At 32.1% G+C, this 61963-nt stretch overlaps 6 protein-coding genes and 1 pseudogene across 9 annotated transcripts; 3 read left to right on the plus strand and 4 right to left on the minus strand.

Moving 5' to 3' along the window:
• Positions 1-14076: 14076 nt before the first annotated feature.
• On the plus strand, positions 14077-19683 carry LOC101216570 (mitochondrial thiamine diphosphate carrier 2). Of its 3 annotated transcripts, none has more exons than XM_004143038.3 (8): positions 14077-14235; positions 14519-14674; positions 15260-15376; positions 16362-16473; positions 17474-17601; positions 18118-18270; positions 18375-18524; positions 19143-19683. In XM_004143038.3, the coding sequence occupies exons 2-8, from the start codon at positions 14543-14545 to the stop codon at positions 19371-19373; spliced, it is 1023 nt and encodes a 340-aa protein (XP_004143086.1). In that variant the 5' UTR covers positions 14077-14235; positions 14519-14542; the 3' UTR covers positions 19374-19683. The 3 variants fall into 3 exon arrangements, with proteins under 3 accessions (XP_004143086.1, XP_031743504.1, XP_011657168.1); XM_031887644.1 differs by having other exon boundaries at positions 19147-19366; XM_011658866.2 differs by lacking the exon at positions 14077-14235 and having other exon boundaries at positions 14533-14667.
• Positions 19684-20107: 424 nt separating this feature from the next.
• LOC101223121 lies at positions 20108-23151 on the minus strand. Of its 2 annotated transcripts, XM_011658867.2 has the most exons (4): positions 22739-23151; positions 21670-21794; positions 20401-20696; positions 20108-20285 (listed from the first exon to the last, which is right to left on the minus strand). In XM_011658867.2, the coding sequence occupies exons 1-3, from the start codon at positions 22893-22895 to the stop codon at positions 20409-20411; spliced, it is 570 nt and encodes a 189-aa protein (XP_011657169.1). In that variant the 5' UTR covers positions 22896-23151; the 3' UTR covers positions 20108-20285; positions 20401-20408. The 2 variants fall into 2 exon arrangements, with proteins under 2 accessions (XP_011657169.1, XP_031743505.1); XM_031887645.1 differs by having other exon boundaries at positions 20108-20696.
• Positions 23152-25252: 2101 nt separating this feature from the next.
• Positions 25253-29989, minus strand: LOC101222889. Its single transcript, XM_031887852.1, has 3 exons — positions 29869-29989; positions 27780-28616; positions 25253-27488 (listed from the first exon to the last, which is right to left on the minus strand). Exons 2-3 carry the CDS (start codon positions 28614-28616, stop codon positions 25479-25481), a joined length of 2847 nt encoding a protein of 948 aa, XP_031743712.1. The 5' UTR covers positions 29869-29989; the 3' UTR covers positions 25253-25478.
• An 8214-nt stretch (positions 29990-38203) lies between these two features.
• LOC101216323 (cullin-1) lies at positions 38204-44407 on the plus strand. The gene is made up of 20 exons (XM_004143037.3): positions 38204-38423; positions 38850-39035; positions 39141-39240; positions 39825-40010; positions 40136-40183; positions 40268-40471; positions 40576-40653; positions 40750-40839; positions 40993-41073; positions 41203-41265; positions 41597-41632; positions 41715-41801; positions 41886-42035; positions 42113-42168; positions 42329-42449; positions 42623-42784; positions 42948-43091; positions 43182-43400; positions 43513-43680; positions 43768-44407. Exons 2-20 carry the CDS (start codon positions 38896-38898, stop codon positions 43867-43869), a joined length of 2235 nt encoding a protein of 744 aa, XP_004143085.1. The 5' UTR covers positions 38204-38423; positions 38850-38895; the 3' UTR covers positions 43870-44407.
• Positions 44408-46101: 1694 nt separating this feature from the next.
• Positions 46102-48138, plus strand: LOC101222645 (pentatricopeptide repeat-containing protein At4g15720). The gene has a single exon (XM_004143151.3). It carries the CDS (start codon positions 46179-46181, stop codon positions 47988-47990), a length of 1812 nt encoding a protein of 603 aa, XP_004143199.1. The 5' UTR covers positions 46102-46178; the 3' UTR covers positions 47991-48138.
• A 505-nt stretch (positions 48139-48643) lies between these two features.
• LOC101222407 (hypothetical protein) lies at positions 48644-56379 on the minus strand. The gene is made up of 12 exons (XM_004143150.3): positions 56047-56379; positions 55739-55902; positions 54573-54645; positions 54343-54470; positions 53734-54120; positions 52715-53652; positions 52160-52539; positions 50757-52060; positions 50509-50666; positions 49710-49867; positions 49435-49589; positions 48644-49290 (listed from the first exon to the last, which is right to left on the minus strand). The coding sequence occupies exons 2-12, from the start codon at positions 55895-55897 to the stop codon at positions 49072-49074; spliced, it is 4059 nt and encodes a 1352-aa protein (XP_004143198.1). The 5' UTR covers positions 55898-55902; positions 56047-56379; the 3' UTR covers positions 48644-49071.
• Positions 54219-54318, minus strand: LOC116404857 (annotated as a pseudogene).
• Positions 56380-61963: the final 5584 nt, after the last annotated feature.

The following is a 61963-nucleotide window of genomic DNA, read 5'->3' on the forward strand; positions in this document are numbered from 1 at the left end:
CGACCACAGAATCAAGTAGGGTAGTGGAATCACCATCGTAAGAAGTCGTACGGTAGACATCGTCGATGGGTGCATCAGAGGAATCATTAGACGCCGAGGTAGCATTGTGTGGAAAACCGGTCAATGGTAAGCCATCTTTGTAAAACGACGACGTCGCCAAGTTAGAGGCGACCAAGGTATCGGTGTCAGAAAATGTGGTCAATCGTGAACCACCGTCATAGTAAAACGACGACGTGGATGCTGGAGCAGCGTCTTGATAAGTGGAAATTGGTGGGGTTTGATTATCATAAAAAGAATTTGGAGAGACAGAGGTACCATTAGAAGAAGAAGAAGGGAAAGAATCAGTAGAGGATGAACCTTTTTGACCATGTTCGAAGATTATTCTTGATATGTATCCACCCCCCACGCTTACACCCAAACCCGTCATTACTTTTGTCACTATGGCTTTCCGTCTCCCACGTTTCTTTACGGATTCTTCCTCTTCTTTTGCCTGTGTAACTCCAGAACTTATTCAATATATAAAATCATTCCCAACCCTATAGCTCATCCCAAAATTTGTTGTCTTTTATAATTTAATTAGTAAAAATAAATATAAGAAATGGAGTTTAAATTTGAATCTAGAGAGGGTTAGATGACAAAAATTTACCACTACCCTAGATACGGCTACTAGTATTGAAATTAATGAGTTTGATAAATATTTTTATACTATTATATTTAAATTTTAATATGTAACTAAAAGTTTAAATTAGCATATACAACATTAAGTAAAGTCTCTTTTGAATAAAATTTTAACAAGAAAAGTTCCTACCTGAGATGTGAGGGCAGACGATGATCGCGATAACGACGTTAGTGTCGATTGCAATTTAGCTTCTGGTTCTACAAATTTGAATGCAAATCTGAACGTTCCATTAGTGATATGTCCGGATGAAAATTTCTTGATAGGATAGGAAATGTTTTGCAAGAGTTTTGATGTTTAAAAACTTGCAAGAGCTCTTCCATTGGCACATTGATTTCGCCAACATTTGTGTGTTCCTAATTGTTTTTGGATATGATAGTGAACATAAGTTGAGATTTTAGAGCTTGAATTTGCTTACTTGTATCAATGACAAACTTGACCGTATAATTCCATGAAGGATTTTGGCCTCCTTCAACCATGTTGGTGTTTGCATTTTGGTCCTTCAAAGAAGCCCCTTTTAGTAGAACCATCACATAAACACTCAAATTTGGAGAAGAAATTTGGTTGAGTTCCTCAAGCCCTTCCACACAAATGACATTCATTTCTAGAATAAAGTAACTCATTTTTATGATATATATTGTTTTGAACAATATAAATGAAAAGATCAGAAAGTTGAGCTTGATATGACCAAAATGGTTGGGTAGCCATTTTAATTTTTAGTGTAGCTAGTGTGGGAAGGAATCCCATCTTTCCATGACTTCTTCAAAGCCTTATAGAAAATAATTGAATACCCTAAACTTTAGGAATTGCATTTATTTAAACTATGAATCAATAATTATATTAAGTAAAACATAAATTTTGTAAATGTATCAACAATATTTATGTTCGAAAAAGTGTGAAAATTATGATTGTATTAATTTACATTTGTAAGCTTTCAATAAATCAATAAAATTATACTCTTTACGCATATAATTAATTTAATTGGAAGATAGTCTATAAATTGCAGCAGGAATGATTTTGAGTGAAAATTGTAATTGAAAGATAATCAAGGAAGATAGTCAAGAAAAAGCAATCAACCACGTCGAAGATGTTGATTTATGAAAATTAGAAGTTTATTTAACTCAAATTAAATTATAACTTTGATTTAAAGGAGAGGTATAAATTGATATACTTCAAAATTTAAATTGATATACTTTCTAGAGTTAATTTGATATTTGGTCCTAAAATTTAAAATTAAAAGTAGCTACGCTGGTTTTAATTAAAATCTCTAGTTTTTAAAAGTTTTATTTTGATTGTTGATGTTTGAAATTTGTTTTAAAAAATTTATAAAAAAATTCTGATTAAATTCAAAGACGATAAAAAAGTTTAGTTCTAGACGTACAAAATAACAAAACATGAAAATTTTAAAATGGTTGGGATTGTGACTAGTAAATTTAAAAATGATTGAAAATTGTTTCACACTTACTAAATCAATATAAAAAAGACACCTATAAATTTCATAATATAAATATTTATTTGTTTGTTTATTTATTTATTTATAAATATGTTGAAAATGAATTGAAAAACAACATTGAGAGAGAGATTTGAGGTTCAATCATCCACCATAGGCGAAAACCATTAAACAAGAAAAGACTAGGCTCAACATACGCATACAAAGCTATCACGAAGCAAAACAAGAACCTAGAAATTTAAAAAACAATATGAAAATAGAACTCATATAGATATTCTATCCCATCTAAACATGAGATAGATTCAAACAAAAATCCAATAACTACTAGTTAGTACTTCTGTATGTCAATTGAACTCTACTCGATTGATATCTAAGTTTCGAGAGTTCCTATTGAACATTTTTTATAAAAATTTAATATCCAAAATCAGTAACTGGACAACGTGACAACTTTATGCCTTTGATCTAAGACAAATAGAATACTGAGTCAAAGTTAATTCCCCATCAAATCCATTCCCTAGTCCTTCATCACTTTCAAACTAATAATCTATTTTTTCAAAATAAATAATACATTGAATTTAAGCTAAATTAAAATCTAACTACTCAAAAGAGAGTGTGAATTTTTTTTTGTTATATTTTATAAATAGGTTGATTTATTATGTTATATTTATAAATAAAAGTCAACCTTTCTTAAAATTAACATTTTATATAAATCTGGCGGTGAATGTATCTATAAGTTTTTTACGAATATGATAATTTTATGAATCTTAAAAAAATTCAAGTGCTATTTATAATAATATGTACCAACAAGGATATATGAAGAAAACTTAGTTATAGCTGACCAAAGAAGGTGTTAATTTAATATTTTCTTAAGAAAATAGATCGTTTTTATATTTGAATGATAGATTATATATTTGAAATACATAGTGAAATGAAGTCATCCGGGATGAGCTAGGCAGCAAACGTCACCCCTTAAGCAAAGACTAAGGCAACTTTTGACCATGGACTTTTTGATATATTTTAGTTCGAAAAGAAATTATAAGTTTAGTCCATATTGATTTTAAAAATTAAAGAGATTGTTTATGAGTTTTTTTTTTCTACAATGTAATAAGATTAAATTGATTTAATTATAAGTTAGGGTAGAGACTAAATTCTTTTGCATACTAATTTTTGTATGTAAATATACAGTAACTAAAGCTATAATTTAAAACATTTTGAAACTATTTAATTATAGGCTAAATTGAAATCAAACCTAAAGTATAAGGACTAAAATTATATTTTTTTTCAATAAAATTTTAATAGAAGTCGACATGTAATCAAAATGGACAATTCACCAATTTCTGTTAGTCACCGTTTTAGTTCAAATTTAAAATGCTTTACCAAACCTCAAGAACTAAAAGACATTAATACTAAATATCATAACAAAAAATATGTTATATTGACATATTTAATTGGCATTTGGATTTTAGATGTAAAGATTCAAATTATTAATATATATAATAATATTTATAAAAATTATAAATACAACAAAATTTGTTATATGAGTGATAACTTACCTAGCGTATTATAAATATTAGTATTGTAGATATCGTATTTTGTCCTGCCTTTTTTATTTTTTTCATTAATTTATTTATTATTTTTTTAAAAGAATTTGAATTTAAATTTAAATTTAAATCTTAATATTTAAATTTACGTTTTAAAACAAAAACAAAAATAAAAACATATTTAAAATTAAATTTAAAAGTAAAGATTTATTTTTCTCAACCATCACCTGTTTTCCTGAGTCACAACCCTCCCACTTTCTCCCACTTTCTCCCAATCTCTCACGTTCTCCCACTCTTCCACCTTCTTCCCCAATCTCTCACGTTCTCCCACTCTTCCACATTTCTCTGTACTCCATTTCACTATCTAAACCTACTTCACTTCTATCTAAAAAAAGGAGCCATTTCCCTGTAAAAAGAGAAGGAGAAGATTCAAAATGGGGGAGAATTTTTTTTGCTGCAGAATTATTTGGTAGAGAAGAGGGACACGTAAAAGATTTTTTTTTGGAAGAGGTGAGGAGGATCAACCCATAACATTTTGCATTTAAGGCAGACCTTGTAAGTTTTTTTTTTTTTTATTAATGTTTGATGATACTCGCTTAATTATTTGGCACCGATCTGGATGCTGTCTTAATTATTCATTTAAATCACTCATTAATTAGCTGGTGTGTTAATCATTTGGCACTCATTAATTAGCTGGTGTGTTAATCATTTGGCACTCATTTCACATCTTTTAATTATTTGCATCATTTGAATTATTTGGCACCCATTTGACTCTTTGATTGCTGCCCTAATAATTAGTGTTTTGCATCTGATTACACTTATTTCTGCACATCTATTTGGCCATTTGACTATTTTGATGGATGAGTTCTGCATCCGTTTAATTATTTGGCTGTTGTGAGTTAATTATCTGATTTGGCATTAATTATTTGGTTAATTAATTAGCATACTGTCAATGCTATGTTAATTATTTGGTATGTGTTAATTTTCTGCATCCTCGTTAATTATTTGACATCCATTTGGCCATTGGAGTATTTTGATTGCTGAGTTCTGCATGCTAATTAATTTGACACCCATTTTGACTATTTGATTGCTGAGCTGATTAATTAGTTGTTTTGCATCCTTAATTAATAAGTGTGTTCTTGATTAATTATTTGGCATCCATTTGGGTGCTACGTTAATTATTTCATTTGGTTAATTAATTAAATGATGTGTTAATTATTTGATTGATGTCTTAATTATTTAACACTTATTTGACACTCATTTGGCATACTGATCTAATTATTTGCTATCTTTTTAATTATCTAAACACCCATTTTACATTCTGTGTTAATTGTGTATCTATTTGTTATCTTGCTTTAATAATTATCCATTTGGCATATATGTTAATTATGCATTTGAAAATAACTATTCATTTGACATACTCTTTTAATCATGCATGGTTAATTAATTAGTTAATTAATTAGCGCAATGTATTTGACAGTTTTAATTTTTGACATCCTCCCTTGTGAGCTAATTATTTGCATATCGTTAATTATTTTGGCACTCATTTGGTCTCTTATGTCACTTACTCATTCAAATTATTTGTATTCTGTATTAATTAATTAATCACTAAAACTATTTGACATCTATTGGCTACTGTGATTATTTATTGGCATCTTGCATTAAACCTACTTTGACACTCTACAGTTAATTATTATTTCACCCATTTGACATCCTCAAGTAATTATTTATTACTCTGGTCTAGCATAATTAATTATTTTGCATATTTCTGAATTAATTAATTATTTTGCATATTTCTGAATTAATTAATTAATTTGCCTATTTCTGCATCAATTAATTATTTTTCACCTTTCTGTATTAATTAATCATTTTGCATCATTTTGAATTAATTAATTATTTTGCATTCTTTTGAATTAATTAATTATTTTGCATCATTCTGCATTAATTAATTATCTTGCATGTGCTGTATTAATTAATTATCTTGTACATTTTGCGTATTGCTTACATTATCCTGTATTTGTTTTATGCATTTATTTTATCTCAACATATTACCATTTAAGTATTTTTCAAATTTCATAATGTTTTGTCATTGTTATTATTCATTTTTCAATTTAAATATAAAAATATAAATTGGAGAAAAAATATTGTTTTTTATGGATTTTATAATTTAAAATCCATGAATACATGAAATTTTTTCGTTTGAAATTTAATTAATAGATTGTTTTTAAATAAACACATTTCATATTTTAAATGAGACTGAGTAGATGTTTTCATTCTAGATACATGAAATTTTTCATTAAACACCTATGATAGAGATTAAAATATCAAGTTTTGGTATCTTAATATTCTTAAGGTGAATAAAAATCTTTTAAAACAAAAATAAACTTAATTTTTCTAATGGCTCCTATGTCACTCATAATCATCAATTCATGCTTAGGTTTTACTTTCTTCGATATGAATTGATAAACATGAGATATTTAAACAAAACCTAAATAAAAACTTTATTTTGTGAATCTGTATAATTTAATTTAAAAGATAAAATTGGGTAACCATTTTTTTGGGTGTTGTAGGGTGCTAACACCTTCCCTACACACAACTGACTCCCGAACTTAAATCTCTGAATGTACGCAGACCATTTTTTTTTTCTTTTTTTGGGTGACCAATCACACCCTAATATGGTTGGTGGCGACTCCAAAACTATTTATTAAAATTAAATAAACGGGGAGGTCGGCCGCTCCGCGTAGCGATCACGTCGCGACAGCTTGGCGACTCCACTGGGGACATTGCAATGTGTAAGAGAGTCAAGCCAGTACATTTCTTATCTTTTATTCTTATTATATTATAATATGTTGGTTCACTTAATTATTTGTTTTTTTATTGATTCATATGTAATATTTTGTACTATGTTATTGGTACATTTTTTTTATGCCAACATGCATTTACACACACTCACAAGCCCTCTACCCGGGCTACAACCTTATAGGACTAGAATTGAGGATGGAGTAGTGTTGACCTTCGAGGGGTTTCGACTCCCGTGTAGGCACATGAAAAATCCTCGCTCAGATTAATTCTTTTGTTATTTCTTAAATAACATTAGAATAAGTTTGAGGGCCTTTTAATTTATAAGAGTTTAGATGATACCAACACCATGTCATTTTCTTTTTGACATATTTTATCCAAAAGTCAAATATTCAAATTATTTTTATTTATTTATTTTAACAAAGTTTCACATTTTCCTAAAATTTTAAATAATACATATTTCATTTTAAAAAAAAAGAATTTCAATAATAGTATTTTCTATATTATTATTATTTTGAGTTTGATATTTAAATTTTATTTATCTTAGTTCCCTAGAAATTGGGTCATTTGGCTTCATGCAATACTTTAAAGATAAGTAATGTTTACATTGTAGAGGTACATGAAAACCTTTATATTTTCTAAAATTAACTAAATATTAAAAAACAATTAAGCTAAAGTACATAAAATTCTTATTTCTTTTCTTTTCATGTTTTTTCTTTCTTTTTGATTTTTGATTTTTGATTTTGATTTTTGATTTTTGATTTTTTTGAATTTTTAAATTTTTTTAAATTTTTTCTTTCTCTTTCTTCCCTTGCTCTTTAGTCTTCAAAGTTTTCAAAATAATCAAAGTAAAACATAGCTCACCCTACTCCAATTCATCATCCTTACAATACGATGCATAAAAGTCGAATCATGGAAGAACAAGATAAAGACATGGATAAAATGAGACAAGATATTAATAGTCTTGGGGAACAAGTTTCAAAAATACTGGAATTGCTTTCAATAGGAAAAGGAAAAGTCGTCATAGAAACAACACAATCAAGCAATCCAGTTCAAGACACCAATGATCCCATTTATCCCCCAAGATTTATGTCACGCCACATGAACGTTACACAGTCTCAAACTGCTCGACACTATGTTGCTATGAATCCACTTTTTGATGTTCCACCTCCTGTCCCAGATATAGAACAATTGGAAGCTCAGGCTAAAATTCAAGACATAAGGCAAAATGAGAACACTTCGGCTAAGCAAAAACTAGATGTTTTGGAAGAAAGATTGCGAGCAATTGAAGGGACTGATGTTTATGGAAATATAGAAGCAACACAGTTGTGCTTAGTGCCAGACTTGATCATTCCAGCAAAGTTTAAAGTTCTCGAATTTGACAAATATGATGGATCATCGTGTCCAAGGAGTCATCTTATAAGGTATTGTAGAAAGATGACAATGCATATTGGTAATGATAAATTGTTGATCCATTGCTTTCAGGACAGTTTGACTGGTCCAGCTACTCGATGGTATATTCAATTAGATAATACACACATTCATGTTTGGAAGGATTTAGCTGATGCATTTCTAAAGCAATATAAACATAATATTGATATGGCTCCAGATCGTTTAGACTTGCAACGTATGAAGAAGAAGAATTCAGAAAACTTTAAAGAATATGCTCAACGATGGAGAGATATGGTCGCGGAGGTTCAACCACCATTAACAGACAAAGAAATGACGTCTATGTATATGAATACTTTGCGGGCTCCATTCTATGATCGAATGATTGGTAATGCTACAACCAATTTTTGTGACATTATTGTTATTGGTGAAAGAATTGAATATGCGATAAAGCACGGGAGATTAGCAGAGGCTTCAGCTGAGTATGAGGGATTAAAGAAAGGAACAACATCTAAGAAGAAAGAAGATGAGGTTCATGCATTTGGTTTTCCTAATTTAGGGAACCACAAATCGTTTTTTTAGCCAAATGAAACATGACCAAAATTTTTCTTCATATATAAGCAATGTATCTCATGTCCCTCATAACAACTATGTACCAACTCACTCTTTCTCTAGAGCCCAAAAGCCTATTAATTCAAACTCTTCTCAACCATTTGTACAAGGTCAAAGTAGCGAGACCAACTCAGATACATGGCAATTTGATCCAATTTCCATGACATATACAGAACTTTTACCTCATCTAATTCAAAATCGACAGTTAGCTCCTATCCCAATGAATCCTATACAATCTCCTTATCCAAAATGATATGATTCAAATGCTCGATGTGATTATTATGCCGAAGGAGCAGGACACTCAATTGAAAATTGTTTGGCTTTAAAAAGGAATGTGCAATCTTTGATTAATGATGGATGGTTAAGCTTCAAAAAAGTTGGTGAGAAGCCGGATGTCAACAACAATCCACTGCCTAATCATGAAAATCCAAAAGTGAACATTGTAGATTGCTTTGTTTGAAAAGTGCAAAAATGAAGGAGAAACAGTTTATGCATGTCCACCTGATTTCGAGCTTAATACTTGGGATGTTGTAGATATACCTACATTTTCAAAAGAATTTCAAGAGTAATGATTAAGCTTTTATTTGTCAAATTCCTTTTATTTTATAGTGGCTCTACACAAGGCCACAATGTTTTATTTGCTTTACAATATGAATGTACTGTTTTATTTGTTATTTAATGAAATCTTCGCATTTTCCTTTCGTTCTTTCCAACTTCTTCTCTCTGCTTTCTTTCTTGCATTTGGCAAATTAAATATAACAGTCCAAACCTTTTCATAGACAACATTCATAAGAATGAAGATGTTAGTAATTCCAATTATACCCTTGATACCTTAATATACACTACGAAATCTGACAAAGAAAGTGACGATGAAGATGCCAGAGGAATATCCTCAAAACTGTTAAGAATGGTAGAGGAAGAAGATAAGGTCTTAGATCCTCGCCAAGAGCTAGTTGAAGTAATCAATTTGGGTTCTCAAGAGGAATCAAATGATGCAAAAATTGGCACATCAATGACTAGTGAAGCGAAAAAATGATCAATTTGTTACGTGAGTACTCAAATATTTTTGCTTGGAGTAATCAGAATATGCTGAGATTAAATACGGATATTGTAGTACATTATGAAGACGGAATGCAACCTAGTAAGACAAAACCTACGTAAAATGAAGCTTGATATATTATTTAAAATAAAAGAGGAAGTACATAAACAATTTGAAACAGTGTTCCTCACAGTCTCCAAATATCCTGAACGAGTGGCAAACATTGTTCCAGTATCCAAAAAAACAAACAAAAAGACAGAAAAGTGAGAATGTGTATGGACCATAGAGATTTAAATCGAGCTAGTCCAAAGACAACTTCCATTTACCTCATATCGACATGTTGGTGGATAACACTGCAGGATACTCAACTTTCTCCTTCATGGATGGTTTTTCAGAATATAATCAAATTAAAATGACTGAAGAAGATAAAAAAAAAAAAACAACATTCATTACCTGTTGGAGAACATTCTGCTACAAAGTAATGCCTTTTGGTTCAAAAAATGCTGGGGCAAATATCAGTGAGCAATGGTTACACTTTTTCATGATATGATGCATAAGGAAATAGAGGTGTATGTTGATGATATGATTGCAAAATCCAAAGCAAATGAAGATCATACAACTATACTCCAAAAATTATTTAATTGGTTGAGAAAGTATCAATTGAAATTAAATCCATCCAAATGTACATTTGGGGCAACCTCGGGAAAACTGTTGGGATTCATTGTCGGTGAAGAAGGGATCAAAGTAGACCCAGATAAAGTGAAGGCTATCATGGACATGCCATCCCCTGAAACAGAAAAAGAAGTTCGAGATTTTCTTGGAAGACTGAATTACATATCCAGATTTATCTCGCATTTAACTTCAACCTGCGAACCAATCTTCAAGCTTTTACGTAAAAACAATCCAAGAAAATAGAATGAGGATTGTGAAGAAGCTTTCAACAAAATTAAGCAGTATTTGCAGAGCCCACCTGTATTATAATAAGCCATGGTATTTTGATATCAAGCAATACATAAAGTGTAGAGAAATATGGAGCTTCAGAGAATGACAAGCGCACAATAAGAAGGTTGGCCATGAACTTTTTCTTAAGTGGTAAAGTTCTTTATAAAAGAAACCATGATATGGTACTCCTTCGATGTGTTGATGTGGAAGAAGCAAAACAAATTATGACAGAAATTCATGAAGGAATATGTGGAACACATGCGAACGGACATATTATGTCTAGACAAATACTTAGATCTGGTTATTATTGGACAACGATGGAATCAGACTGTATAAAATATGCAAGAGAATGTAAAAAGTGTCAAATTTATATGGATAAGATTCATGCAGCAGCATCTCCATTGCATGTCTTGTCAGCACCATGGTCGTTTTCTTTATGGGGAATGGATGTTATTGGACCCATTGATCCTAAAGCCTCAAATGATCAACATTTTATTCTTGTGGCGATTGATTACTTCACTAAATGATTAGAGGCAACATCTTACTGCAATGTTACAAAAGGAGTGGTGCTCAAGTTTATCAAAAAAGAGTTGATCTGTCGTTATGGTCTACCAGAGGGTATTATTACAGATAATACCAAGAACCTTAATAACAAAATGATGGACGAACTTTGTGAGAAATTCAAGATCAATCACAGAAATTTGTCTCCATATCACCTCAAGACGAATGTGGCAGTTGAGGCAGCCAACAAAAATATTAAAAGAGTCATTGAGAAGAAGACAACAACATACAAAGATTGACATGAAATTTTACCATTTACACTGCATGGATATCATACATCAGTTCATACTTCAACAGGGGCAACACCATTTTATTTGGTTTATGGTATAAAAGTTGTCCTACCTTTAGAACTTAAGATACCTTCATTGAGAGTTATCATGGAAGCTAAGTTAGATGAAGTTGAATGTCGTTATGAGCAGTTGAATTTCATTGAAAAAAAAATGTTTGGCAGCATTAAGTCACAGACAACTTTACCAAAGAAGACTAATGCGAGCATACAATAAAAAATTGCACCCTCGAAGTTTTTGAGAAGGAGATTTGGCGTTAAAAAGGATATTTTCATTTCAAAAGGATCATCGAGAAAAATGGACTCCTAATTATGAAGGTTCGTTTGTGGTGAAAAAGACTTTTCCAGGAGGAGCTTTGCTTTTAACCAATATGGATGGTGTTAAGCTAAAAAATCATGTGAATTCAGATTATGTTCGAAGATATTATGCGTGAGGCCTTTTCATAGAAAATTTCGTAGTGTTGAAAGAAGTCAAGGGTATTTCTAGGAAACTTACATTTAGTTCTTAGAATGTTATTTCATATGTATAAATTGTCCCTTACCTCCTCTCTTTGTACTCTTATTCCAAGAATCGTTGTTATCTTTTCATTTCTTATCATATTTATCAAACACTTCTTTACTTGTCAATCCATTCTTTCATTTTTTTTTAAATATCATCAACTTATAGTAAACATCAATTTATTCATTAGTCTATTGTTCTATCTATTTGTTAATTAACAATGATTCAGTACAACTTATTGTATTTGCAAACCAAGTAAAAGCTATGATTTTCTCTTGTTAAGACTTAAGGAATTGTAGGTGTTTACAAGTCCAGACAAATTTCTCTATGATTGTGAGTTGCTGCAATTGGAAGTCTGAATCCTAAAGGATTCATGTTTTGTGAAGTCCAAGACGAAAACAACATTATGTCATTACAACATAGTACAATCTTTCGCAGTTTGGATTCATTTGTTTGATACGAAGAGAGGCGAGTTCGACAGCTTAAAAAGTTCTCGTGATACATGTCTTATTCTATCCTACGACGATTATGCAGATAGATTGTTAATGGTATTGGTAAAATGGAGTAGTGAGCTATTTATTCCTTTGAAAAGCATAATATTTTTAAATTAAATTTCAAATATGTTTTAAAAGAAGGATGAGTCCACTTTATCAAATCTAGCCCTAGAGCTAAGATTGGTGTTTTTTTACAAATTTGATCAAATCGAGCTCAGATATGAAGCTGAGGTCGAAGCCTGTTTATCAGGTCCTTTCTCATTTACCAAACTTAGTCCTAGAGCTAAGGTTGATGTTTTTCTTAAAAAAAAATTTGATTAAATCGAGCCCAGATATGAAGCTGAGGCCGAAGCCTGTCTATCAGGTTCTTTCTCATTTATCAAACCTAGTCCTAGAGCTAAGGTTGATGTTTGTTTTTTTTTTAAAAAAAAAAATTGGTTAAATCGAGCCCATTAATTTGGTTGGCCATTTTTTTTTCTTTTTTGGGTGACCAATCACACCCTAATATGGTTGGTGGCGACTCCAAAACTATTTATTAAAATTAAATAAACGGGGAGGTCGGCCGCTCCGCGTAGTGATCACGTCGCGACAAGTATATATTTAATTATTATCTAAAAATGGTTTAGTGTTATAATTATAGAAAGGTATATTATCTTTTTTACCCATTTTATCTATTGAGCATGATTTCTTTGTAATTAAATTAGAATAAGATAAATTTGAGGCCAGTTTAGTTAAGTAATTTGTGTGTTACACGGTGAATGAGAGGCCAACTACAGGAAACAAAACCAATTATATTTTAGTTATATTCATCCAAATAATTATAAATAATTAAAATTATATTTTAGTTATATTCATCCAAATAATTTATTATAAATATTTATAAATTCATAATTAATCACAACTAATGATGATTGTAAATATTGATTATTATAAATGGTTACCGTTAATGTTTATGTATTTGAATTTGTTATAAGATACTATCAACAATCCTTTTCATATTTTGCATATGTGTTTATTTATGGTTGTTTACGATTTTGATCCAATAATATCGTTTGTATTTAAAAAACATTATCTATAATACTATTTTCATCTATCCATGAACTTAGTTAGTACACTATTATTAAACTACTTCCATTTGTATGTCGATTTCTATACGATTTTCTTATTTCTTAATTGTTGAATTTGCAGTAGTCAAGTGAGCTATGTCATATAATATTCATTTTATTTGTAAAAAAGTATAATATACAAAATAAAAAAATAAAAAAATTTATTCATCACTTTATTCATTTTCTAAAAAGTGGTAAATTTTCTATAAAAAAATAAATAACAAATTGCACATTCAAACTTTTAACTGTAAAAATTTAAGTTTCAAAACGGTGAGCGTACAAATTGAACCTTAGTCTAAATTGGATGTGAGTCTATAACAATTATACAAATTGGACCTTAGTCTAAATTGGATGTGAGTCTATAACAATGATACAAATTGAATACTTAAATAATAGAAATCTGAACATCCAATTTTATTTTTTTATTAAGGTAAATTAATACAAAAAAATCAACGTTAAAAATATCTACAAAGACATTATAGTTTAGATAAAGGGTTAAAATGATTATTATTAGAGATTTTAATCACACAATTGAAATTACTAGAGATAGAAAATTTAACTCAAGTAGTCAAAAGAAACTATTCTATTTTTTTTGTTTAAAGAAAGAAAGAAAACAAAGGGCGGAATTAATCACTGAAAAGACTACGCTAATGGAATTAAAAGTAAAAAAATAATACATTAACACACCCAATTTGGCTCCATGAAAATCTCTCCCCCTCACTCCTTCAATCTAGCCTCTTTTTCTCCTTTCCCATTTCTCATCTACAGACCTCTCTCTCCCTCCTTCAACGTATTCAATGGCGGCTCTTCAATTCTTAGCTATTTCAACCGCCTGTTTCAGGTCTCTTTCTTCTTCACTTTTCTTCTCTATAATCATTTATTTATTCAACATCGTTTGTCAGTTTTAATGATTTCTGAATTTGACCTTTCCCCTATCTCAGCAGCCTTCTTTGATTTTTCGTGATTTCATCTCGCTTTTCTTTTTTCTATCTCTGTGGCGATTCGATTTTGCTTTTGGTTACCGCTTCCTTTTTGTATCGCATTGATCTTTGAAGTTGTTCGTTGGATTATCAAGTTTGAGCTCTTCGTTGTTTTCACCTTATTTGAGGTCGTCGATGTTTTAGGTTGTAGTTCGAACCTGAGGAGGCATGGCTTCTCCGCCGATGGAGGAGCCAGGACAATTGAAGCGCGCGATGATTGACTCGACGGCTGGCGCAATTGCTGGTTGTGTATCTCGGACGGTCACGTCTCCTCTCGACGTGATTAAGATCAGGTTTCAGGTTGATTTTGGTTCCATTGGCTGCATTTGTTTGATTTCTAGGAAAAGTAGAACAGAGAAGAACGATATGTTTTAAGCAGCGAATATAGTTTGTATGCTGTTGGCTGTAAGAACGAAATTGAACTTCGTGTTTTCTTCTCCTCTTGCTGGATGAGTCCGTGGTTGTTTATGATTTCAATTGGAAGTTTGAATCTGTTTCTGTTCTAAAAAATGTATAGCGTACTTTTTCTTTCTTTGATGTTGTTCGTCTCACTTCTTCTGTTCAGCGTCTTTCTGTGCCTTTTTCTTACACAGCGTGCATATGAAGATTTTGATTGTTCCAACTAAACTCTTTACGCATGGAATTTCCGTTGTAAAATAGTTTCTTTATTTAGGATAGTTGGTTTTTCATCTAATATAACTGTGGTCTATCACTAATAGTACTTAAATGTAGATCCCATTGATTGACAGCTTCTTCTTCTTTTTCTTTTCTGCATTCTTCTGTGCTTGCTACAGAGTAAAATTTCCTGTGTGACTGTCTGCTATATTACGCCAATTGTGCTCTCTTGCGCTGTAATGTATGCTTATATTCATGTTATTTTTGTAGGTTCAACTGGAGCCAACAACTTCATGGGCTTTGGTTCAAAGAAGTTTATCTGGACCATCAAAATACACTGGCATGGTCCAAGCAACAAAGGATATTTTCAAAGAGGAAGGTTTACCGGTTGGTTGTTTATGCTTGATCTTATATGTATTCTGCAATCGACATGTTATGTTGGAAATATAAAGTTTAGGAAAGATTGCCGTTACACGAGTTTGCCTATTTACATTATGTTACTCTTATTAATGCAAGAAAGATTGTATGCAATTGGAAAGATAAGCGAGGATTTTTTTGTGGGTAGAGATACTTGAGGAAATTAAGTTGTTTACTTGATAACTGATAGTGGAGGAATAGGGATTGGGAATAAGGAAGAGGAGAGGTGATGTATTTGCTGATCAAATCGTCTTGAAAGCTCTTTGATGAAACCAATGTGGAACTAGGTAATTGCAAATATGGTGATTGGATGAAAATTGGTTTACAAAATAAAGATTGACTGGTAGCTAATGCAGAAAAAATCCACACAAAACAAGGATTTTTCAGAAGATTATCCAGTGTACCTTTCAAAGACATGTAATGCTCTAAGTTTGATTATAAATCTGGAGGGAAAAAAAGCTTGCCAAACCTGTACATCTGCAAGTTTCTGAGCTTAAAAGGCTTGATTCTAACCACTGCTTACTTCATTCTTGGTTTTCTTGAGACCTAATTTCTTTGTTAAATCACACTAACACTGTGTCATACTTGATTGAGTAAGGCTTTTATTTTGCATTCATTGCCTTTAATGTTTCAAATCCCTATGGCTTGTTCCTGTTCAGTTGTATCTGTGTGCTTCCTACAGCTCTATTCTTTTGACATTAGAAGTTAACACTGTGCATGTATTTTGTGACTAAAGTAACCGATATAATTTAGTATAATTTCTGAATGGTTTGACCATTCCCCCTTTCCTCGAATTTGATGAATCCTGGAAAACGTAGCATGGAATACTTTTGTTTACTTGGACTGTTTCCACTTCTATTCAACATTCTTCTGGATATACTGCGGTGTCATATATATCCCAGATTTTTTTTTTTTGTATTTTTTCCTTCTTTAATTTAAGAGTTATCTATTGCAGGGTTTTTGGCGTGGGAATGTTCCTGCTCTGCTCATGGTTATGCCATATACAGCTATACAATTTACCGTTTTACATAGACTGAAAACATATGCCGCTGGTTCCTCGAAGACAGGTACTATTTAGAATATACATCAAATAGGCAGCCTAAGCACACTTAAACTAGTTAAGGCATATATATCTTCACAAACTGTGTTATTTAACCCCCCCATTCCACCCCACACACACACACACACACACAAAGGAGAGATGGTTGAAACCCTAATAATAAAAATAATAAAGAAATTATGGAGGTGGATAGGGTTTAGTGGGGGGATAGAATTAATGGAGGAATCTAGATATGGATTGTGCTCTAATAACCATCCTAAGTCAAACCAGTCAAAGGGATAAACTATGAACTAAAGCTTTGAGGTTCAGATCATAGTGGCCATCTAGTATAATACCAGGTCCATTCAAGTTCTATGAGATAAAAATGTTGGAGGATCAAACCTTTTCCTGGCCTCTGCCTAAACTAGCCAGACATCCATAGTTATTAAATAAAATGATGAACAAATCAAATGTTTTCTCCCTTTCTCCATCCCCTCATCTTCCTTCCCAAAAATTGGAATAGAGCAACATTCATGTTTTTTAGTTTTATCATCTAATATCTAAAGAAAAGAACCCATATAACCAAACAAAAACATCGACTACCTGGTTTCATGTAAGAAAATTGATTATCATTTATGTCATTAACAAAAGAGATCATTTTAGAGTATCAAGTGAAGTTGGAAAAATACAAGTAAAAACGAAGAATCAATAAATGTATTCTCCCTTCCTCCATCCCTTGGATTCATGTTTTTTAGAATTTCAACTTCTTTTTTTCTTCTCACTGGATGCATTATTCTCAAAGTGGTTTAAAGAAAAATTTGAGCTCTCTTTTTCCAATTTCATTTGATACTCTAGAACAATCTCTCTTTTCTCAATGAGATAAATGTACTCAACTTTCTTGCCAACCAGGCAGTTGATGTTTTGTTTGGTTACATAGGTTCCTTTCTTTAGATATTAGTGCTAAACCTACTTGTGAATACTTGTTTCTGTTTTCATTTATCAATCTTGTCTATTTTTACCTGATGCAGAGGCCCACAAACAGTTGAGCCCATCTCTCTCTTATATTAGTGGGGCACTGGCGGGGTGTGCAGCAACCATTGGATCATATCCATTTGATCTTCTTCGAACTATACTGGCTTCACAAGGTGAACCGAAGGTATCAAATTTGATGAACGACTCATTTTTTCTTATGGCACAACTAGAAATTGTTTTTACCACTGGAAGAAATGCTTTTGAGAACTATGATTGTGTTTATAAAGAATCATGCTAATGTACATGGTTTTGATGGGAAAAATAATTTCACTTGTGCATACATAAAAAGAACATGATCTAACTAACTTTTTTTTTTAGAACAGTTTTTCTTTCTGAAAGATCTCAAAAATATTCTTTAGCATTTCAAGCATTGAGCTAAATTGGGGATCTCTATGCTTTTTGTAATTTAAAAATCAATATATCAGTCTCCCATATGTATAATTAGACATAGACTACATTGTTTTGAAGAGAAAGGGATAAAGACGATGGGCGTCGTCAAATGTACTCTAACAATTTTATTTGGACACCAGCTTCTTAAAATTCTTTTATTTCTATGATTCTGCCAAGGAGCATTTGAGTCTGCATTTTCAATAGTGTTTCTGTGTCAAATTAATAGTAACATGTTTGCATAAATTTGTAGATATATCCAACCATGAGGTCTGCATTTATTGATATAATCCGCACTCGAGGATTTCGAGGAATGTATGCTGGATTGTCACCTACACTTGTTGAGATTGTTCCATATGCGGGTCTACAATTTGGCACCTACGACACATTCAAGCGATGGACTTCAGCAAGTCTACTACACCATTCTTTTATTTTTTCATTTGCACGTTTTCTTTTTGGTTGCTTATCTCTCCCCTTATCTCACAGTTTCCCTCGAAATGATATTTGCAGTCATGGAACCTCCGCCACTACCCAAATTACGGACTAGGTAATACAGAAGATGACCTCTCAAGCTTCCAACTTTTTCTTTGTGGATTGGCTGCTGGGACATGTGCAAAACTTGTTTGCCATCCACTTGATGTGGTTAAGAAAAGATTCCAGGTACGCACAGTTTGCTCTCTGCTGTTGGATGAATGACTTCAAAATAGATTAAGATGATAATAATAATAGTGTAATGGGGTTTTCAAATGATTCATTACCCGGTAAAATTGGCTATGGAGTATATTAGAATGAGTTTGAGATGAATCTTTTTTAGTGTAATTTTTTTCTTTTTAATATCTATTTGTGAATGTCCTTAGTTATCCACACTTCGATTAATCTCACGGAACACTACAACACTTAGCCATCTAAGTTCATTTAGCCATCAAGAAAACTTAGAGAAAATTAACTTTTAGATACATGGTCACCCTTTTTTAGAAAAATATCATAATGTGCTTTCTTTTTGCACATAAATTAAATGCTTTCTGAGAGTATATATTATTGTATGGGAAATGCTTTGAAAATATAGATTTAATATTTAATATTTTGAAAGTATATTGGAATTTGAATGCAATTTAATATTTTGCTTTGCTGAATCATTAAAAGTTTAGAAATGTACTTTTAGTTCGTTGGTTAAATTAGAGTTTTGATTTCTGTCGAGTAGGCTTTGAACAACTTTCAATCCAAATTCAATTTTGCTATATTTACCAATTTGATTATTGTATATGGTTGGTTGGGTAGATAGAAGGGCTACAAAGGCATCCAAGATACGGTGCAAGAGTTGAACAACATGCATACAGAAACATGTTTGATGCTTTGAGACGAATTTTGAAAAAGGAAGGAACCGCTGGGCTTTATAAAGGCATCATTCCCTCTACCGTCAAAGCTGCTCCCGCTGGCGCTGTCACTTTTGTGGCTTACGAGATTACTTCTGATTGGCTTGAATCTATTTTAACTTCTTCTTCTTCATGATTCATTCTCTTCTAACCTTTCTCACTTATTACCTAAATTCCTAAATTCTTTTCTTCAGGTTTCAACAATAGAATGCCCCAAAATAGAAAAAAGTTAGGGCTATGCCATTTTTTTTTCATTTTCTTTTTTGTTTTGTTTACATCACCCATTAGATTTTGAGTATAATGTAGAGATGTCGGTGATGGTGCTTTCGAGATAGAAATTTTATCGAAAGCACAACATAAACCTCGAAGGTTTATTCTCATAAATTATGAATTTATTCACATTTTTATTATTAATGAACATCAATCAAACTAACACCTTTTTTCTTTGTTTTTGTTTGGTTAGTTTTCTTTGATTATAGATCTGTTACTTTAGAAATAAAAAAAAAACTCAAATAAGAACCTTCAATTTTGTATCCACTATAGGCCTATGACAAAATATATATATATAAAGACTATTAGTTGTGTGACCAACCAAGCAAACAAGAAATCTGAAAAGGTTTATAATTTCTTAAATTAAGAGTTTTAAAGAGCTAATAAACGCAAAAGGTTAACAACAAATTTTAGATTTGTGTTCCTACTTGGTTTTAAACTTTAGGAAGTGCCTAACAGCCTCATAATTGTCTAATTGGCCTTTAAAACTTGACATAATCTATTTGATATAGAATTGACTTTTAAGTCTAATCCCTTAAACCTATAGATTAGAATTTTTTGTTAGGTGGATTAGTGAATTTTTTTTTTAAAAAAATGAAATTAAACAAGCCGAAAACTCTAGTGGACATAAAATTGAAAAATTCAAGGACTTACTGTAATGTACATAAAATCAAGAGTTTAAAGACTCGGTATAAAATAATTGAGAAAACTTTTGGAACCTTTTATTATTTCTTCTTAGGAGCAAATCGCCCCTACCGTTGTTTTCATGGCTCCATTCCTGGACGGAATTTCCAAGTGTTAAAAATAACATTCAAAATTTAGTACATAAAAAACTAAACTTAATGGTTGGTTAGTCCCAAAACACAAAAAGAGAGTAAAAAATAAATAAAAACCTGTTCAATTAAGAATCCTTGATTTTGTCTCTAAGACTGTCCTCTGGAGGCAGAGACAGAAACTGCAAAATGGTTTGTATTTGAGCAACACTAACATTATACCTTTCAGCAATTTGGTGAAGTCCCATTGGCCCATCATGATCATCGGCCTTACCTTCGTGTAAGAGAATTATTTGTCGCATCTGTGCTACGTTTAGTGTTCCTGGTGGGGCTGGCCGATCCTCGTATTTACTTGAACTTATATTTGTATCTCTTAGCTTTGGCATTGGTCTTCCGTATCTCTCCACCACAGAGGCCTGTTACATTTATCAAATCACAAATCACTATCACATTAGGACTTTTTTAAATGGTAGGGGCATATTTAGAAATGATTTTAAAATGTCAAAAACCAAACTCGTCTAACAGAACTTTTTCATTGATTAAGAGTTTGAAACAAAACATTGAAGTGCTTTTAATCACATTTTTTCTTCTTTTTTTTTGGAAATAGTCTAATTTTATACTTTACAAAGCAAATTTTATTACATGAAATATGATTTTGATTTTTTTAAAAAAAATTAACCATTTCTAAACCACTCTCAAACCTGTCCTAAGTAATTAACTCATTTGAGCATAACTTAGTGAACAAAATGCCAATTGTCACCTCACACATCAATGGATATATATATTACACTTGTCTTTGCAAATGATCATATGATTATCAATTTGTGTAGATAGATAGATGTACAAATACAAGAGACTATCCAGAAAGCCAAAGAGAAGAGGAATCTCCTTGCCTAGATTACTTACTTAGACCAAGGAGGCTCAGAAAATTTTTCTTCTAAATAAAATAATAAAACTTGCCTCCTCACCAATATATATAGAGAGAGAGAAAAAAATAATTCTCCATATTTCTGATGTGAGGTACCATCACGATTTTGAAGGAGTTATTATAAAAAAAAATTATCCATTGTGTGTAGCTTGGACTTTTTTCTCCTAACAATTAAAGACAAAGACTATTAACTTATAGTCTTCCGAAATCACAAATTTAAATAGTGTTTCGATATAGATGATAAAGATTGACTAGTTACCAAGTGATCAGTTATTTGCTAACAGTTTAGATTAATCTTTATGAAGTTATCAGTAGGATCACACCAGATTCCTACAATAAGGATTACTAATGAAGTAAGGAATCGAGCATCGGATCATACTCAACCGTTAAAAGCAGTCTTGAAATTATATTCAATGCCTAAAATTTTGAGAGTAATTTAGCAGTTTCTTATGGAAACTTACCTCCCCCATCTCAAGTTTTCCTCCGGGCTTTGATTTTATCCGACCCACCATTTGGCTAAGCATGGCATCAAATTGGGGATCTCGTTCTTCAAGCATGTTTCCCGAATCACTTGCCGGGACATCACCTGAGGGAACAATAGAAAGTGGTTATCATTCGATTATATTGCATTCTATGAATCAATTCCTGTCAGCAGAAAACACATCACACTGATTCTGAAGTGACTTTCGACAACGTTTTGCAATTCACATGCAAAAAAAAGCAAGCTCGTTATCAAAATCCGATTATATAGATCTCAAAGGAATTCTGTCGAGCTGCATTTGGTTCAACCGAAGAAAGAGAATCAAACAAAAAGAGCATACGCAAGCCTAAATCATTTGGAAGTTTTTTCATGGCCTCTGTTTTTTTCTTTTTACATGTTTAGACACCGGAAGTCTAAATCAACGGAAGCTGACGAAAAACATACGCAATAGAAGCAGAGGACAAAAAACTTCTAAACTTTGTCTCCATAAATGCAACTAACAGAAATAATATAAGAAGACAATCACAATCTAATAAGCAAGTGAACTCAATGCTTAGGATAAAAAAGATCACATAAAACCGTAACCAGAAGGAAATGCTCACATTCAACAGTAACTTCGTCCATAATTCTACTTCTACAAAATCATGCACTAAGAAAAAAGATAGACGATAATGAACAGTAACCAGGAGATATTTCAGTTCAGAAAGACAGAAGTCGTGAAACAAGAAAAAAACGGAAGGAGAACAGTTAATTAAGTGATAATGATCAGATCAATAGTAAATGAACTTTTAAATTCAGATCCTAATGGAGAAATGCTGCTACATTACCTAGGGAAGATAATCAATAACAGCAAAAGCTAGTGGGAGAAAGCAGAAGGAAAAGAAGTTATCCAAAAAACTGAAGCTCGTTATCGAAATCGGATGATAAACAACACATACGAATTCTACAAAACTGCATTTAACTAAACAGAGAAAAATAAATAATCCTCGTGCATGAATCTCCGGTCTCAATTCTCAAGACACCACAAACGATTAACAAATGACAATTACCGGAATCAAGAGCGCCACTCTCCCGAGCCTTCTCGGCCACACGCGGCGGAGGCTTCCGATCGACGATGCTTTCCATTTTCAACGAAGAGGCGGTAGTGGAATCAATACTCGAAGCCGGTTTGATTCTTCCAGCTGCTCGACGAAATGCCTGTCCCATCCTTTCCTTCTTCAAAAAGAGCAACGATCTCACAAAACGAACTGGAATCAGAGGTTCAGATTCGTACAAAAATTGATCAGAACCCTACGAGACGGAGGGTTTTACGAGAAATTTTCAGGGGGAAAGGAGATGGAGATGAAATGAGGAATCGGGTGAGTCGTGACTCGTATTTTAGTGAGTTCGAAACTCGTGGGGCTAAGAAGAAAATAAAAAGTGTTAGGAGGGCGAACGTTGCCGATCCGATAATTCTCCACGTAGTGGAACTTGGCGTGGTCATTGTGTATTTATATGTCTCTTCCTTATGGGTCCCATCCCATTAAACCAAGCTTTTTGATTGGAGAAAATAAGACAAATTTTATTATATAATTTTTTTAAAAACGTTAAATATTTAAATATTTTGTAAACTTTTCTATGATTTTTTTAAAAAATAATGTAAAATTTGAAACATATTTCAAAAATTGATTGTTGCAAAACTATTTTTAAAAATAGGTGATTTGAGGTAAAATCGTGTATCCTATACACGACTTCGGACTCCACCTCTTTTATTTATTTTTTATTTTTATATATATACTACACTTGGTTCTATATTTTTTTATTTTCTAATTATTTATATACGTAGATTTCGTACATTTCACTTTTTTCTCATTATTTATATATATATATATACTCACATATAAAAATATATATTAAATATTTAAATTCTAAAAATATATTTCTTTACTAAAATTTTTTTATTTTTTTATTTTTTCTTTATTTATATTTAAATATCTCAAACTTCAATTTTCCTTATTAAATTCATCTTTTATAATTTAATTTAATTTAATTTTACATTATTTAAAAAAAAATCCACTTTTCTATTTTAAATCATTTGTCAATTTTATTTTAATTCTCATAACAAAATATACAAGCATCTTGGATGTTAAGGGATATTTTATAAGTTTTAATTTTGGCTATAAAATGATGCATAATATATAAGCATCTTGGATGTTAAGGGATATTTTATAAGTTTTAATTTTGGCTATAAAATGATGCATACTAGCAAGTTGGAGTCTCTAGGTGACTTTCAAAATTCCATCGTTAAATTTCCCCATTGGAATTCTTTGAATGAACAAAAAAAAAGAATTTTAAACAAAATAGTTATAACTAGAATTCTACTTCTCGATAAGGGATCCCCAACTCTAGTTGGAGATGTACTGCAAAAAAGGACTCAATTATGTATATGTAATGATGAAACTAAAAAAGAATATTTACCAAAAATATATGATCCGTTCTTGAGTGGTCCTTACCGGAGACGAATCAATTTACTTTTAGGATTCTCAATGCTAAATGAACATCAGTAGCAAATAAGTCATTTATTTAACATTTTGTAAGTATATGTTACGTTTCAATAAATTGGTTTTTATGAATGTGACACGTGACCCATAAACATGTAAATAAGTGCAAATAATCATTGAAATTTTGAAGTCTTGAAAAGCTTTTACCAACTCTAGTTCTGTTTCCGTGTGGAAAATTACAATGAATATAGTTTTAGGTTTCTCTTCAATTTATTTTAAGCTACTTTTAAAATATCAACTTTAATTTTTATTATTTTTAAAAAGTGACGAAATATAGACAAACCACCTCTAAGTTTGTTGAAATTAAGGCCCCACTAATTTTTAATTTAATCAAATAGTCCTTATAGGTTGCTAATTATCGTAATCAATTTATGGTAGTTTGTTAAAATTGTATCATTGAACTTGATGAACCAAAACCAAATAATAAAAATAATAATATCATTGAACTTCAAAACCAAATCAATTAACTCAAAATGTCATTACAGCAACTTCATCAAGAACAAATATCCCAAAGAAAAAAAAATCCAACATCCCTAAAACAAGGATTCAAACATGAAACAATCAAATTACAGTGAGTAAAACCACAAAGTAAACAAATAGGAAAATAAGAAATAAAAAAAGAACTTATACTGAGAAGGGAAAAAAGTTATAATAATAATATTCAACCTCCATTGATAGAAAAGAGCAGCAAGAAATCCAAAAGCCAACGTGATTGAAAACACTTTTAGAAAAAAATTCTGAAAAAGGAGTAAACTAAGTCCTCAACTTCAACTGATGATGAAGAGTGAAAAGAATAAAGAAAAAACAAAAACACAAATACGAACACGAACATATATACAGTATATTTTGGAAATATTAATTAAAAATGAAGATGAAAAAACACGTACCTGGGTTTCAAAAACAAAGCTGAGGCTTCGGTTTCATGCAGCTAATGAAGAGGCTGAGAATCGAGGACTTTGGAGGAGGGAGGAAAAATAATAATAATAATAAAATAATTCAAATAAAATTTAGAAGGCAAAGTCAGAATCATAAACAATAATGTAGATTTACCAACGAGTGCCACGAGAACTCGACAACAACACGAGAGCGAAAGATTAGCTACGGGTTTCGATTAGACTAGCCAAGTTTTGTTGGTGCATAGAAAAGAGAAGACTTCCAAATGTTATAATATCGATATATACCGGAATAAACTATGGCAAATCAAGAAGTAATATCTTTTTTGAAGGATGCTAACACCCTTTTCCAGGAATCAAGTTTCAAGCTTAGGTAACACCTCGCTATTGCTATTACTATTGCTATTGCTATTACATGGACTAACAACTACTGCTCTATCTTCAATCTTGAATTTTTCAATGCTAATTTCCAAGTTCTCAGTAGGTCTCACCTTTGGACAACCACGTCGTGATGGCTTAATTATCGAGTTCCCATCCAGAAACGGATCTTTATGCTTTCGCTTCTGTTTGACGTCCAACAATCCTAAAGCTCTTGCTTCTAGCGCTCTAGTTGTTGGGGGTCGGTTTCGACTACTGACTCTCCTTGAATTCATATTAAGTTGCTGATCAGAAACGTTCGAGACGACTTCAGAATTTTTAGCTATACTAGGATCGTTTGGTTCCTTGCTTCTTTGGTCAGGTCGTTCTTGTCTGATATGCATTATAACAGGTTCGTCAGTTTCAGCATCGAGAGGAACGGGCAAGTTTAAGTCTATTAAAGCACGAGATTGATTGAGGCCGATTTCCTTTGGGTTTCCATCAAGGCTAGATATGGGACTGCATCCAGATGAACTAGAAGATTTCTCCTGCAATGGATCTGCAATAGGCAGGATGTTTTTGCTACTATCGGAACCGTCTTTAGAGCAGCAGGCATCCTCCTCTTTCGGTTTGCAGCAGGCATCCTCCTCTTTTGGTTTGCAGCAGGAATCCTCCTCTTTCGGTGTGCAGCAGGAATCCTCCTCTTTCGGTTTGCAGCAGGAATCCTCTTCTTTCGGTTCGCAGCAGGAATCCTCCTCTTTCGGTTTGCAGCAGGAATCCTCCTCTTTCGGTTTACAGCAGGAATCCTCGCAGGCATCCTCTTTTGGTTTGCAGCAGGCATCCTCCTCTTTTGGTTTGGAAGGTACAGAAATATTACTTGTACACTTTAAACCAAAAGTATTTAATTTCCTGCGTTTTTTGGTTGCATTTGTAGGTTTCCTCTTATTGTCCAATCTTGATTTTTGGCTAAACGGGTGCATAATACCGTTCTGAGATCGTGTGCTATCCAACTTGACGCAGCTGTGATCCTTCAAAACTTCTGCAGGTGAATCCATAGAATCTGGTTCACAACTAACCGGAAGCACTTGGTTTGACTTTGAAACATCTGAAGGAGAATAATGTCCATTCGAGATTACTTTTTGTTTCTTGTTTTTCCTCAAGGCATGAGAAGTATCGGCAGTCTCAGCCTTGTCGACACATCGGTCCTCTTCAGAATCAGACTTCTCCATTGACTCGCTGGAAGAACATAGGGCATGATTTTCGAAATAAGATCTCGATGAAGAAACAGTTAGTAAGTCCACTGGTAAACTTCTAAGTTCTCGAATTTTTGAAGCACTTCCGTTAGCAAGACTGGTGTCAACGATAGTAAACTTCACAATATCAGTGTTGGCTGGAGTTCTTGGTTTGAGATAACAATGGCGTTGCTGAGAAGGAAACTCCTCTTGGTCCACTTTGGAGTCATCAGTCCACCCGTTTTCTTCATTGCTCTTACCATCTTTATCAACATTACTGTCAAGCTCAAGTAGTCCAGGATCCAAAGCAACTTTACCAAGGACGTCACTGACTGAATCAAAATAGTGGTTACCACGAACCAGCTTTCTCCTCGAAAACTTTTTGATACCTGGGACAAGAAAGACCAATGAATGCTTCATACCAGCAGTAAAACCATTACTCGGCTGCTCAGAATGCCATCCACGAGCAAGCAAACGGGGCCAAACAGCTTCCCAGAAGAGATCACTCGATCGAGCTTTGCTCAACCTGAAATCTCCTGTTAGATAGTTGACAATTTCCAGTGGAGTAAGGGCAGAACATGCTTTCCCAGAAGGTATTTCAGGGCGGAGAGAAGCACCATGGTTCGACTTTACTGGATCCATGGAAACGCTTGTAAGATCTTGCTTCTCTTTACCAATCCCCACTGCCTCCACAAAAGCTTCCAATCCAACTGTGGCCTTTAAAGCAAACACGTATTCTTCAAAAGAAAATTTGCCATCTCCAAATGATTTTGTGACCTGACAGTGCAACCATTTTTTAAAAAAACCATACTTGCATGGAGAAAAATTAAAGAATATGCAAATGAAACAAAACATTCAATGCCTTACAAAATTGATTAAAGAAAAAAACAAAAAGCAAAGCGCATTGTATTGGATTATGGTTGAAGAAACTCAAAACTATATGCAGTAATAGAGTGGTTATGTTCTAACAGATGTCTTTATGTTTAATCTTCCCAAAAATTTTATTTCGAGCTACTGCAAACTGACCTAGGCAAGTTAAAGGCAGTACACTGCAAAGCATAAAAGTACCTCCACTAATGCATTCTTGTTATCCTCTGCTACATGAAGAAGCAACCGAGAAACCAATTCCTGTTGCCTCCAACCTTTAAACAATCTCTGTCCATAGATACATTTTCTACCTCGAGTTTTTCGACATTCACACCATCGGCAGTATTTTTCTGATCGATAAAACCTTCCATAGTAAAAGGACAGAATATCCCCCATCTGTTTGCTTCCAACAAACTTCTTCACTAAAACAAGGTTTTTCCCAAATATGTATAAACCAAGAAGAAAACTGGCCTCTTCTATATTAGTCCAAGGCTGACCCGAGACACCAGGAACCAGATGGCAACCGTTGATGTTATCCTTCTTATCCGTGTCAATTGCAAGTACTGTTTCTTTTGGCAAAGCTAAATCTGCTGCTTTACTGACCTTTATTGTACTACTTGTCGTCATTTTCGTTGCCTCAATGATCAATTTGGCACTATCATCTTTCTGTTCATCTTGAAATGATTCACCCTTCAAGTCCTCCTTTCTACTGCATTTCTCCACTGTATCCTCACGTAGCTTACGCTCCATCCAATGAGCTTCCTCGGAAATCCACATTACCTGGACAGGCAATCCCACAAAAAAATCATGGAGGCTGCTACCCTGAATTTCTGCCTCCTTGAAACTCTGGAGCCAGTTTATATCTGATTTCAACAATAGCGGAGGAACTTCAACTTGATATTCTTCACCGACTCGAGGAGAAATCTCTGGATCTGAAAATTCATCACATATTTCAGAATTTTCCTGAGAAACCGACTGTTCGGGAGATCCATCTTCATTCCCATCAATATCTTGGTAATTTTCTTTGACCAAATCCATCTGCCAAAAAAAAAATCAGTTCAGCTCAAGATGTGCCATTTATGATCTTTTCACTCACAACTCTGTTTCAGCTCAATATATTTTAACCAAAACATGCAAGATCCGCACATGCTCGTAATGATCTTAGCTTTACACTGTATTCCATTACTAAATTCTAGAAATCATCTAACGAATTTTCAAGATGACAAGAAAACTAAAGCCCCTCCAGTATTAGTATCACAATGAAGTAAGTTCTAAACATAAAAAACTACACAACTTTTTAAAGCTTTAGCATCTCCCAACCAAAAATGTCAACCTTCAATGGCAAGTTAGAGACTCTAAAATGATGCTTTTAAATTTCCATACTTAAATTTCTCCAATGCTACTAAGAGATAATGTACGTATAAAATCAACAAAAAAAAAAAAAATCACAAGATAATTCAACTGTCCAAATTTTACATTGTAATAAAAACTACAACTCCTATATTTCATATACAGTGTTTACAATGTCCTAGCAAGTAATCAAGAACTCAATAGAACCAAACAAAAAAGAAAAAAAAAACAATATTCATAAAAAAACCCAAATTCTCTTTCCAAAATCAATACAAATTCAGAATAATAGAATAACCAAATATCCCAAAAATTCAAGAGAATCCTTACAGACAGATTCACAAACCAACTCAAAAAGAATAATAACAACAACAACAATAACATTAAACTCCAAAATCAAGTCAATTAACTCAGCCCAGATCCACTTTCCATTAACAAACCAAAGAAACCCAAAGAACCAAACAAAATCTTACTCAAACAAATGCCATTACACAACTCCATTAAAAAAATATATACCCAAAAGAAAAAACCCAACATCCCAAAAACAAGAATTCAAACATGATCCCACCAAATTACAGTCATTAAAACAACAAACATCAGTAAACGAACGAATCCCAGAGTAAACAAATAAGAAAACAAAAAAAAAAAGAACCTAAAATAAAAGGGAAGAAAAAGAAAAGAAGAAAACCCCATTTATAATAATAATATCCAACCTCCATTGATGCAAAACAGCACGAAAAAAGCTCAAAAACAAACGTGAAAAAAAGAAAGAAAAAAAACAGCCTGAAAAAGAAAAACTTAGTCCTCAACTTCATCCGATTACGAAGATTGAAAAAGAATAAAGATAAAAAATAAATAAAAACATGAACATGAATATACAAATATATACAATATATGAATTAAAAACGAAGATGAAAAGAGAGAGAGAGAGAAAAAAAGGCACCTGGGTTTCAAGAACAAAGCTGAGGTTTCGGTTTCATGCTGCTAATGAAAGAGGTTCAAAATCGAGGACTTGGGGGGAGGGGGGAAGAATAAAAAGGGAAAAGATAAAAAATAATAATTAAAAAAATAATTAAAATTTGGAAAGCAAAGTCGTTTATTTATTTATGTGAATTTAATAATATTATTATTTAAGGAAATAAATCGAAGGCGCAAAGTGGAGTTGCTTCACTGCAGTAAGTGAGTCGTGGCACGTAGGATTCTTGATTCCCGCTTCGGTTTTTTTGGATGCTTTTATTTCTTTCTTTCTTTCTTTTCTTTTTATTTTGTCTTTTTATTCATTCTTTAAATCCACTATTTTTATTTTCTACGTTTTTTCCTTTTTTTTCCCTTTTTCCTTTTTTGTTTATGTTTTTGTTTCTAAATTTTTTCCTCTTTTATTTTTTCCATATATATAGTGTTTTTTTTTTGTTGGAAAATAAATTGAGTTGTGAGTGAAATTTGGATATTTGACTTTTACATAAATTGAATAATATATCTTCTCCATAAATTAAGTTTGAGTTGGAATTTTGTTTAACAATTTCAATGCATGGGGAAAAATTGTGTTTAGTTTGGTTATGAAATTATGTTTTTGTTAAAGTGTCCTGTGATATGATTATTTGAGTGTTTGTTTGTTAATTATATTAATGTTTTCTTTTCTTTTTAAATTATAAATTTGTTGTTATGAATAATAAGTGCGTTTCAATTAGTTGTTATTTTTATATTCCTCAGTTTTATTACATGATTATTTTGTGTTATTAAGAGTTTAGTTTGATAATTATTTGAAATTTTGCTTTGCTATCATCTAGTTTTGTAGTCGTTTTTAAATATAGCAAAAAAAAATTAAAACTATTTACAAAATATAGCAAAATTTATCAAATTCTCCTTAATATATTTTAGTTTTTTTTTTTTTGCTATAATTTGTAAATAGTTTCAAGTTTTTTTTTATCTATAATCATTTTTTTAATTCTCTCACTTTCTAATTTTTAACAATATTGACTAAATATCATCCAAAGTTTTTGAAAAATAAGATAATCCAAAAATAAAATGGTCACTAAATGAAACTTTGATTTTTTTTCTTATTTTCGAACTTTACTTTTTTCTTTTTCATAGAGAATTTTTAATGTATCAATTGCATTTCTATATTTTGATGTCCATTTCTTAATAATGTTTTTTTTTTTTTTGTAAATTTTGTTTTACATCAAAACTTTGTTAAAACTCAAGCAATTTTTTTTTAAGTCATAACTAAAATTTTAGAAAGAAACATATAAATCATAATTGCTACACAATTCGACCTTCACTTAATTAAATACATAAACATGATTTTCCCCATAAATTATTGTTATTGTTATAATTGAATAATATTGAATGTACGAGCACGACGTTGCATTAAAAAACTGATTTGGTTAAAAGTTGGGTTGGTTTCATCACGTGTTAAAACAAAAACAACATTAATGAAATGGCAGTTTCTTATGATAAGAGGTTTGTGGTGGAAAATATTATAGTTTGATTTGTAATTAATAATCTGTGGTACTACTATTCTTAATATTCTTTTTTCAATACAATTAAAACTATATATATTCCATCAATATATATAAAATTAAGTGTATTTTAATTTATGTTTAAAATAAATTATCTATTTGTATTATGTTGGGAGCAAAAAAAATTGTAGTAGATGAGTTTTGAACCTAAGACCTTGAAATTTCAAAAAGAACACAATCACTATACTACATATATAATATAATAAAAAACTCAGTTTTTAAAATATATTGTAATTTAACACTTCAAAACTAATATTAAAATACAAAAATAGAAAATATGAGGAGTATGTCCCCTTAATAGATCTACCCGTGAATCGGAGCTACATTAGTTAACATAAAATTGTTAAAAATGAACGGTAGGGATGTAATTCATGTATTTTATTCCTAAAGCTCCTTCCATAAATCTTATATCATACTAGCATTATATCATAAAACATATCAAAAATGTTTTTAAAAAATTGATTTTTATTTAAACTATTTTGATAAATATTCTTTACAAAAAAAATTGAATGTGTTTGACAACTCTTTTTAAAAGTGTTTTTTTATTAAAAATTTGCAAGTTTGACTGGTGGCAATTGAAGGTTGGTTGACAGTTGTCGTCGAAAGTTTGTTGATGGAGTCACTGGAAGTGGCGTGTGAAAGTTGGTCGATGAAATTTTCAGTCTTGAAACAAACACCCATTTGGGACTGAAGAAAACTATAAAAGTAACGAGGGTTATTTGAAATCATAATTCTAATCTCATCTTCCAGTTGATTTAGTTATTACATTTCAATTCACTCCACCTTACTCCATGCCCTAATGAATGATTTTAGATTATCTTTTAAGCGTGGTTTGGATATATAGTAGATGTTACTTCATGGATATTGAAAAATATATGAAATTTGATTGAAAGAATCGTCATAAATAGCAAAAAGTTAAAATTATTTACAAAGAAAAAACTCAAATAAATTGTAGATAACTTAATGATTACCTCATAGTTTGTAAATAGTTTAAATTTCTTTACAATATTTGAAAATATCTCATTTCATTCTCTATGTTTTAAATGTCTGCATTTAGTTGATTTATGGTAACTAGTTGTTAGATGTCTGCATTTAGTTGATTTATGGTAACTAGTTGCTTAATTAACAAAATAAATACCTTTTAATTATACACAATTAAATTTATTACGAAAGTAATTCCAATATTGATAATTAGCAATAACAATGGACATAATATAGCAAATATATATATATATATATATATATATATTTACAAAGGTAAATCGTTTTATTGTTATTTAAAAACTTGTTTATTTGTTTGGTTAAATTACAATATATATATACACCATTAATTTTTGTAGTTTGTATAGAAAATGTCAACTTAAAAAAAAAAAAGTTAAAAAAATATTATTATCTCGTTCAAATTTTGTTTCAAAAATACTTATGCCCGGTTGAAAAGTTTTATAAAAGTTTAAAAATTTTATGTATTAACTATGGATATTTAAGAAACTTTTTTTTTTATAGTTTAAGTGTATTTTTAAACAAAACTTTAACGATTTTCCTCTAAAATTAATGATAAGAGTATTTTTAAACTATTTTCAAAAGTTTGAGAGTATTTTTTAAAATTTTGAAAGCTTAGAGGCATTTTTATAATTTATCCTATTTGTTTATTATACTGATATTTCATGTGTGATTTACTAACTTACTAGGTTCTCTGTGCAAAGTTTAAACATTTAGAAAACTTTTGAGGCAGTGGACTAATTATTATAATCATACACTATTAAATGACGATAATAATTTGTGTTTGAGGTGTAGATTATTCAAATTGAATTATAATATAATGTATTTAAAATGCAAACTATTTTAGTTTGAGAATAAAATAATAAACACTATGCCAAACACTAAAAGATTAATATAAAATAATAAAAATAATAACAAATTAATTAGAGATTACAAAATAATATTACCTTGATAAGAATGTAATAATTATAATCTTGAATACTTCTTCAAAACAATGTTATGATACTAATAGATAAAATTTCCTTTTTAAAAATAATAATTAAATAGGAGTTATTCATGCTTCATAACAAAAGTTACTAAAAAGATAAAACATCAATAACTTTCATTTTGTCATACAAGGTAAATATTTTGTTGATTTTTGTCATTTTTTTTACCATTTTTCAAATAAAATTATATTCAATAGACTAACATCAAGCACATTAAAAGTAAACTATTTTTTTAAACAAAAAATATGGCTTAAAAAGGTATGGCAATATTTTTAGCTCTATATGTTGAGTTAATGCTTGGAATGTTTTTAATTTTATTTTTTCTAAAGGTTGTCCATTATGCATCATTGGCATGGTGTGAAACTATTTCAAGTAAAGATGGATATTATGGTTAAAATATATAGCAAAAAACTCCATTTAATTAAAATAAATGCCTTTATATAAATTTGTATAGTAAATTTTTTTATTTTTTTTTTATTTTGAGTAGCCAAAACCTCTTATTAAAAAAGAAAATTAACGGACTCGTTATCTATAGAATTCAAGAGAATAAGCCAATTGGAGAAGACGTCATTTCAACTACATGATAAACCCATTATCGATAAAGCATGTATCGTGTTATTGTGAGCTAACTTGCATTCTCTTCTAGCAAAAGAAAAACCAACAATTAAATTAGCAACTTCTTCATAAATAATTGCGATAAAGATTAAATGAACTACTTAAACGTCAGTCTCAACCCAAATCAAATTCAATCTCCTATCTTCAACCACCAACAATAACCTTTTCAATATGCATAGAAATCTTCGATAGCTTCAGGTTCCATGCCATCAGGAAGATATAAAAAGTATAGACCACAACAACAACAACATCATGAATTGCGATTCCAACTTCGAAACCAATCATTATCTGACACACGAGCAACATCAACATATTCATTTTATGACTTGACACAGAAGGGCATCAACGACACACTTCACAAGAGCTTGAAGCATGATCCACGATTTGAGGCACTCCTTACTGACTGACAAGAGGTGAAGAAAAGAATTTCTCACTTAAGATATTCCACGTAGAATGGATATAAGAACATTAATCACATAAGCGTTAATTCAACCGACATAGCACTTGATTTCAATCATATTCCAAATAGTCCAACAAGTAACACCAAATTTCAAGAGCTCCATCTCGCTTAGCCGTTTGACATAGCACGACCTCACTGTCGAACTTGATTAGCCCTTTACATTTTAATAAGGCATGATTTTCATATTCTGTCACCTTACGAACAACACACATTTGTCATCAACACAAACATGTATATGAAATGAAATTTGTAGAAACGTGTCAATTTAATAGTAAAAACTACAATATTCATTTACGCATTTATGATTAGTAAAGTTAAAAGTTTCAATAAGCATCTTCATTGATTGTATCATAATCTATCAAATCAGAAAATACAATCATTTTTAAGAAGAAAAAAAATTAATTTATCCATTCAATTATTTATTTATACCAATGTTTAAACTTTTATCATAACATATGTTGAGTTAATGCTTGGAATGTTTTTAATTTATTTGACATATTTTTTCTACGAAAAAACACCTCACACGCCTCGTTTAGAAAGAAAAGACTCTAAATAAAATAATATCCCATAAAAAAATTTCGTGGACCAAAGATATGCAGACTTAACTCGACACAAAGTAATCATAAAATGTAACTAGATCCAAACTCCATGTGATGGCCTAGCTTGCAATAACAAATTTGGGTGATGGCTAGATCCACACCATAAAAAGTTTGAATTTTATCGACTCGCTTTCTCTAAATGATTTCTTGAAATACTGTTTTCCATAGTTAAACTCAATGACTAGGAGAAGTTGTCACGCTATGAAGTTAGATTTTCAAGAAATTAGAAAACAAAATAAAGAACTTTTGTCCGTTTGAATTCTCAAAAATTTTCTTATACTTTTTAAAGTTTCAAGGTTCTTATTGGTATCTTATCTAAAGATTGTTTTCAAAAACAAATAATTCAATAGAAAACAAAAACAAATTCTTGTTTTTATTGTATTCAAAAGCATTCTTGCTCTAATTTTGAAATTTGAATTCAAAATTCATTACTTGTTTCTATGGTGAATTTTAAAATAAAATAGTGTATTTCATACACTCATGCTCACAATTATATAAAAGAAAATTATTGTTTTCTAAACTGAACTATTTGATCGATTGTTTTTAAAAGCCATTATTGAAAACAAATATATCAAACATACGTTTTAATTGATTTTGTTCAATTTTTATAAACATAAAACTAAAATGAATGACAAACCAAACGAGACCTTAAATTTAACCTAATAATTTTATTTAGAAAAAGCACGTTATTAAGTCAAACTCATCTTTTAAAACAGTCGAACCAACTCTTCACTAAGTCAACAAATGAAAAATGGTTCCAAAGATCATTTAAAAGTATTATTCAACTACTATTTTAAAACTTCAAATAACCAAAGAGAAACGCACCACACGTTTTGCCCTAATTTTTTTTAAAACTCACAAACTTATTGTTATTATTATTTGAAATAATAATAATAAGTTTGCAAGTTAGAAAAGAAAGTACATCTCATCTTTTAAAGACAATGAATAACAAAAGAGTACAAAACATTAATTTTGTGTATTTGGAGTGTGGAGGGTGTGGCCTATATGGGGCCATCTTCCAACCATCACACTCCAATTATTCTAAACATTGTCACACTTTTTCATTCTATACCATTTAATTTTACTATAAGATGTATATTGTAACAACTAAGGAGGTAAATGTTCCAATGTTATTAATTAATTTATTGATGCTTCATTGGTACAATATTCTTTCCTTAAATATCACATTCCTTCTTAAATTTCAACAATTTTTGAGAAGTAAGATAATTTGATTTCCAAAAATATCACATTTGTTCTAAAAAGAAATATCAAATTTATTCTTAAATTTCAACGAGACAAATTTCTAAAAAGAGGAAAAAAAACTATTATATAACCCTAACTAACTTATTTCCTAAACCTCATTTGTTATCTAACAACAACAAATTACAAAAATGCAACAAAGTCAGTTATCAAAACTTCTACTTCCTCAACAATATTTCATGAAAAATGTATTATTGTTTCTTTTTTTTCTTTGATTTCTTGTATGCAAATTTTAAATTCATATAATTACATTATAAAAAAAAATCATTTGAAAATTATCGATCTTTCTTTATTGCTACATTGGAGCATCACTGAAACGTCGAGATAGTGTCCAATGCTCCCTATGTAAAATTTATGGATCCACTATTGGATCTACGATCAATTTATTAAAATATTTAATTTATTTGGTTATATTTTAAACCATCCATGTGTATAAAATGAACGAAACCGAAACCTTTTCATCTAAAGGTAATGAAAGTGAAAACTTAATGATGGAAAAAAGCATTAAACTTAATTATTTCCTAAAAAAAACATTAACTTAATGATTAAGTATAAAAATGGCAAACAAATCGACCTTTACTTAGAAATCAGCACCATTATCTCTCTCTTTAATGCAAAAACCTACACTTACATTAATTTTATATTAGTGTTTACATTTTGTAAATATCAATATAGAAATCTAATCATGAAGTTTAGTTTGTTACAACAATTTAAATTAATCAGTATAGTAATAATTTCTCAATTTGAACGAAAAATAAATCAAACAAAATAAAACAATGGTTGATTGAACCTATCTTATTTAATAAACATCCTGTCCTCCATTGATTAAATCAGAGTAGTTTGGATTCTTTAGACGTTTGAGGTCATATTTATCAACTATTTTTAAGGTAATAATTTAGAGTAAAACCAATAACGAAGAAAGTTTGTTTTTTCCCAAAATAAAATAGCTACTATTTGTACTCTCACGCTTTGTTTCAAAAACTTTAACATAATTATATTTTAGCACAATTGAAAGTAGAGGTGTGCATTGGTCTCTCGAAATCAATTTTATGATAAAACTTTTAAATGAGATTGTCGAGGAGAGAAGTCCAACACTTGGTTGGTAACATTTTGAAAAATATCAACTTAGATTTTTTTCAAACTAATATGGATCAATACCCTCCTTGTATCTAACTAATCGACTTTGATTTGAATTTTTGATTTATCATGCTTAACCCTAATTGAAAGACAAGAAATAGAAAATGTTCATATTTTTATAGTCAAAACTCCATGAATCCTTCATTGAACAAAGAATCTTAACTTAGACTAAGAATGGAGGTGGAAAAGAAGCACAGACTGAAAAATGAATTTTAATTAAATATTTTAAATAAGAGTAATTATAACGAAGGATAATTATAAGAATAATAAATAAAAATATAACAGAGTTTTAAAAAAATTACAAATATAGAAAAGTTTGTCAAAATACTGTTATAGTATATATATAACAAATCAATATTTATAATATGATTTATCGATATAGATTGATTTTGCGATATTTGAATTTTTGTAATTATTTTGAAATATTTGAAATCCAAATAATTATAGGGAGAGAATATGAAATCCCCAAAATTATCCATGGAGATTCCTTGCTCCGATGCCCATAAAATTAAACGGAAAATGAATGTAATCTAATTTTTACGTATAAAACGGCAATGACAACAAATTAGGAAGACTATAGGGGTCAAAGACTAAAAACAGGGAGTTGAAGCCCTTTCTTGCAAGAAAAGCAATTTAAAAATCCACGCGAAAATGCGAAGAATTAAAATTGGTAAGAAAAGAAAAAAGAAAAAAGAAAAAAAAAATCCTTAAACGCGGAAGAGGGTCATTCATTCACTACCCATCCAACGGGGGGGCCTCGAGTCTTTTTCACCTTTCCCCGACCGCTATCGCATTTCTCATCTTTTTTCGTCGTTGAGATTTTTCCGGCGGAGCTTCGTCGCCTTCTCTCTTTCCTCTCCCATCATTTATAGGGACTTCGATTCTCGATTAGGATATTAGGGTTTCGTCGACGACCTTTTCAGGTCGTCTTCTTTTTCTTGCTCCGATGATTTTTTTTTATTTTTATGGTGTTTTTATGTGTGATTCTGGATCTATGTTTAGATCATTAGGATTGTATTAATTTATCGTTTTTTTATATTTTGTCTTAAATTTTGGTTCTCGTTGTTGATTTTACGTGCTTTGATTTTTCGTTGACGACGATGTATGATAAAGAACGAAAGACGATGATGCCTTGGATTTTGTAGGAGTTTGTTTAATCTCGTCTTCTCTATGATTTATGGAGCTTTTGTTTTTAAACTTATGTTAATGGAGACGCTGCATTACTTTTGATTATTGTTTTATGTATGGATGGAGGGGGTGAATTATGGATTTAGGGTTTTCTTTCTGGCGAACCGTTCTTTATCTCCTGCACGAATGCTAACATCGAAGCCTGGTTTTATGATCTGCAGGTATCTTTGAGTATTAGGTCTCTTGGATTAGGAGATTTGCATCGACATGACAATGGGCGAGCGGAAGACTATTGACTTGGAGCAGGGATGGGAGTTTATGCAGAAGGGTATCACAAAGTTGAAGAACATTCTCGAGGGCTTGCCTGAGCCTCAGTTCAGCTCCGAGGACTACATGATGCTTTACACGTACTGTTTCTTGTGTTGTTCGAAGTTTCTTGTTCAATTTTCTTCATATGATCGCGCCGTGATCTTATTATGTTCGGTTTGTTTTCTTCTGGATTTCATCTGCAGTACCATATATAACATGTGCACCCAAAAGCCGCCGCATGATTACTCCCAGCAGCTGTATGATAAATATCGTGAATCTTTTGAAGAGTACATCACTTCTATGGTGAGGAACAAGTTCATCTGAGACATCCTTTCCGATCTAATACATATCACTTATCAACAACTCGCGATTATTGCGTCATTTAAATGAATTTATGTTGAAAGTACAGAAAAGAAAGGAGTAGAGATCACTTCAAAGACAAGGGAGCTTAATAAAATTTGTTCCATTGGAAATTGTTGTGGTTAAAATTGAAATCACACACGCACAGTTTGCACTCCATAAATTCAACCTTCACACTTGCTTGGCAATGGAGGGTGTGACCATATGATTCTTGTACATTAATTTTGGTCTATGAAGACTACAGAGTTAAACTTACCTATATTCATCAGACCACCAATGCATGTACTTACTGCAATTTTTATCAGTTTGCCTTCACCCATGTTAACATTTGTCACACGGTGCAATTTTGGAGTGCTTACATGCTTGACTTCGTTTGGAAAACCACATGCATGTGGCCGTGGTCACATATGCACATTTCTAAATATTTTTTACTTTCATTTTCTTTCAGGGGATCTATTGATGGAGACTTTTGAATTCTAATAATTTTAAACATAACGTTCTCTTTTTGTTAATTATGATGCACTTAGGTCTTACCATCCTTGAGGGAGAAGCACGATGAGTTCATGTTGAGAGAACTAGTAAAAAGGTGGACAAACCATAAAGTCATGGTGAGGTGGCTTTCTCGCTTCTTCCACTATCTTGATCGGTACTTCATCGCTCGAAGGTCACTTCCACCTCTAAATGAAGTTGGCCTCACATGCTTCCGCGAATTGGTATGCTTCAACTTTGAATTTGTGGCTTCATTTTCAAGTCCATGCTTGAACCTCTTTGTTCCATTTCAATTTACTGATAGATTCGTTTGAAATTTTAGTTAAAATTTTAATCTTACTCATCTCAGGTGTACAAAGAGCTAAATAGTAAAGTGAGGGATGCAGTAATTTCATTGGTACGTCTTCCCCCTTCCTCCCTCTCATTTTCTAATTTGTTTTGAGATTTAGACGTGCCTAATAATTATGGTCTTGTAAATCAGATTGATCAAGAACGTGAAGGAGAACAGATTGACAGAGCTCTACTGAAGAATGTACTAGATATATTTGTGGAAATTGGTATGGGGCAAATGGATTACTATGAAAATGACTTTGAAGCTGCCATGCTTAAAGATACTGCTGCTTATTACTCTAGGAAGGCTTCCAATTGGATCCTAGAAGATTCTTGTCCCGATTATATGCTTAAAGTAATTTATTTTCCTTTTTCTTAAAGAAATAAAAATCAGTTGTGTTGAACTACATTTTACTAATGCATAGAAATGGGTTCTTACTGATGCGATTGATGTTATAGGCAGAGGAGTGCTTGAAACGAGAAAAGGATAGGGTTTCCCACTATTTGCACTCTAGTAGCGAGCCAAAGTTGTTGGAGGTTTGTGGTGAACTTTTGTGATATCCTTCCACTTTCTTTATATATTTCAATAGATCTCTCTCTCTCCCTCGTTTATTCTAGTTTCCATTCTTGTAGAAAGTTCAACATGAACTATTATCTGTTTATGCTACTCAACTGCTGGAAAAAGAGCATTCAGGATGCCATGCATTGCTTAGAGATGACAAGGTACTAACTATGAACTATGTTTTGTATATTCTTTTCCCATATTTGAAATAATATATTTAATTGTGATTCTTCCTTGATGTCGTTTGTTTTCTCTTGTCTTCCATTTCCCTTTTCTTGACTTCGTTCGGCTCATGGTGATGATGAATTTTTTAGGTGGAAGATTTGTCAAGGATGTTCCGTCTATTCTCCAAAATACCGAAGGGACTGGATCCAGTTTCCAACATATTTAAGCAGGTTGGTAGTCTATGTCTATTTTCTCTTATGCTTTTTGTTTGAAGGGATATCATTTGTGTTAGAATAATGCCTTGTCAATTTTTAAATTACACTCTACTTAAATATCTTTTTCTTTTATTATTTATTCAGCATGTAACTGCTGAAGGAACAGCACTGGTCAAACAGGCAGAAGATGCTGCAAGTAACAAGAAGGTTTCTATCTCAATTAGTTTGAATTTTTTGTTGACAGACCAATTTCTTTGATTTCTTTATTCATTTAATGGATAATATGCAATGCAACCACCCTGTTAAGGATTTTTACTCATTTAATGGATAGTATGCAGAAAGGGAGTTGTTGTTGATGTGTTTTACCTTTCTTCCTTCTTTTCTATGGAATTGTTGCAAGGATTAATTTGTTGGGAGTGAATTGGAGATTATGGTTTTATTTTAAAATGGCCCTTTTTTTTACAAATCATAATATTTCTATACAAGGCTTTTTACATGACTCTCTTCTCTGTTTCTGTGTTGTTTCTTAATCTATTAGGCTGAGAAAAAGGACATAGTTGGTCTGCAGGAACAGGTGTGTCTTTTGGCTTCAAATTTCTAGATTATATTTTTTTAGTCTTGTTGTGAATGGTAGCTGAGATAAATTTTTGATTCAGGTTTTTGTAAGAAAAGTGATTGAGCTTCACGACAAGTACTTGGCTTATGTGAATGATTGTTTCCAAAACCACACACTTTTCCATAAGGTACGTGACTTTGCCTTCATTAACACTTGGTGTGGTAACATTTGCATAATTCTACCCTTATTTGAAATGTATTTGTGTGTATAGGCTCTCAAGGAAGCTTTTGAAGTATTTTGCAATAAGGGTGTTGCTGGAAGTTCTAGTGCAGAATTGCTTGCTACCTTTTGTGATAACATCCTTAAGAAAGGTGGGAGTGAGAAGTTGAGTGATGAAGCAATCGAGGAGACACTTGAGAAGGTGATTTTTCTATTTATTATTCATTTGAAGTTCATTTTGTGTTGGAACTTTGGATTTCATATGATTTAAAAATTCAGGTTGTGAAGTTGTTGGCATACATTTGCGACAAAGATCTGTTTGCTGAATTCTATAGGTGAATGTCGATACTCTTTATACGGTTGTTGCTCTTGCAGAATGTGTTTTCTTAATGACCTTGATAAGAGTTTTTCAGTGTCATATGTTTTGTTTTGTTATTTTCAAAAAAGTTTTATCTTGAAAGTTTAAATAACTTATTTTATACCACTGGGTCGCAGAAAAAAACTTGCCCGAAGGCTTCTCTTTGACAAGAGCGCGAACGATGACCACGAGAGAAGTATATTGACCAAATTGAAGCAACAATGTGGTGGTCAGTTCACTTCTAAGATGGAGGGAATGGTAAGCATAAATTTACTATTTTTTTTTTTTTAAATGTTAGACAACTTTTAATTTATCTCAATTTATGCAATAAGGTTTCTACAAAAACAATAATCCATTATCCATTTAGACAATTATTAACATTTCAAACGGAAGGAAGAATGAGCTTGCTAATGTTAAATTCATATGTTTAGGTTACTGATTTGACTTTGGCAAGGGAGAACCAAACTAGTTTTGAGGAGTATCTGAGCAATAATCCACAAGCGAGTCCTGGCATCGACCTGACTGTTACTGTTTTAACTACTGGATTTTGGCCAAGCTACAAGTCTTTTGACCTCAACCTGCCGGCAGAGATGGTATGCATTGGTTTCTCTTCTATATATAGACATATATGTATATGTATGTGTGTGTGTGTGTATATATATTTTTTTTGGAGGGGGGATTACAATGCGATAGTTTTGGTTGTGCCGTAAAACTTGGACGCCTGACATAACAAACCATGTGTTCTTTTTGATTCAGGTAAAGTGTGTTGAAGTTTTCAGAGAGTTTTATCAAACAAAAACCAAGCATCGAAAACTTACATGGATTTACTCATTGGGTACTTGTAACATCAGTGGAAAATTTGAACCGAAAACGATGGAGCTGATTGTGACAACTTATCAGGTGAAATGTTTATAAAGTTGTTTTGACCTCTTCCTAAAAAATTATTGTTTTGTTGATATGATAAGTTTGCTTTCTGTTTGTTAAATGTAGGCTTCTGCCCTGTTGCTATTCAATTCTTCGGATAGACTAAGTTACTCGGAAATCATGACACAATTAAATTTGAGTGACGATGATGTAGTTAGACTACTCCACTCGTTGTCATGTGCCAAGTATAAAATTCTTAATAAGGAACCAAATACGAAAACCATCTCTCCGAACGATCATTTTGAGTTCAATGCAAAATTCTCCGACAAAATGAGGAGAATAAAGGTATATGGATCATCATATTGTCTTGTCAGTCCTTTGTTAAGGTCCTCTCCAACAATTTATTTGCCTTACTTTTTTTTTTTGCATAATGAATGTGGTGTTGTTTATTCTGTAGATCCCTCTTCCGCCTGTGGATGAGAAAAAGAAAGTCATTGAAGATGTTGACAAGGATCGAAGGTATGCTATTGACGCCTCAATCGTGCGTATCATGAAGAGTCGGAAAGTTCTTGGTCATCAGCAACTAGTGATGGAGTGCGTCGAGCAATTGGGCCGTATGTTCAAGGTTAGTAATCCAGCACATCTCTTTCAACTTCATACAAAAAATCTTTCTGAGCTTGTCATAGTTTACTGAAACACGAACATTATGCAGCCCGATTTCAAGGCGATAAAGAAGAGAATTGAAGACCTGATCACTCGGGATTATCTAGAGAGAGACAAAGACAACCCCCACTTGTTTAGGTACTTGGCTTGATCTTTGTCTTACCACCACAGGCGAGGGCGGTGAACTGGTGCTATTCTTTGAGATAGCATGGAAGGCTCGTGGTGTAAGTGGGGCTCGAGCACGGGTGATGTGCTGCCTGCTGTAGCCTCTGTAGTCTGTGTGCCGCTTTTTCGTGAAATCTTAAAAAAATCCCAGGAGCTGATGGAATGAAGATTTGTACATTTTGCCATCCGAACGAGGTTAGAGAAAACCCCCATTATAATGTTTATGTGTGCACTTCTGGGAGGAGAAAAAGGGGGGGGAAGTAAGATTTGAGTTATTTTTAATATAAAATGGTCCGATTTATATAATGAGTGATCATTCTAAGTCAGTGTATTACGAGGACGTCTTGGACTTTGGTTGATTTTTAGTTCAAATTGTACATCTGTTGCTTTTTTTTTTCTTTTATTATTATTATTGTTAATTTTGAATACTAAGCATCAGGTGAAGTAAAAAAAATATATATCTGGAAAAACCTCCTTGTTCTAGCTTGTTTCAAATGCTTCCTACTGTTGATCTTCGTCTCTCACATTCTGAATCTTGACCTTGTGGTCATCCGTTGGGTGCAGTTATGGACAAAAATGGATGGTTTTCTGGAGAGACTATATGGTTGAACATTTGGTTTCTAACATTATTATTATTATTATTTATTTATTTGATGACAAAGTAGTATTTTTTTTTATTCTCTTTATTTTTCTGATTTTTTTTTTACAGTTTTTGGCTTCTTTTTTTAAGTACTGTTTTTAGCTTTTTTCCGTCCTCTCCATCTAACTTCGATAAATGCCTTATGCGGCTGTTATATAACACCCAATAAGCAGTTGGAAGTGGCAGAAAAAACATGTAGAAGTTATCGGTTCCATAATCCATATCTTGTTCCACAGTTTCAACAAAATAAAAGTATGTTTAATATTGGTTGAATGGTTATCTTTTTGTTCATCTCAGAATCTCTTTTACCATACCATTGATCTTAATAGATTCTGATTGATTAATCTTATTTTTCTTATTTATTTTGGTGTCAAAATTAAAACATATATTTTTAGTATAACAAGGTAAAGAAATTTGAATTAATTGGGATGCGACTCTTGGTATAACTACTTATTGATCCCATTCATTCCTTTATCGTACATGGTCTTTTTCTATTTATTTCCTTTTACATAATTTAATGAAAACATCTTTTCATTCTATATTTTTTTAATTTAAATTTGATAAAAATAAAATAAAATAGAACCTCTTCTTTAGTAACCTGAAAGTTACATTTCCATAAACAATTTTCTTAAACCAATTCAAGTAATGATTTTTAAAGATTTTGATTTTAGAATTTGAAAGAAATTTAATTTTAAAAAACAAGAAATCTTAAAATTGAAATACTTTCCCAAACGGGGATAAGAAAATGAGCAAGTAGAGAAAGTGAACAAAGCCGACGTGTCCAACTCGTTAGAGGCAGCTACGTAAAGGAGGATAAGGAATCACAACACAAGAATTCCAGAAGGTTCTTTTTGTTACAATTCGTTCTAGGAGAATATTGGGTTTACCTATTATTATGTGCCACGTGTATTTTAATCTATATTTCTTCTGTATTTATTTACTCGTGCTCTAATTCAAGGCTCTTGTATAAATGACAAAAGAAGAGATATATGAATGATCTATTCAAAATTTCATGTCATCGATCTCGCCAAAATTTCTTCTTATTCTTATTTATTCTAATATGCAACTCCTCATTTAGCAATATATCATGGTTACTCACCACATAGAAATTAAAATAAATAAATACATTGAAGTTAATGGGCAGGAATTAAGGGGTTAAGTTAAAAGTGACCGAATTTAATATTATGTAATTCAATATTCATAGATTGGAAAATAACAAAATTCAAAAGTTTAGGAATAAAATGAAATTTAAGTTAGACAATTTTGTAGGTGGTAATAAAAAAACTTTGAAGTTTGTTATTTTTATCTATTGAGTCATATATTATAGATTTGAATGCTAATTTAGGTACAACCTTTTCACTTGAAGAGGTTGAATCTTTATACTCAAAATTTGTTACATATAAATACAACGATACTAACTCCAAATTAAATAACAATAGATTTTAAAACAATCATTCGAAAATAGCTTTTCAAATATTTGAATAAAAGGTAAATATTTTCTATGGTAAATCGAACATTCTTTTTAAATTTTAGTTAAGGGTTAAAACGACAGCGGTTAATGGATGTAACCTACAAACCCTCTTCGCCTGATGGCGGAGTTAAAAAGAAAACGATACAAAAGGAAAAAGAAATACAAAAAGGATTTTTATTGACTAATGTTGAAACGAAATCTCTATTTTGCCCTCACCAGGCCTTATCTTTCCCGCGAAAACGAACGGCCATTTCTTCAAACCATTGAAAACCTCAGTCGCCATCTTCGAAATTGCAACGATTTGATTTCTTCAATCTCGACTCACTCCATAGCCTTAAAGCTTGGATTCTTAAACAACACTGTCAATGTCAACCATCTCATCAATTGCTATGTCCGATTCCGCAGCATTGCAACCGCACACCAACTGTTCGATGAAATGCCCAACCCAAATGTTGTGTCGTGGACCTCACTCATGGCTGGTTACGTCGACAACGGCCAACCGAGTACCGCTCTTTTTCTTTTTGGGGAAATGTTGAGAAGTCCGGTTGTTCCCAATGACTTCACTTTTGCTACTGCCATTAAGGCCTGTTCGATACTTTCGAATTTAAGACATGGTGAAATGTTTCATGCCCATGTTGAGATTTTTGGTTATGGAGGTAATATTGTGGTTTGTTCTTCTCTTATTGATATGTATGGGAAGTGTAATGATGTTGTTAAAGCTAGGGGCGTCTTTAATTCCATGTCTTGTAAGAATATAGTTTCTTGGACTTCAATGATTGCTGCTTATGCTCAGAATGCTCATGGCGATGAAGCATTAAAAGTATTTAGGGAATTCACTAGTTTAAGTTCTGAACATCCAAATCCTTACATGTTAGCTAGTGTGATTAGTGCTTGTGCAAGCTTGGGTAGGCTGGTTTCGGGAAAAGTCATGCATGGTGCAGCTATTTCTCTTGGCTGTGATTCAAGCGAGGTAGTTGCGAGTGTGTTGGTTGATATGTATGCTAAATGTGGGAGTCTTGATTATTCTGATAAGGTTTTTAACAGAATCTCAAACCCTTCTGTTATTCCTTATACTTCAATGATTGTTAGCACAGCAAAGTATGGATTTGGGAGAAAGTCTCTTCAACTCTTTGAAGAAATGGTTAGAAAAGGACTGAAACCTAACCATATCACTCTTGTTGGAGTCTTGCATGCTTGTAGCCATTCAGGGCTCCCTAATGAGGGCCTTTATTATTTGACATCCATGTATGAGAAATATGGGATAATGCCTGAGACTAAGCACTATACATGTGTTGTCGATATGCTAGCTCGAGTTGGAGAGCTAGATAAAGCCTTTGACCTAGCGAAATCGATGGATGTAGCACCTGATGACAAGGCATTGTTGTGGGGAGCATTGCTTTCAGCTAGTAGGTGTCATGGCAGGGTAGACATTGCAGCTGAAGCTTGTCAGCAACTTGTGAATTCCAATAGACAAGTTGCTGGTGCATATGTTACGTTGTCAAATGTTTACGCTTCGGCTGGAGATATGGAGAAGGCTCACAAACTCCGAGTTGAGATGAAACGTACTGGGGTTCACAAAGAACCAGGATGCAGTTGGATCGAGATAAAAGATTCAAGTTATATATTCTACGCCGGGGAAATAACTTCGTGCCCAAGAGGCGATGAAGTGTTGTGTTTGCTGAGAGAGTTGGACCAGAAAATGAAGGATAGAGGTTATGTAAGAGGAAGGAAAGGGTTGGTGTTTGTTGATATAGAAGAAGAGGCAGAGGAGGAAAAAGTTTGGTTGCACAGTGAGAGATTGGCATTGGGATTTGGTTTGATTAGCATTCCAAAAGGACTTACTATAAGAATAATGAAGAACTTGAGAATGTGCAGTGATTGTCATGAGGCTTTCAAGCTTATAAGTGAGATTATGGAGAGAGAATTTGTGGTTAGAGACATTAATAGATTTCATCATTTCAAAAATGGTTGTTGCACTTGCAATGGTTTCTGGTAATTTGTTAAGAACACAGTGAATTATTGAATCCCAAACCCAATTTTGTTTTGTTTTTTAACAAGAAAAACTTGTAAATCACTGTAAATACTTGCTGGAGGATTGGTTACATTATAATGTTAGTCTTCCAACTAGCTTTTATAGATTTAAACCTAGTAGGCTACCAGAACAGCGTTATAAGCTCTGAGTTCGATTAGAAATAAAATCCTAATTAATATTTAATGACATTGGTTTGTTTAAAATTTTTAAATATAATAAAAATTTATTAGACACGATCGAAAATTCAATCATTTATATTTTAAAAGTCTATATTTAAATAATTTTGAAATTACAAAAGCTAACTACTACATACATTAAACTGACTTTTACTACAACTTTATCAACAATGAACCCAAATAGTTGACTCAAAAAAAAAAAAAAAAAAAAACAATGGATTCAACTTGTACTCACAACATAAAGTTACTGCAACTTTATCAACAATGAACCCAAATCGTTGAATCAAAAGAAGAAAAGAAAAAGAAAGAAAACAATGGATTCAACTTGTACTCACAACATAAAGTTAATTGGTCTAGAAACAATCTCCCAAACAAATTCCAACCCAAATTTAAACCTTTGAAAAATGAGAAGACAAAAAAAAAAGGAGGGGAACAAGGTGCTTCAAAATAACTTGTATAGCTGTTAATGACTGGATAAATACTTCACTATGGTTGCCAAATGAATAGATATTATTTGAACACTTGAATATGTGGTTGGCCTAAAACTAAAAGGCTGCAACCTTTTTTTTCTTCACTAGAGCTCCACTTTTAGGAGCTAAGATATCAAAAGCCTTTACAAGACCCTCAGGAGGGTGGGAAGAAAGAAGGAAAAAAATTTCCTCAGATCAAGAATAATTAAAAATTACATTTTGAATTTCCTAATTGATCTCGCTTTGTACAAAAGTATTGGTAAGTAACGAACTGTGTAACATCCTAAATGTTCCTAGCCAATATCATCAGGTTGAAGTCAGTTTCATTGCCTTAGCTTTCTCAACTGATCACCTCAAGGAAGAATAATCCAAAGAAAAATAACTATTTACATCTTTGACCTAATCTCTACCACTGCAAAATCCCGAGTGAGTTATCGTCTGTGTAGCAACCCGAACCAACTGTACGAGTTCCCCAACATCTTGGAAGTTGAAATCAATCACTTTTTTAACTGATGCAACGTAGTCCACATGCTTTCCTTCACTAGCACATGAACTGACTGCCAAAAATGCATTTCGAGAATTTTTCGAGGCCTCCATGGCTGAATTCATATCACGAGCCTGCAACATTGAAACATTCCCCAGATGTTCACATTCAAGATTTATATTTATAAAAGGAAATAGGAATTGACAATAGCAGTACAAAATTTCTGGTGAATCTGATAACTGAAAGTTATTTGGATTCTAGTAGAAATTGGAACTTACAAAATTGAGGATCCGAGCAAAACTTGTGCAGGTTCCAGCATTCCAGATCTGGCTTCGAGCACCGTGGGAACTACCTCTGTCAAAAGTAAACCTATCCATAGCTCCATGGTTGCTTAAGTTATCGACATCTGATGCAGAAGAAGATGGAGATTCGCCTGAAGAAAGGATACATTGAAGACCATCACAATGTTAACTAATTGATGAGAAAAAAGTTGCAAAAAAACCAACGAATCCAGTTTTGTCTCCTTTAAATATCATTATCTTTTTCCTATTACCTTGCACAATTGAACGAAACGAGTTCATCTCTAGTCGGTCTCCATTGATGCTTGAATGTTTATGGTAAACTATCCTCAAGTAAGCTACTTCAATACATTTAAAAGCTAAAGATGCTGCAGCCATTTCTTGCCGACGTTCATATTCAAGAGCGCAGGACCTGCGAAATGATTGGGAGTTCACAGGTTGAAATAAGGTTTGAGTCATCAACATGAAACACTCTTCAACATTTTCGTTAAATAAAAATTCAAATACATCTATATCCATAAAATAAAACAAAAGATAAAAATGAAACTCATTGCAAAGATTTCAATGTCGAACTCAGGACTGGCAAACACTATCCAAGACATTTTGAATATATGTTTAAATCAATGGGTAGAGAACTCTCATAAGAGGGAGTCCAAAGGTTTGTAGTATTGACATGGTTTATTTTAAGCTGCCACAGTCAAAGGTCAAGCTGAAGTAAGTTAGTGGCAGCAGGACTTTGTTTCAGGTACAAAACAATGTCTCTTGTTTCATTTACAAACTTATCTCCAGCCTCAAAAGTCGGCATATGTCAGATTGGCTTATCAGTTAGCACCATTTAAAATGGTTGTAAGAACAAAGACACCAGAAAGCAAACATGAGCTAATTGGAAAGGGTAAAGTTAAAAATGAAAAGCCTCATGATTAAAGACCAACCATTGGAAAAGTAAAGTTTCAAACATAGAAGAACCGAGAGCTATCAATTACTTGCATTTAAAGGCTATAAAATAGACCCAAAAAATGAAAAAGAGGGGACAAAATGATCATTCTTACTTACCCGCACAATTCGGCTGTAGTGCTATACAATCGTATGGGAGAAATATCACCAGGCTTGCCACTTGTATTATCAAGAGTCTCTAGAAGGAATGCTCCATGTAGATACTTCAGAGCAGATTGGAAGTAAAGTTCGTTACTTTCGAAAGTGAATCCAGAATTCTACAGAATACATAAGAAAACAACGTAAGAATTGGAAACAGATCCCATCCTAGCAACAATGTTGCAAGAGAGTTGCAGCAATGAGGGAACCTTCAAGTGATCTGCTTCGTCTCTGAGTTTCTTGGCATCTTTCAATGTATCACTAGCAGTTTGATTAGAGGATTTCGTTCTGTTGATATTTGAAGCATTAACATCTCTAGATCGGTCAGGTGTTTTTTTGGACACCACCACATCATCACTGGGGGCATCAGCATTAAGCTGATGAGAATCTCCCACCCTAATAGAAACTCGTAAAGGATCAGCAGCAGAACGGGATGGTTCTACTTTCCCATCCTTCTTTTCTAGTGTTCTCGGATCACCTTTATTTCCTGCTTCAAAGTCCTTATTTTGCTTTGACGTAAGTCTGGCTGCTTTATTTGATTGCAATAAAGCATTGGATCTCTGGTTTTCAGCATCATTGCCCTTGAGATTTTGAGGGGTTCCCAATCCTTCAGCACCAACATTAATCTTCTCTTTCTTATGCTTCTTGTGGCTGGGCTCTATACCGTCGTCTATACGATTATTGCACAATCTAGGCTGCTTAACAGCATTTGCACCGGCAGTAACAAAATGGTGTTGAACTACAGGTGAAGCTTTGATTTTCTTGCTGTTCATGTTGAGAGCATGAGAATTGGGATGAATATTAGAGGTAATCTCCTCTTTTTCTCCTCCCAATTGATCGAGTCCGGATGACCTCATGGGGGATGATGAAACTGATTCAGCAGGAGATACTTTCACTACGGCTTTCATTAAATGAGATTGCGAAACATTTGAAGAGCTAGAATTAGCTGCCGCTGAAACTTGTCGAACAACTAAATTTCTTTTTGGTAACTCCTTACGAACTGAAATTTGTTTAGCAACTATCTTCTTGATTTGCATTTTTGCCTCCTTATCCTTGCTGATTTCTTCCATTCCATCAGTGAAATTATTACATACATCAAGCTTCTTTCTCTTCTTCAACTTTTCACAGTTTTCTTCCTTCAAAAGCACGGATTCATGGACTCCACTATTAGGAGAATTTTGATCATCTTGCCAATCATTCAGTTTCCTTTTCTTTGTGCAGGCACTTTTACCACTTGGTTGATTAACAGAGGACCTAACAACAGAGGAGATCTCGGCTGTTCCTCCCCGTTTCTTTAATGAGATTTGCATTTTATTTTCCGTGTTCAATTTACAGTGCTTCTTCGAGCCAATATCACCCTGCTTCAGCAATCCTTCCCCACCTTCCATATTTGTCAAACCAGAATTTGAACTGTAACCCAACTTTCCAACATCCATATTGAAGTTTTGATGATTATCGACAGGGCGCATTTCTTCAGGTCTCCTATTCTTCCTTTTTAATTGGTCGCAGTTAACTGCATAAGGATCAAAAGATCCAATTAATTTACTTCTTTTTTAAAAAAAGTCAACTAACCATACAAAATTGAAGATATTATATACCATGGACAACTCACCTCTATCAGTGGACTTTTCTTTCAGTTTACCTCTGTTCTTCCCCTCTGCCAAGTTGTACAGGTCACTGGAAGATTGATCCATTGAATTTCTCAATTTATTTGGAGGATTACTCAAGCCATTAAGACTCTTATTTTTCCTCGACTCCAGCTGCTGGTCTTTCAGAGAGCTTTTGCCATGAGTCTGGTCATTTCTGCTAACTGGATTTTGTATTTCTTTCAAAGCTTCTTTCTTTTTTCCTTGATTTGAAGTGTCAGCTGATATCAGTCCATTGGCATGATTCTGAAAAGCATTTACACTCTGAGGCAATGGTAAATGGTACAAAGCATAAAGCTTTTCTGTTGTCTCCTCCTCACTAATGTCACAACGGTTCATCCCAGGCCTACACAATTGCAACAGTAAATTAACTGGCAGGATAACATGTGCAAAACTCTTGACATGAAACCACGGAATAAGACATCAATAAAAAATAACCAAAATCAAATTAAATGTTTAAACCCAGAATCACGATCAACTTAAGTTATTCTTTCTTTTCAGAAAAGAAGCAGCAAACTTACAGCCAATATAGCATGCTACACAACCATTTATCAGGAAGTTGTTCTGGTTTTGTTCCAAAGGGCAGAAGGCGCCACTTCTGGCAAATGTCACAGCATACCCATTCATCCATAGGAGCCACCCCTGCTGGTTCAACCACCTTCGAGCATTTGGACATTTTGATTCCACTGTCATCTAGGCCTTTAACCTTCTGAAAGTCAACAGAGGCCCTCTCAGTTGCATCCTTGCTTATACGGTTCACATCTAACCCAGAGCTGTTAAAAGAACCCACATTGTTTGCTCCTACTTTTTCTTTGCTGTGAAGTTTTAACCTGTGCCTTCTATTTTCGGATTCAGGAGTGTCAGAATCAGTGTTCTTTCTACATCTTGATGCTTCACTTCTAATCTTGAAGCCTCCCTCACTTGAACCAGCTATTTTCCCACCAGCAGTCTGTACCACTTTAAATTTTTTCTCGCCCACAATTTCAGGCTTTTCTTTCTTGATTGATGCCTTGTGTTTAACTGCTTCATGTGGTGTAGCTTTATGAGAAAGCTTCTTTTGTGAGTCTAAGTAAGCACTGGACTTTGTACCCTCTGAACCAGGTTTGCATTGCAACTCATTAGACAAGAATTCCTTGCTTTCAAAAGCCTCATTGTCTAATTTTCGTTTTACAAGTGTTAGAGTAGTTTTCTCCTCCCTGCTAGAAGCATTAACTTCATTCTTAAGATTGACTTGCCTTTCTCTATGCACCGCCTCCTTTTTCTTCTTCTTAACCAATGTCTTGTCATTTAGCTTCAAGGTTGTCTCATTGGCTAGCTTGGCCAAACCATCTTTTTTATTCTCAAGAGAAGGCACAGGTTTGAGTAATGGTAACGGCTTTTCCTTCCTTGACAACCCAAGTAGGCTGTCATGAAGAGGTGATATCAGTAATCCATGGGGCACTGGGAAAGAAGTCATTGCCTGTTCAAAGGAGAAAGAGAGCGGGATAAGCATATAAATACAATATGAAAAGAAAGAATAAAAAAACAGAAGAACTGTTACCTGAATTATCTTGGAAGGAGACTCATCAGGTGGACCTTGAGATAAGGGAAGCATTCCTTCACTTAAGTCCGAGCTGTTTAGTGAGGATGACTGTGGAGAGTCATCAAGTCCAAGGCCACTGTATATTGCAGCATTTTTCAATCCAACACAGTCAGAACCAACTTTGATTCGAAATTTAAGTGATCCGCTGTTCATCGGGCTGCCTAACCTGCCTGAAGCTTCACCTTTTGAAGAGAAACTATTAGTAACTTTAGTAGCTGCCAAGCACGAATCTATTCTCCCAGAGATACTGCCAGTCATTTCCTTTGTATTACGAGAGGAAATAGTATTGCATACAAAAGCTTCTGGTCTCTTTGTTGGTGGAGCTTTTGGATTCTGAGAAGAACCCTGCATGTACATGGTCATATGGCAATAAGTTAATATCATTCATATATAAGGAGGTGTTACTCCATAATATTTTTTCACACCATAGCTAAAATAAATGGAAAAGTTTTAATTTAATATCATGTGAGCCGATCGCCCAGATATTAAACTGATAAGAACAGATACTACACTTGATCTTAGCCAAAAGGCCAAGAAAGTTATAATAATTGGAAAAGTTTTCATTACCTCCAAGGGCAAATTAACAGGATTTGGTGCTGCATTGCAGTCTCTCTGTTGATTTACATTGTGTGGCAAAATTGAAGAAGCACGTTCATATGTAGGCAAAAATGAGCCATAACCACCATACTTCGCCCCTAATAACAATTAGAAACCCATATATGATTATTTCAAAAACATAAGGTTCGTCAACCTAACAGCAGTTTGTGGTCTATAGATCTGAAAACTAGGCAACCCACCTAACTTTTCAGCTGAAACTCCACCTTCAAAGTCTTTTTGGAAGTGACCAAGAAAACGCTCGATCTTCTCATCCTAAACATGATAATAATAGGCAGTCTGGTTAATCAAATAAGCAAAAAATTATGAATATGTACAAGTGGTAAATAAACAAAAACAAATTAACTTCTTTTTCAGGGTAACCATGGCGTCCCAGCTGATCAAAGAAAGAAAAGTGCCAAAGTTATTATTTAGGGATTCTTTTCAAGCAAACAAAACCCGTGATGTTATACAATTTTGAGTACGATCTCATTTCATTTCAACTGATCAACTAGGAAATTTATTTAGCAAGTGAAGTCTATTCAAACATACAAAACTAATAATTCAACTTCATCAAACCAAATAATTCTACCGAGCCTTCACCTGTTCTGTTTTTTTCCATTACATTTTTAAACTGAGGCTTATTCCCTAAGGCTCATCTTAAGCCAACGTTTTAACTTTTAGCGTTGAAACCCGTGTCTCCTTTGAACCACAAGAAGCTTATGCCTCTCATAGAAGAGGCAATGTAGCAACAATGTTTTAAACAATTATCAAGACTTACATTCAGAGGCTCATTGTGAGGCAACGTTCTAACAGTTACCCTCGAGACTGCACCTTTGAACCACAAGAAGCTTACACTTCCCATAAAAGAGACTTATACCCTTGTGGAAACATACTGTGCTTCATGTACTAACGACTAGAAAAAATAATATTAATTTGCCTCATTCTAAAAGGATTATAAATGATAATAGTAGTGAGGCTAAATAAATCCTTTTAGAATTATTGTTCAAGTGACAATTGAGAGGGTTAATATTTATGTTCTCTTTATGACTGTCATGTTTAACAATAATTGGTTTCACTCATTTAGGATTTGTTAGATGATTTTAGTTATGATTTACAATTCATACTGCCTCAAGGCTTATGCCTTGCCTCTTCAAGGCCAACATTGTGCAGTGTTTTTGGTTATATACCTCAACCAAGAAGCAAAAGAGATTGAGCATTTTGGAGAAACCCCATTCATTGATATGATGAAACAGACTACATAAACCTTCCAAGTAATCTAGTTTAGAATGATTTTTGTTCACTGGGTCATTCAAGAAACAAGTCACAATCCGGCAATAAATTCTAACACTTAAGAAAAAATTCTTACGATGTAAGAGAGATTAATGTCAGGGTCAATATCACCGCCATTATCCTTGTGATAGCAAGAAGCTTCGCCTTCTTCCATCTCAATGCAATCCCCCATCATCATCGGCTCAACAGAGCTCACCATTAAATGTGAACCCAAAACCCTAGTTCCAATAATCATCTTCCCTAAAATCCAGTATCATTCTAATAAGAAAAGAACGACAATCAAAACAAAAAAAAACACCCAGAAACTAGATTTAATCGAAGCACTTCTCTCTCGCTACCAAAAATGAAATCGAAACCCTTATTCAGAGGAAGAAGAATCGATACCGGCTCCTCTTGAACAGAACGATCAGCGAAGACGATCGTACTGTTGATGGTTATTGGAGTAATCTAACAAAACCCCAGAAGAGATTGAAGCCGAAAAAAGAAGAAATAATGATTCGATTGGGGTTCGAAGGAGCTCGTAGTTCCAAAATTTCGGAGTTTTGACAAGGAAAAGTTGATGATCGTAGAAAGAAAGCGAACTGGGGTTTGGATTTTCCGGGATTTTTTTTCTTTTTTTTTTTTTTACTAGATTTTCAAGTTCTTATATTATTCCGATTTCCGCCTAAAGAAAAGAGAGAAAAAATTCTCCGCCCGCCGTCTGATGAAAATATATTATTTCCTCCAAAAGTTTCTCTCACTTTTCTCCTCTTCTCAGTGTGGGCTTAATTCTACTCCCACGAGTACCCTATTAACACGTGGCATTTTTTCTCTTTTTGACAAATTTACTCTTTTATCCCTAACTTTTCGTTTTCATTTTTATTTGAAATTGAATTTTGCTTCTAAAAAATTAGTATAATGAATTTTGTCGTGATTTTGTTTAAATAGTTTATCCATTTTTTCTATTTTAAAAATAATTAGTTTATTGAGTTTTATTGTATTTTATAATTATTCAAATTAATTTTCAAATCTTTTTTTAAAGAAAGATAAATCTTTTATCTTAATCTACCTTCCTCCAGGGAAGTTTGGGGAAAAAATCATTAGATTGAAACCTTTTATGCCAATAGATTTTTGCGTGAATTTTATCTTAGTTTTGATTTGGATTTTGTTGACTTTGGTTGAAGATTTCCACTTTTAAGATATATATAGTTTATTAAGTTTTACTATAAAGTTCTAATTTTAAATTAAAATCTGAAAGGATTACTTTATTCAATGAAACATTGGGAAAAAAGTACTAGACTTAATTTTGTATACAAATAAATTTTAGTGTGAACACAAAAGTTTGTATATTTAGGCTATAATTTTGGCAAAGACAAAATTTTTAAGCTATTTTTTATAAAAAAAAAAATAAATTTTATCCTTTGATTATATTTTGGAAGCAAATATTATTATAACCGTAATGCCTTTAGAATCTATGTATGTGTGGCATGATAAATTAGAAGTAAATGCATCAAAATTTGAAGTTATGAACAAAGCTAACCAAATGAGAAAAAAAGCAAAACCAAATTTTATATCAACGTGAACACACAAGTACCAACCATTCTTAAATTTTAGGTATGAAGGTCCTACAACATTTTTTTTGTAACCAAAAAGTACATACATACTGAATCATAAAATAAAAAGTATTTCTAGAGATGAATGACCTAACAAGACATTGGGCTCTATCACATGAGAACTCGATTCATAGAAAACAAAAGTATCGACGAACCAAGGAAATAAGCTATCATAGGAACTTACGTTGAACATGTGTATTGTTTGAACTTTTAGAGGAACCCTCAACGGACCTGAACTTCGTATATTATATAATATAACATAATATCAATATCACTAATTGTGGGTGTAATAAGTAAACGCACCCCACCATATACATTAAAAAAAATTGTCATCAAAATACATAAATTACTTAAAAATAAAACGAAAGTAGTTATTAATGTTCGAAAAAGTTATAGAAAATAGCCAAATTGCTACCAATTTCAATAGTTTAAAAACAACCATAACACATGCTAAAAATAGTTAAAAAATTTGTTTAGCTTGTAAAAATTTTATTTAAAAACACGTGAATAAAATAGATATAATAACAAGACACAATGCAACTTTTTTAAAAAAACATTAAAATAAAAAGGATGTTAATTATTAATAACAAATTAGTAATTCTCGCCAAATGATATAATGAATTCGGGCAAGGCAGAGGTCCTATTTATAAGAACTTAGAAGACCTAATTTCAATCATAATCAAATTAAAATTCCAATGTTAAAAGGATTTTGTTTTTTCTTATCTCGTAAATTAAATATATACATATATGCATGCTTTAAGGGAGGTTACATTATCTCATCGACTAAATCTCAAATCTAGTGTTTTAACTTTTAAAAATTAGTACTTTAATTATTAAATTATTTAGATAGCTTATAAAGAGTAAACTTGTTTTAAAAAAATAATAATATTTCACAAAATATTTACACTTTAATTACGTAAATTTAATATAATATAAATTTTGTATTTTTGTTTTATGACGTCAATTTTTTATATTTTTGAAAAAAATCCCTCTACTATACTTTGATACAACGCTTGAGTTGTTTGGATTGCATTTACTTCGTTCAATTTTATTAGTTTAACATTTTAGGATTTTTTTTTTGTGAATTTAGTACGTTACATTTAATATATTTGTGTTCAACTTACTTATATACCTTAGACTTTTTTTTTAAAGAAAAAACGTATCGAGATTCTAGTTTTTTAGAAATTGACACATGTCACCATATTTTATCGTATACGTATTCATGTTTGTGCTTTCTAGGATAAACAATTCAAATCAATTATTATAAAAAGTGATTTATAGATTTTAGTGGTTAACAATCTCTATAACTGTATAATTATTAAAATCAATAAAACTCTCTCAAACGTCATTACCTTATTTATACTATTTTTCGTCTAGTGACACTCTCCCCATACCAATTATGGCCACCACCTTCCTTCACTATCGTTGTTGGTCAACTCCACGAGTGACCACTCTAAAGCACCACCAACTCTAACATCAACCATCCTATATGTTTCACTATAGCAACCGTTATTTTAAGGAGAATCTACATAAATAGAATAAAATTGAAAGTATTTATATCCTATAACAAAAAGTAAAAGTTGGATACTTTAGACTTAGATTAAAATTTTGGTTATCTATTTTGGACTTGGATTAAAATTTTGCTATTGGCCGTAAATAGTTTGTCGATTATTATGTTTTTACAAATTTTCCTTATTTTAAATTATTAGTTGGTATATTATATTATTAATCATGCTTTAAAGTAATTTAACAATATAAAAACATTTTCTTTAGAAAAGTTACAAATAATTTGTCTACAACAGGAAAGAGTGACCAAACACATCTATTTTCTTATTGAAAGCATTTTTAATAAAAAACATTTTTTTCAAGTAATCTGCTTAAAAATAAAACAAAAACATTAATGTGATTTTATATACAAAGTTAATTAGATTGCTATATATATATATATAAGTATTTAGTTAATGTCAAATTACTATAAATGACCATTATTAAACCCTATTAACTAATAATTTAAAAACAATTTCAATTTATGTATTTAAAAGCATATGTTGAACTATCTAATTAAAATCAAAAGAGTATTGTGTTTTTATATACTAATTCTCTTGGTTTGTTATATATATTAAAAAGTATTTAATTAATGTCAAATTACTGTAAATGACAACTATTAAATGCTAGTGACTAATAATTTAAAAACAATTTTTTTGCATGGTTGAGTTTTTATTAACTGTTTTTAAAATGAGATGTTGATCTATCTCTAATTCGACACTAGAGTTAATCGAAAAGAGTTGATAGTTGGAAATAATCAATGAAGTTGGTTGAAAAGTTGGTCGCTAGAGTTGGTTGTCAAAAAATATTTAATTAATGTCAAATTACTATAGGTTGTCGAGAGTTGATCCCCATAGATTGTCATTCGTGAAGGTGGATAGTATGTAGACAAGACACGCATTGGCTAACTGTAATATATATTTAAACAACGAAACTAGAAAATGTAATATATATTTGTCACACACAACACATACGTTTTTTTGGTTCCACAACACGTGTGGTGAAATATATTCGAATCTCTAGTTAACCTCATGGTATGGAAGGCACGTGTCTAATGTCAGTTAGTTGTGTCCGTGTAAGCTCAAATAAAACCATATGTAGAAGCTTAAAAAACATTGTTTGTATAGGCAAGATTTAGAATGCGGATGTCTAATGAAATTTTAAAGTCCCACGTTTACAAACTTTGATGGAAATATGGATAGAATGTCAATATCGATCAATGTTTATGAAAAAATTATAAAAACGAAAAAAATAAATTTAAATTATTGAGGAAATATTTTATGATTTTAAAATAAGTTAACATGTCACATTTTTATGTGTCGTCTATTTCTTTTTTGATATAATGAAAATGTTAATTTGCCCTCCATATCATGTCGAACCAATAAAAATATAGAAATATTCATGAAAGCGATCAAAATTTAATGTTACGTTTATAGGCAATAACCACATGAATTGGAAAATTTTCAAAAAGCTTGTATAAATATGAACCAAAGTCAAAAGATTTATTCTCAAATTTCATAGATACAATCGAAGACATAATTGATGGATTGTTACTCCCAACAAATTAATTTAGGCAAAAAAATGTTGATCGCGACTTAGGTTTTTGGACATATTCCAAGTTGTGTTGTTTAGAATATTTGGTTTAATTGAATTTAAAATTATGTTATATATATATATATATATATAACATATTTGATAGTTACATGGTTAATTAATGTATACAATTGACCGGGGTCAGTTAAAATAGACATAATTACTTAATAATAAAGTTAATAAATGCAAGTCAATATTTATGAGAGTGTGTGAGAATGACAAGTTTGTTTATCAAGTCGATGGAAAATGTTAGAATGACTACATCAACTATGTCCAAACGTATTTTCATTAATTTTAATTAACAAACAATTTAAATAAGGATCATGAAATAATGAAAATGTTTAAAATCCGACCAACTTGTTTTAACCATGCAAAAGCTTCTTTCCTGCTTGACTTTGGAAGTGAAATTCAAAGGCATGTGATGCATCATTGTCAAAAGTAGTCTTTGTTTGTCAAAGCGTGTGAATGATTATTTAGCAACGAGTGACGATGTAGTAATGCTAGGATTACGTTGCTCATTTGTTTAACATTATATAATTACGGTATATTGTATTTTTATATAACACAAATTAGTTTGTTGTTGATGTTGTATGATGGTTTGAGTCGTACCACTTTCACTTGCTCAAGATTGAGGTCATGACATATGTTTACATTGTATGATATGGCAAACAGGTTATAGTATATCGTTATATTTATTTACTTTGTGTTACGAATTGAGAGTGATATTATAATATCAATACAAAATAATTGAATGGTGTAATGGAAATAACAAAATAAAATGGAAGGATGTGACTTCAACTTTGTAATGATTTAGGAATGATTACAAAAAGAGAGTCGTGAATGGTGAAATGTAATAACGTAATGGAAAAACACATGAACGTGAAAGGGGAAAGTGATAATAGAGACACTTTTGTATTATTGTTTTCGTTTGAAAAATGATGGTTTATCCCCCATGTAACATTTAAATTTAAGTAACAAATTGCTTTTTACTTACTCGTGATTTTCATATTTATTACGTAAATACATCAAGTTATTTAAGATTACCTAAAGCAAGTTCCAAAACTTATAGGCGAGCATAAGAAAGGAGGCACAAGAGAACGTGCAAATTCCAGGAGAAAAAAGTTAGTGTCTTAGGGTTAGTCGACTAGTTGAGTTGATACATATTGTTCGTACATATATGTATCAATCGAAAAAAAACTACATTGCGCTTGATTTAGCTCTTTGCATCGTCAACATGACATGTATTAGAGCAAGTGTCATACGAGGGCTTATAAAATAAACCTACTCGACAACTCTCAAATGGAAAAAGTACGTAATCTTCAAAGAAGAGCTCCAAACTTATTTCTTACATGCTTAGTTGAACTATACACTCACAACATTAACTTGGACATTTGAGTGCATTAAGCTATACACTACACTAGTACAAGGATATCTTGCGCAAGGTAGCTTGAAAAGCAGAATTGGACTAAGAGAAGAAGATCATAGGTCAATCCCAAAAGGGGCCAACAATGACAACACACATGTGCGAGATTTTAACTCAAACCAGCGTTATCAGGAACATTTATAAAATA

Source organism: Cucumis sativus, chromosome 6 (assembly GCF_000004075.3).
Source record: "Cucumis sativus cultivar 9930 chromosome 6, Cucumber_9930_V3, whole genome shotgun sequence".
Lineage (NCBI taxonomy): Eukaryota > Viridiplantae > Streptophyta > Magnoliopsida > Cucurbitales > Cucurbitaceae > Cucumis > Cucumis sativus.

Coding starts and splice junctions, on each gene's coding strand:
- LOC101216570 (XM_004143038.3), top strand. CDS start 14,543: ATGGCTTCTCCGCCGATGGAGGAGCCAGGACAATTGAAGCGCGCGATG. Junction 17,602..18,117: donor CTTCACAAGGTGAACCGAAG/GTATCAAATTTG, acceptor ATAAATTTGTAG/ATATATCCAACCATGAGGTC. Junction 18,271..18,374: donor CATTCAAGCGATGGACTTCA/GCAAGTCTACTA, acceptor TGATATTTGCAG/TCATGGAACCTCCGCCACTA.
- LOC101223121 (XM_011658867.2), bottom strand. CDS start 22,895: ATGGGACAGGCATTTCGTCGAGCAGCTGGAAGAATCAAACCGGCTTCG. Junction 21,795..22,738: donor GAGTGGCGCTCTTGATTCCG/GTAATTGTCATT, acceptor TTGTTCCCTCAG/GTGATGTCCCGGCAAGTGAT. Junction 20,697..21,669: donor GAAAACTTGAGATGGGGGAG/GTAAGTTTCCAT, acceptor TAAATGTAACAG/GCCTCTGTGGTGGAGAGATA.
- LOC101222889 (XM_031887852.1), bottom strand. CDS start 28,616: ATGGATTTGGTCAAAGAAAATTACCAAGATATTGATGGGAATGAAGAT. Junction 27,489..27,779: donor ACAAGAATGCATTAGTGGAG/GTACTTTTATGC, acceptor TTGCACTGTCAG/GTCACAAAATCATTTGGAGA.
- LOC101216323 (XM_004143037.3), top strand. CDS start 38,896: ATGACAATGGGCGAGCGGAAGACTATTGACTTGGAGCAGGGATGGGAG. Junction 40,011..40,135: donor TCACATGCTTCCGCGAATTG/GTATGCTTCAAC, acceptor TACTCATCTCAG/GTGTACAAAGAGCTAAATAG. Junction 42,036..42,112: donor TCGAGGAGACACTTGAGAAG/GTGATTTTTCTA, acceptor TTAAAAATTCAG/GTTGTGAAGTTGTTGGCATA.
- LOC101222645 (XM_004143151.3), top strand. CDS start 46,179: ATGTTGAAACGAAATCTCTATTTTGCCCTCACCAGGCCTTATCTTTCC.
- LOC101222407 (XM_004143150.3), bottom strand. CDS start 55,897: ATGATTATTGGAACTAGGGTTTTGGGTTCACATTTAATGGTGAGCTCT. Junction 52,540..52,714: donor TGTAGCATGCTATATTGGCT/GTAAGTTTGCTG, acceptor GCAATTGTGTAG/GCCTGGGATGAACCGTTGTG. Junction 49,868..50,508: donor ACTACAGCCGAATTGTGCGG/GTAAGTAAGAAT, acceptor ATCATTTCGCAG/GTCCTGCGCTCTTGAATATG.